Source organism: Aristolochia californica, unplaced genomic scaffold (assembly GCF_029961685.1).
Source record: "Aristolochia californica isolate CCGP_79_NKW_82.1479 unplaced genomic scaffold, dmAriCali1.0.hap1 SCAF_7, whole genome shotgun sequence".
NCBI classification, from domain to species: domain Eukaryota; kingdom Viridiplantae; phylum Streptophyta; class Magnoliopsida; order Piperales; family Aristolochiaceae; genus Aristolochia; species Aristolochia californica.
The window spans coordinates 38,167,874-38,238,277 of NW_027182268.1; the positions used below are offsets into that span (position 1 = coordinate 38,167,874).

Sequence of the window (70,404 nt, forward strand, 5' to 3'; positions counted from 1 at the left end):
ATGAAGTGAATTATTATGTTGACATGCCCCCGGTATTTTTATTATTCTAACTGTTATCTTTTTCAGTTATTATCGAATTGAACAATCTATCCATAGGTTTCTGATGGTCTCTTCTTGGTGTTGTAGGAAATGAAAGAGCAAGGAGTCACTGAGGAAAGGCTTCAATTGCTAAAGGGAATCACAGGAGCTTTCCGACCTGGTGTACTTACTGCATTAATGGGGGTTAGTGGTGCTGGAAAAACAACCCTTATGGATGTCCTAGCAGGTAGAAAGACAGGGGGTTATATTGAAGGAGATATTAGAATCTCAGGCTTCCCCAAAGTCCAAGAAACCTTTGCAAGAATCTCGGGGTACTGTGAACAGACTGATATCCATTCTCCCCAGCTCACAGTGAGGGAATCTGTGACCTATTCTGCCTTTCTGCGTCTTCCCAAGGAAGTCAACAATGAAGAAAAAATGGTATATAAAAGTTCTTCTTTCATCTTCTTTTTTTGTTTTTGTTTTTATGGGGTGGGGGAGAGGGAGGGGGAGGGGCATGTGTGGGTTTTATGATAAGCATTTCTATATATTCTTGTTTTATTTTCAGATCTTTGTTGATGAGGTGATGGAGTTAGTGGAGCTTGAGAACCTGAAAGATGCAATAGTAGGGCTCCCTGGGGTTACTGGGCTATCAACTGAACAAAGGAAGAGGTTAACAATTGCTGTGGAATTGGTTGCTAATCCTTCAATTATCTTTATGGATGAACCAACATCGGGTCTAGATGCAAGGGCAGCTGCCATTGTCATGAGAACTGTGCGGAACACTGTGGACACTGGAAGGACAGTTGTATGCACGATACACCAACCCAGTATCGACATCTTTGAAGCTTTTGATGAGGTATTAACATTGCAATCAGCTAATTATATATGTGGTTTTGTTATTTATGTTCCAAGCGGTAATATGTTTGCCAGTATTCAAGTTAACCAATTATTTGTTTATGATTTGAAACTATTTATTGCATTTTTACTGAATAATTTGTTTTCTGCTCTAGCTGCTTTTGATGAAGAGAGGAGGGCAGGTTATATACTCCGGACCTTTGGGCAGGAACTCTCACAAAGTTATTGAATATTTTGAGGTATGATACTCTTTTTCTATTTTCATCATTAATTTGTTTTGCTGATGGTACAGATGGTACTTATTGCATGAGCACTTGATTCAGACTGTAACTTACATGAATATGTTACTCCAGTCCATTCCAGGTGTCCCTAAAATCAAAGAAATGTATAATCCAGCAACGTGGATGCTTGAAGTTAGTTCAATTGCTGCTGAAGTTAGACTAGGAATGGATTTTGCTGAGTACTACCTTTCTTCACCTTTATACCAGTAAGTATAGTACTAGTGCTGGTACACTATCACCTTATTGCCATCTTCCAACTAAAATTGCTGAAAACTTTTTTGACAACTGCCTTCTGACAAATATGGTCTACCGAAACAAACTAAGCTTGTTACCTGAAGTGAAATATGTTCCTTATAAAATTTGGCTTCTGAAATATTCCTCTTTTTAACCTATTTTATTGGCTAGAGTAAAAAACCAGAAATCAAAGAATCAACCATTTCTTAACTTTTGTTTCTTTGGATTTTTTCTGGAATAAAACTGACATTTTACCTTCTCTAACTCTTCAGGCGGAATAAAGCTTTGGTTAAAGAGCTGAGCACTCCTCCTCCTGGGGCGAAAGATCTTTATTTTCCTACACAATACTCTCAGCCTATGTTTGGCCAGTTCAAATCCTGCATTTGGAAGCAATGGTTGACTTATTGGAGAAGCCCTGACTACAATCTTGTTAGATACTTCTTCACCTTAGTTGCTGCCCTGATGCTTGGTACCATCTTCTGGAAGGTTGGTGAGAAAATGTAAGGCTTTTTCCTATCCCAATTGTTTGTTTAAAAAAGCAGCTGCTTGAGCATCTTCTTAAGGCTTAACATATCTTAATGTTTGTTGTAATCCATGTTCTTATGATCTTGTGTAGGGAAAATGCAAATGACTTGACCATCATTATTGGTGCTATGTATTCTTCTGTTCTGTTTGTGGGTATTAACAACTGCTCCACCGTGCAACCAGTTGTTGCAGTTGAAAGAACAGTATTTTATCGAGAAAGAGCAGCTGGGATGTACTCTGCCTTGCCTTATGCCCTTGCTCAGGTAAGATGCATTCCCTAGCATGTCGAGGCAACTGAAAGTGGAGAAGGATTTTCATCTAAAACTTGGTTCTATTTTCAGAATGCAATTAGTTTTATTGGATTACTGTGAAATCATGTGGCTAAAAGAAAGCATAGTAGGATTGAACTGTTTTAGCGTTGCATTGTGACAAAACGTTGTTTATGCAGGTGTTAATGGAGATACCATATGTGCTCATTCAGACCATGTACTATACGGTAGTGGTGTATGCAATGGTTAGCTTTACCTGGACTGCGCCAAAGTTCTTTTGGTTCTTCTTTATTACGTTCTTCACATTCCTCTATTTTACCTACTACGGAATGATGACTGTTTCCATCACACCAAATCACCAAATTGCTGCCATCTTTGCTGCGGCTTTCTATTCATTGTTCAACCTCTTCTCTGGCTTTTTCATCCCCAGACCGGTAAGTTTACCCAGCTATTTTTGCTAAACAAAGTTATAGGAGTAAATAAATGATGAATACTTGGAGAACATTTGTAGAATACTGATACATTTTGAACTTCGAATTGCAGAAAATTCCCAAATGGTGGGTTTGGTACTACTGGATTTGTCCTGTTGCTTGGACAGTCTACGGGCTGATCGTTTCTCAATATAGTGATGTGGAGGCATTTATCAAGGTGCCGGGTGAGAGAGACCAGCAAATCAAGCTTTATGTGGAAGACCACTATGGGTACCGTAGTGATTTCATGGGTCCAGTTGCAGCAGTTTTGATGGCTTTCACTGTGTTCTTCGCCTTCGTGTATGCTTACTGTATCAGGGTACTAAATTTCCAAAGCAGATAAGCGAGCAGGGCATCTTATCGCAAAGCCACTTTTTGTTAAATTTTTTTTGTAAATAGTTGTATTTGATCAAGCTGTTCGAATGATGGTAGTAGACTAGAAAAGTGGAGCATATTTTCCTGAAAGTAAGATTTATGGGTAGCTGGGTGGGTTGGCAATGTGTAATTTTTTTGACTAAATGTTAAAGAGATGGCTTTTTAATATTTTCCAAGTTCAAAATTTGAGTAACAGTCTGAAAATACGTGAAATTTAGTATCAGTAGGCGGCCTCTTTTGGCTTTCCAGCAGCTGATAAAACACAGAGATAGCGGACTCCTGTACGAGACCTGCTAGCTTTGCCCGTTAAAAGCCATAGGCAAGCCTTCTGCCGGATGGTGAGTGAGGTCCGTTTGTCGAAGGCATTGGTGCAATCAATTAATATCCAAACGAAGTCTATGAGATATCATCATATTCTCTACCAACTTATTATGATGGTAATTACTCTTCATAACCAACTTATTATGATGGTAATTACTCCTCATCACAGCTCTTCTACTATCATTATTTTATTTTTATTAGACCCAAATAGAAGTATGACATTTTTTCCCAATTATGACGAAATGATAGATTCCTCTTTTCAAAATTTATGATCTCAAAATAACAGTACTCATTGCCTGGATTGTGTTTATACCATCAAGGATGCACACAAGAATAGAAGGAGATGGGAGCCTTTATATGGGGATAATTATGTTTGCCACGGTCGTAAATATGTTCAATGGATTTACAGAACTCTCTTTCACTATCGCAAGGTTTCCCATATTTTACAAGAAAAGGGATCTTCTCTTTTATCCAGCATAGGCTTTCACTCTCCCTAACTTTCTACTGAAGATTCCAATTTCGGTTATAGAATCATCAGTTTGGGTGTTAGCGACTTATTTCACCGAAGGATTCGCCCCTGAAAGTAGCAAATGACAGATTTTATTACCTTTTACTTCTGATTCTTTACGTTCTTGACATGCCTTGAACATTACAGATTCAATTTTTTGTTACAGATTCTTCAAGCAATTCGTAGTAATCTTTTTTGGTGCAACAAATGGCAGCGGCTCTCTTTAGGCTCATCTCCGGAGTATGTAGGCCCATGATCATTGCCAACATTGGGGGAGCTCTTACTCTCCTTTTGGTGTTCATGTTGGGAGGATTCATCCTACCTCACGGTTTTTAACTTAGCAATTTCCATGACATCACTTAAGTGAATCATTCAACTTATTAAAGAGGAAGACTAATGCTTGTATGTTTATAGCAAACTTTGCCATTGCGATGGCAGGTGACATTCCCAAGTGGTGGACTTGGGGATACTGTGTTTCGCCAATTTCTTATGCTTATAATGCCATTTCTGTCAACGAAATGTTGGTTCCTAGGTGGATGAATGAAACGGTACACGACCTTTGTTTCTATTAGGAAATGAATGCTTTTGAATTAGTGTCTCAGTAAAACACGAACAACAACTTGTCTAACCTGATGGTGATAAGATTTTTAAGCATCAGATGGGGTCAGGAAACTAAGTGTTGCAGTGTTGGAGAATTTGGTTTTGGATTGGAACTGTCACGCTGGTCGGATTCATTACCCTCCTTAATGTCCTCTTCACTATTTCACTTATGTACCTAAAACGTAAGTACAACTCTTTTTTAATTTACAAATCCTCGCTTTTCTTCTCGATCTGAATTCTGTTTTTTAATTCCAAATTTACTTGGGGTGTGATTGCCCTTTTTGGTTCGACAGCTCTAGAGGTACGACAAGCCCTTATATTTGAAGAAGTTCCCCCTGAATTAAAAGAAAACCCAAAGGAATCAAAAGAAAAACCAACTTCACAAATATCAGGGCCTGAAAGAGGTTTTGCTCACAACTGTTTCTCAACTAGCTTAAGAAACTGAACTCATTGTAGTAGCGTTACGAAAAATACTATAGTTATTAGTAGGGGAAAAGACTGACCAACTTGGGTAGTCAATCTCAATTACTTTCAGGGAAAACAACAATACAACATACAAGTGCTAAAGGAGATGGAGCACATAACTCGAGCTCAGACTCATCCATAGAAGCGGCAAGAGCTGTAGCCGCTAAGAGAGGAATGGTTCTTCCATTTGCCCCCTTAACTATGTCCTTTATCAATGTGAATTACTATGTGGACAGGCCTAGGGTAACATTTTGATTCTTTTAATTCCACATCTTAACTGTTAATCTTAATCTTGATAGAGATCAAGAAGATTAGGTTAAGAGAAGTTGAGATTGTCTTAACTTCTACATCTACAGTCATGTACACATGTAACTCTACAATCATGTAAATCATTTTATCATTTTGTAACTATAAATACATGTATCAATGAAAGTAATATCATCGGAAAATTAATTTTATCAATTTCTATATGGTATCATAGCTAAAGATCAGAGTTTTTTTTCTTTCTCTCCCGCCACCACCGTCGCCACTGCCGATGATTGGCACCTGAGCCTCGGCCTCCCGACACCAAGCTCAGCGTCTGATTCCTCTCTGCAGAGCCCAACTCTGTTCGTTGGAAGGTCTCTGTAGCAGAGGACCTGCGCAACTACGTGCCCACCACCGCTGTTGTATCCAGTATTGCGCCGTTGTGTGCCTTCACACTATCGCCACTGCTACCGCCGACGACTTCGTCGTTGCCGCCACAGCAGTGTCCCGAAACTCTGCAAATCCCGTTAATGGTCCTACGATGCCACTACCAGCATCATCATCGTCGCCATCGAGCTTTCGTTGACCGTCGACCCTCTACAACTAGTCGTCGTTGCTCAGCTACCCGGTCAGAGTTCGTCAAAACTTTCATCGTCACCGTCGCAGCAAAGTTCCGACACTACTGCTCGCTGCGGCGAGGTATCTTCTTCTGTTCTTTTATTCCCCTCCCATGACCTTCGGTTTAATCACTAAGGTGTGATTTAATTTCGTGAAGAAGAAGAGAAGCACACGTGTGACCTTCACACGTGTATTTTCCACAGGTGCGAAGCAAAAAAAAAAGTTTTACTAATGCCTTTTGAAGATTCTAGTATTACTATTCCCAATGCTCATGACCCAACCACACCATTGACGGTACTCTATATCCATAACTCAGTCAAACACAACTCTACAAATTATTTTAGCTGGAAAACTCAAATAGAAGCTATTCTTTTTGGTTATGAAATCCTCAAGTTCGTTGAAGGTTCTTATTCTCTATCGTCTGCCACAAAGATGATCAATAATCATGCTGTTCCGAATCCCGAACACACTTCGTGGTTTCGTCAGGATAAGCTTATTTTTGGTGCTCTTAATGGTACTCTCATGCCATCTATTATTCCACTTATCACTCACTCAAGTACCTCTCATGAAGCCTGGACTATTTTGGCCAATACATATGATCGACCCTCGCGAGGTCACCTCAAACAGATTAAAGAGCAACTCAAACATACCACTAAGGGATCTCAATTGATTTTCGAGTATATGCAGTATATTAAAACACAAACTGATGAACTTGTGGCCCTAGGAACCCATGGATCAAGAGGATCTCACTGAGACAATTCTTGATGGGCTCGATGATGAGTGCAAACCACTAATTGATAATATCAATGGTCGTGACACGCCCATCTCTTTTAATGAACTGCATGAAAAACTTATCAACAAAAAAATCTTGCTAGGTGTTCAACAAGCTCACTCCTCTCCATTTCCAGTTTTTGCAAATCCGGCTAGTGCTCAGTCCAATTTGGGTAGGAAGGTTAATCCTAATCACCGATAGCAAGGGGTGCCTTCATCATGCTCACAACCAGGTACTATTTTCGGTCTCCACAATATCGTCACTCTGAATGGTCGATCTCAACCTTGACCTTATCTCGACCGTTGCCAGTTGTGCCGGGAAAGAGGACATAGCGTTCCACAGTGTCCCGTCTTTCGCCAAATATAACTGTCTCTACCACCTTCCCAGGCTCCTCGCCCCACCTCTCATTAGCAATCTCGTCCTACGATCTCATGGCAACCATGTGCTCATCTTACAACCACCACCGCTTCTACTGGTTCTTCTTGGCTTCTGGATAGTGGAGCGTCGCACCATGTCACCACCGACACGAGTAATCTCTCTCTCTTCATTCTCCTTATGACGGTACAGACGACATTATGATTGGTGATAACACGAGTATTCCTATTACTCACATTTGTTTCAAATCTCTCTCTACACCCTCTCGTACATTTTTATTAAATAATGTTCTTTGTGTTCCCACCATGCAAAAGAATCGTATTTCTATTTCTCAATTTTGCCAAACTAATCATACTTCCATTGAATTCTTACCCACTTCCTTTCGTGTGAAGGATCTTCGTACGGGGGTAACACTTTTGCAGGGTTGAACTAAAGATGGTGTGTACGAATGGCCATCGTCCCCAGTCCAGTCTCCACCAATAATTATTTTTTCTAGTGTCAAGACAACTTCGTTTGTATGGCATAATCGTCTAGGTCATCCATCGTCTCCGATTCTACAACATATAATGTTCACTTTTCAGTTAGACTTGACTCATCTTCTAAAATTTAATTTTACTTGCAATTTTTGTTAGTGCAATAATAGTCACAAATTACCTTTTTCCCACTCCACATTATATTTTCAAATGTTTGGACCTCTCTAATTTATTCTATTGATAATTTCAAGTATTATGTCATATTTGTGGATCATTTTACAAAGTATATTTGTTTTTATCATCTCAAACAAAAATCACACGTACTTGATAATCCGATTTAAATCTATAGTTAAAAATTTATTTGGTAAACGGATTAAGACACTTTACTCTGATAACGGGGGGGTGGGGGGGCGGTGAATACAAAGCAATGTCTTTTTTTTTGGCATCCAATGATATTTGTCATCTTACGTCTCCTCCTCATACACCTGAACACAATGGGTATTCTGAACGATGACATCGTCACATTGTAGAAACAGGTTTGTCGCTTCTTTTGCATGCCTTTATACCTCTCTCTTACTGGTCATATGCGTTCTCCACTGTTGTCTATCTCATCAACTGGTTTCCCACACCCACACTAAGTCTTCTTTCACCTTATGCAAAGTGAGGCTAAGGCTATTTGCACACTCAGTCTGGCTGAACGGGAGCAAGTTTATCACTTGTAAACGAATTATCAAAGGTTATCTTGTGCATTTCAAGTTCTATTTATATTCTTCAAGATGAAAGGTATGCTCTCTTTATTCTTAGTATTTTAATTCTATGATATATGTATGACTCTCATGATAAGAAAAATTATAGAGGATTTAATATCTATTTCTATGATATTTATTTTATTATTATTAGACATCAAGTCTAACAAGCTGACGATCATAATTGGAGCCATGTATGTTGTAGTCCTATTTGTGGGCATCGCCAACTGTGCAACTGTGCAGCCAGTCATTGCTGTTGAGAGACCGTGGTTTTACCGAGAAAGAGGCAGTTGGGATGTACTCTGCCTTGCCCTATGCTCTTGCCCAGGTAACTGGCAACTCTGTCATGGATTTTTTAGCTATTGTCAAATAGCTCTTACAGTGGCTGACTATTGAAAGTTGGTTTCTCTCTTCCTTTCTGATATCACAAGTCCTGTTTACTTCTTCTCCCCTATCCAATATAACTGAGCTAAATTTATGAATATTCAGCTAGAATTCTGAATTTTCTATTGATGTTTCTAGGAAATACATGTTTGCTTATGCAGGTGTTCGTAGAAATACCTGTGTTCGTCATGCAACATATTACTCGCTCATCGTGTATGCCTTGGTTAGCTCTGACTGAACAGCCACAAAGTTCTTTTGGTTCTTCTTCATCACCTTCTTCACCTTCCTCTACTTCACTTACTACGGCATGATAATCAACAAGTGCCTGCCATTTTCGCTGCTAGTTTTTATGCTCTCTTCAACCTCTTTTCTGGTTTCTACATTCCCAAACCAGTAAGTCTATCGTTTTTATCGGCATTCCTTTGTTTGAAAGAGAAGGAAAATGAAAAAGGGAACTCTGGTATGATCAAATATTCAATAACTGTGCTGAGGTTTCGTTCGCAGAGATTACCCAAGTGGTGGATCTGGTACTATTGGATTTTCCCCGTGGCTTGGACGGTCTACGGGCTGATCAAGGTGCCAGGTGAAAAAGACCAATCAATCAAATTTTACGTTGAAAACCACTTTGGTTACCACAGTGACTTCATGGGTCCAGTAGCAGCAGTTCTCGTATGGCTCTTACAGTATACCCTTACTCGTCTACGTAGAGCAGTGACTTGCTTCATGTGTATATATAATATATATATGAGGTCAAGATTGAGACTTTATTGGCTGCAGAGTTCTATATCTTCAGCTTAATCCAAAACGCATGTACACACCAATTAATCACATTAATTAATTACTTAATTAACAATCTTGTGAATAATTCTAAGTCCTAAACAATGAAACTATGCATAAATAAATGATAGGAAAATTCAGGTTTGCTAAGTCTATGCAAACTAAGTAGATCCAATTTCTAGTGGAAACACAGGTACATATTCAAAGATAACGTAATGGACACTAATTGGTATTATATATGTAATAAAGAGTTAAATTAACGACGTAAGAAGCTCGAGCAATGAGTTATCTTCGTCCCTGCGGCTGCCTTCTAAAAATAAAGTGAAAATGATACTTGAGCCCTACTCATGAGGTGAGGTGAGGTGAGGTGCTCCAACATTGTCAAATAGAACTCATGAAAGCAAAAGCTAGATATCAGGGATAGAAATCAAATTCTACATGATGTTGTTAGCCGTAGATAGTTGAAGAAGTAAATGATCAGTCCTTTCAGTTCTCGTTATTTAATCTATTTGACTAGAAATAATCAAACCCATGTAGTTTATAATAAGGAATTTTACCAAAATACCGGTTTTAAACAACTTATTTATGAAAATAACGAAGACCACAAATTATTTGCACAACTACCGAACTTTGACCGGTCCACTGTATATGTGGACAGTCAAAGGTGACACGTAAGCTTTGACTGCTTACGTGTCGCTCCATCATCAGAGCGATGTTGTAGATGAACACATAGACTGCCACGTCATTATTATTGACACGTCATTACATGATAAAAATTTGAATAAATTTTTAAAAAATTAAAAAATCACATGCACTTTTTATTACCTTATATCTAAAATAAAAAATTATTTAAAATTTTTTAATAAACAATTAAAAAATTAACTCTTACTTATTTAACACCATTTAATATCAATTAAAATATTTATTAATTAAAAAAATTATCGTTACACTTTTTATTTCTTCATATTTTACAAAATAAAATAAAATAAGTAAATTAATTAGATTTAAAATATTTATAAATTAAAAAATACAAAAAAATATTTTAGAGTTTTAAAATACAATTTATTTGTATATTTTTATCACCTTATTTACGAAATAATAATATTTACAAATTTTAAATATTTATAAATTTAAAAAATCTTACTCTTAAGTCTTACCCATATATTATCGATTTAAAATATTTAAAATTTTTAAAAAAATACAAAAAAACTATTTTAGAGTTTAAAAATATAATTTATTTGTATATTTTTATCACCTTATTTAAAAAATAATATTTAGAAATTTTAAATATTTATAAATAAAAATAATCTAACTCTTACCCATTTACTATGGATTTAAAATATTTATAAATAATTTTTATTTTATTTTTAAGTCTTACCCATATATTATCTATTTAAAATATTTATAAATAGAAAAAAAAATTACTCTTAAATCTTACCCATATATTATCCATTTAAAATATTTATAAATTAAAAAATATATACAAAAAAATTGTTTTAGTGTTAAAAAATATATTTTATTTGTATACTTTTTATCACCTTATTTAAAAAATAATAAATTATTAAAAATATATTATTTAATTAAAAATCTTACAAAACTTTACAATAATTTTAATTTGGCAAAATTTTTATTAACATAAAATCAGAAATTAAACAGTAAATCACATAAAAATCAATACAGTAATTAAACACCTAAATTCAAATTAACATTATAATTAAATACAATAATTCTATTCAATTAACAAAAACCCTAAAAAATCACCCCTAGGTTTCGAGAGAAGGGGCGGCAAGAGGACGAATAAAGGGAAACAGAGAGAAAGAACGTTGGCGGAGAGAAGATGAACAGAGGGGAACGAAGAAAAAGAACGAGAGATAAGGCTGAGATGAAGAGAGAGTGGTTGAGCGGAGGGCATCGAGGGCGAGGCTGAGCGGCGGCAACAGGGCAAGGCCGAGGCCGAGGCAGAGCAGCGGCAACAGGGGAGCGGCCGAGGCCGAGCGGCGGCAACAGGGGAGGTGAGCGGCAGCAGGGGAGGCGGCAGGAGGCGAGCGACGAGAGGAGAGCAGCCGAGACGAGAGTCGAGGAGAAAATCGTGGAAGAGAGAATTAAAAACATATGTGAGGGCTGACGTGGCACATGCTTACGTGGCCATTGATGACATGGCAAAAAGAAAATAATAAAAATGACATGGTAAGTTACGTGATAGATGATGTGTCAATAATGATGACTTGGTGGACTCTGAGTTTTCACTTTGATGATGGGGCGACACGTAAGCAGTCAAAGCTTACGTGTCGCCTTTGACTATCCACATATATAGTGGACCGGTCAAAGTTCGGTAGTTTTGTAAATAATTTGTGGTCTTCGTTATTATTATAAATAAGTTATTTTAAATCGGTATTTTGGTAAAATTCCTTTTATAATAAGACGACGCATTCTTTCTCTTCAAACCCGGAGGAGAAGGTGGGCAAAGACGAACCCATTCACTCGGTATTAATTCCAGTCAATTGATGAAGGATAATCCATTACTGAGGCCAGATTTATTAACTTCATTAGGAATGCTATGCATCCTTAATTCTACGAGTGTTTCCGATTTCTACGTCTCATTAGCGGAGAATTGATACCTGCCGTGTCCACTCAAACATGAATCTGAGGCTTCCTGTTCGTCGAAGCAATATGTTACCATTATCGTCATCAGACTTATCAAAATTTAATTAAGGTCAGCCACAAGAATCTTTCAAATGTGTATGAATTAAGACTCCGTAAAACGTGTATTTTTCTTTGACAATTATATCGCAGGATTTTCATACGTCAGTAGGAAGAATTACGAACTTAAGACTCGGTTTTGATCGAGTCCGGTCAGTCGTCGGACACAAAGGCGTGAGGCCAAGAAATTGATGGAAATGGAGATTTATGAATCGGTACAAGTAAACGCGTACGACTTTCAGGATGATCTCCTATAAAAGGAAAAAAGGTAGCGACTAGGATGAAACATAGAAAATCATCTCTTCTTCATTTGGTCTTTCTGATAGCAATCTTCTCTCATCTTGCTTGCGGGTATCGAAGTTTCTCTGTGTTTTTTTTTTTATCATCATTCTCGCTTCCTCGATCTCTGGCTCCTAGATAACATGGACGCTCGCAGAAACATAGTTGCCTCACTACTCTTGCTGCTCTCTTTTCTCGACTATGCTCGTGGCGACGATCTTCTTTCTTGCCTCTCCTCTGGCGGAGTCAGAAACTTCACCACCTATTACACTGGCGACTACCTTCAGTTGCTCCAACTTTCAATCCAGAATCTGCGATATGCAAAACCTTTTGTCAATAAGCCTGTGGCGCTCATTTTACCAGAAAACAAGGAGCAAGTAGCCGCCGCAATTAGGTGCTCTACGAGAGGATCGTGGCTTATACGGTTGAGAAGTGGCGGCCACAGTTTCGAAGGCTTGTCTTCCCGTGCCGATGTCCCCTTCGTGCTGATAGACCTGATGAACCTGAACAAAATCTCCACCGACTTGGATGCCGAGACGGCCTGGGTTGAGAGTGGGGCTACTCTTGGTGAGATTTACCATGCCATTGCGACTTCAAGCAAAAAGCATGGCTTCTCTGGTGGCATGTGTCCCACTACAGGAAGTGGCGGCCACATCAGTGGTGGCGGCTACGGTGCACTCGTAAGGAAGTATGGACTCGCTTCTGACAACGTGGTGGACGCCATTCTGGTGGACGCGGAGGGGCGTCTTATTGATAGGAAAGCCATGGGAGAAGATGTGTTTTGGGCCATCAGAGGCGGTGGGGGCGGGAACTGGGGTGCAGTCGTGGCCTGGAAAATCCGGATGCTCAGAGTACCGGAAACTGTCACCGCTTTCCGGGTGTCTAGAAACGGGAGCCCCAGTGAAATGGCTAAATTATTGCACAAATGGCAGTTGATAGCGTCTAAACTGGAAGACGATTTTTTCCTGCAGCTGCTGGTACTTCCTGGAGGAAACCAGTCCCAGTCCGCCAGCATCTCCATTTTCTTCGCAGGGATGTACCTTGGTCCAAAGGCATCTACTCTCGCAATCGCAAACCGCGCTTTTCCTGAACTAAACCTCAAAGCACAAGAATGCATAGAAACGAGTTGGGCCAATGCCTTGATACTTATCCGAGGAGATGAAGCAGTGCAAACCGTGGAGGACCTGAAGAATCGGTACACATATAGAAAGACGTTCACAAAGGCGAAATCCGATTACGTCAAGTATCCCATTCCATTGTTTGCATTGGAAAAAGCTCTGAATTTGGTGGCGAGGCAGACCAAAGCTTCGGTCTTGCTAGACCCTCACGGCGGGTTCACGGGTAGGGTCAGAAGTGACGCGACTCCCTTCCCACACAGAGCAGGAACTATCTTCGGAATAGAGTACTACGTGGACTGGAACGAAGAAGACGATGCCAACGGCCCCCAATATATCGAAGGTCTTCAGACGCTCTACGAGTACATGACGCCCTTCGTCTCCAAGAACCCTAGAGGCTCGTATGTGAACAGCGTCGACCTTGACCTCGGAATGTTGGACTGGACCGATCAAAAACTCTCCGGTTCCAAAGCCGTGGAAGTTGCGAGGAAGTGGGGAGAGAAGTATTTCATGGGGAATTACGACAGGTTGGTTCGAGCCAAGACATTGATCGATCCCAACAATGTGTTCAGGCACCCGCAGAGCATTCCTCCACTCGGAATTCATGAAGAAATGTTAAAATGTAAATTCAACCTTAGGTAGACATGTTGTTTCATTTCAAAGTGCAGAAGTTACATAGTAATTCCGGTTGATTAAGACTAATATTATTTTTAGTGCGTCTCCGTAAACCCATCAAGAAATCTTTGCAAATTGACTTTGAGTTTCTGAGCCATGTTTCCTCCCCCTCTTTCTTTGTCTTTTCTCTCTGAATTTCTATAGTACGAGGAGAGGAAACATCATAACTGGATTACATATTGTTAATTTTGACCGAGGGATTTGCCTCCAATTTGTATGAGATAACAATTTGGGCTGGACTGAACTTTGGTTAGATTTATTTCTTTGGTGAAGGACCTTTCATGGAAAAGCCCATCAGAGAGGGCCATTAGGGCCCGTTTGACATAGCTCATTGGGCTCAAAAGTTGATATTCAAGTAAATAATCATTCTTAGGAAAAAAAATATTAAAAAACTCAAATTTCCCTAGTTGTAGAATCCTTTTGTCTTATGCAGAATGAAGAACCTTTCGAATAATATAAACAATTTAATTGATGACTCTACTAGCGAACGCGCCCACCAGTCACTGCCGCAGCCAAACTTGGTGCAATCCTACTCGAGTCGGTAAAGTTGACGTCCCGTAGTTGGTGGGTCGCCTTCCTGTACCCACTTCGCAATAGCAATGTATGTGAACGTCGGCGAGCAGCAGATTTCATATATCTTCCGTCTTAGTGTTTACTGCAACTTACCAGACTAAAAGGAAGGATCCAGTGTCGTCAGTCACTGGTTACTGTGGGACAAGAAACCCAGTCGGTTGCCATCGTCACGGGTTACTGGGGGACAAGAAAGCCACGACTGAAACGCTCACATCGTCGCGTGGGAATGCCTCAACCCAAGACCGCTCGACAAACGAAATCGTTTAAAAGATGTCGCATCAATACCTTATATATATTCCCATATATATAGATGAAGTTAGTTGAGCGTTTCAGTGACCCTACCTTCTCGCTTTCTAAAGAACACCACAAAAAATCCTGCCATGGCTGGAGCTCCATCAATGCACACACAGTAATTATCAGAAGAAAAAAAAAAAAAAAGATCAAATGAAATCGTTGCGGCCTGATCCACCAACCATGCGTCCGAGCTGTGATACCGTACCCGTTTACTTCCTCTGACAGATGGGCTACGAGACAGGATTCGATGAATGATGAGTTAATCATACATTATCATCTCTGCGATTCTGGTCCTCCATCCCATTCTCAAAATTCGGAAAGATTCCCCTGGTCGTTTATACCTTCTAAACTCCGTCATCGTTCCTGTCGCCGGTAGTGCCGATGACTCTGATGTATCGGACCATAATCCATCTTTCACCACCTACAAGGAAAATAATAACAGAAGTAGATATTTGATATAGTAAATAATCTCAGCATAGCAGTCCAATCCTTTCCCATGGGATAAGAAACCAGGGATGTCCAAAGTATTTGATTAAAAACTGACGATTTGAATTGCTCATCACTGAAACCCATGCGTGCACCAGGAGGCGGGCAAGATCCTAAAAGAATGGGACAAATCGTCAAGCCATTCAATTTAGTTATTCATTTCCGTAAAATACTTGTTATTGAAACCCAAACTTTCTGTGCAGCCTCGTTGCACTTGAAACGAGATCAGTTCTTCCATTCAACAACTACCAAGAATTAATATATCTAAGAAGTATTTAACTATGGTTTTCATAGTATGCTGTGTTTATGGCATTCAATTGGATTCCATGCCTGCATTTATTTTGACTTCCTCCACTGTCACTACCTTTCCATGTTCAATATTTTAACCAGAGATGAGAATTTCAACTTTTCTTTTGTCTTTATTATGGAAATTCTAAATAGGCATCACACGCCAAATTCAGTGGAAGAGTAGCAGTAAGGAGAGAGCATGAAAGCAGGGGACGCCCACGCGAATCAACATGCAGGCTCGTCAATTGTGGAGGATAAGAAAACGTCCAAAATGTGTAGGTCCTCGCCACCAGTGTCAGTGTGTCACCTTCCATTTTACACTTCTTTTTCTGTTTGTCCCTTTGTTCATAATTAAATCACCAGAGGTTAAGAGATTTCATCTATATAAAGAGTTTGGTCTCGAGGCTCTCATGCTACATCCCACCCGCTGAGCATGCTGACCTTCCCTATGCTTAGCAGCATGGCTCGCCGCGGATGCTTGTGCTTTATCTTCTCCCTCCTCCTTGCCTCTGCAAGTTGTGGGTACGGCCGACGAGAGGAAGATCTGCTTGCTTGTCTAACCTCCCGTGGAGTGTCTAACTTTACTACGACTCGCAACGCCACATACCTTCACCTCCTCGATAAGACGCTTCAGAATCTTCGGTTTGTCGACGCTCCCTTCGGCAAGCCTGTTGCAGTCATCTACCCGGAAAGGAAGCACGAAGTTGCAAGTGCCATTCGGTGTTGCCGGCAAGGATCATGGACGATTAGGCTGAGGGGTGGAGGCCACAGCTTCGAAGGGCTCTCATCCTATGCAGAGACGCCCTTCGTGCTCATTGACATGGTGAACCTTAACCGGATCAAGGTCGACGTCGAGTCAGAGACGGCTTGGGTGGAAGCTGGGGCAACTCTGGGCCAAATTTATCACGCCGTCACGGAAGCAAGTACGACACACGCCTTCACCGGCGGTTTGTGTGCCACCGTCGGAGCAGGAGGCCACCTTAGCGGGGGAGGATACGGCGCTCTGGCGAGGAAATACGGGTTGTCCTCTGATAACGTGGTGGACGCCATGCTTGTCGATGCTAGAGGACGGATTTTGGACCGCAAGTTCATGGGGGAGGACGTCTTCTGGGCCATCCGTGGTGGAGGAGGTGGTACTTTTGGTGCTATTGTGGCTTGGAAGATCCAGATACTCAAAAGTCCCAGAAAAAGTTGCAGCATTTCGAGTGGCGAGAATGGGTAGCATCGAACAGATGGCCGAGATATGGTACAAATGGCAATTCGTTGCACCACATTTGGAAGACGAGTTCCACTTGCAGGTCGCTGTCTTTCCGGGCGGAGAGGATTTCATAATCCTGGGCTTCCTGGGACTCTACCAGGGGCCCAAATCCTCCGCCCTCGCAGCTATAAACGAAGCTTTTCCAGAGCTGGCCATCACTGACGAAGAATGCAAGACGATGAACTGGGCTGAAGCCTACGTTCTCCTTCGCGGAGATCCAGACGTCACCGAGTATGCACACTTGCCGGAGAGATTTTCATATCGCAGAGTGTTAGAGATGTCCAAATCCGACTTCGTGAAGACCCCAATCCCCAAGGATGCGGTGGTGGAAGCTCTGAAGTTGCTCACTCAACAGCGTACCCCTGCCGGTTGGCTGCTACTGGATCCGTATGGTGGGTTCCTGGGCAGGGCAGAAAACGACTTCACCCCTTTCCCTCATCGAGCAGGAAACTTGTACGCCATTGAATACCTTCTGCAATGGAATCAAGCGGACGACGAGTGGAGGGGAGGATACATAGACTGGCTCAGACGTATCTACAATTACATGACGCCTTATGTCGCCAAAGATCCTAGAACTGCCTATGTTAACAACGTCGACCTCGACCTTGGTGTGATCGACTGGATGAACTTCACCATTACAGGTGATAAAGCTGTGGAGGTGGCTAGAGCTTGGGGGGAGAAGTACTTTTTAGGAAATTACGAACGTTTAGTTCAAGCAAAGACATTTATCGATCCAGAGAACGTGTTTAGACACCCACAAAGCATTCCTCCCCTGGCCTCCTCATATCAAGATGGGCTTACAGAGGAAGATCATTCTCCTAATACTCTAGAGCAGATGTTCTGATAAACTTTCTCCACTGCTGTATATCACTTTGTTTGATCTTGATGTTTTGATAGTAATTAAGCAATATCATGTACATATATCGAGCCTTATGAGCTCATTTGTTCAAGGTATCAAATCAGTCTTTTGATTTTAACGAAATGAATTGAGCATTGAACAAAGCAGTGGCCCGGTGAGATCATTCTAACAGAAGCAAATGAGCAAGCCCGCATCCACAGGCGTTATGATTTTAAATTGAAAACGTCCCGTGAATTACAAAAGAATCTTTTTTCATGAATTAAAATATATGCTGCAAACAAAAGTCTAAGTTTATTTTCTCTTTTAGTAGCCAGATCATGCTCGATCGCTCCACGTGAAATGAATCCTATCACCAACTTTATATTATTATTTGACAGGTCTTTTTAGCATTTTTATTTATCCATTCCTTTTAGCATTATAAAAACAGATCTTTTTATTACCGTAAGTCACAGATTTGTTAGGGACGGGTCGTCTTGTTTCTGTCTCTTGTGGATGCTAGGGTTTCTTGACTCCCTGAACAACAGTAATCAACGGAACTTGACTCAAGATCTTCTGTTGTTTACTCCACTGTTTGTCTCTTGCTAGCAGAGCTCATCTGAGGAGCCATGCTTGACCGAGGTTAAACAAGCTTTTCTCAGCATATAGTTCACGAGGCCGCGTTTCTTGGGTTCTTCTCCTTCTCTACATCCACTTTCAGAACGAATACTACCTAGTTAATGTCTATTATCTTACAAACTTTTTTTTTTGTTGTTGTTGTTGCCGGTGTGGGGGGACGGAGCTTCCATGAACGTATGCAGAGTCAACCATAGATATAGACAATGCCACTAAACTATTGTTATGAAACCCAACTAAGTACAGCAATTGTGACAGAGAAAACAGGTTCAAAAGTTAGATTTTTGTCCATACCTTTCATGGCATATTATTTGATTATATGGGAATCCACATCTATGAGTTGGTAATCCACATCTTGGCCTCATCTTGATGTCTCGTTGGACCATATTCAACTCCCGCTACGATGTTTACCAATACTTTAAAACCGCCATGCATGACTTCTTCATGAAAAAAATAACATACCTAAACTTCTCAAGTTGGGTTAAGTGTACTTGTTACTGAATTAATCAGGGTTAAAGGAGTTGAAGAAGATCAATCATCGATGGAATTTGCAATAGAAGGACTTTTTTACTTGTTGGGTTCACTTAAAATCTGGAAATCCGTCAAAACGCAATCAACGGTGAAGAAGAGAGGAGTCACAGCACGTCAGACAGACGTGCATCGCGTGGGAATACGAGGAAGACGAATGACTTCTCTTCTTCGCTTCTGCGACTTGAAATGCAAAATCTTCTTTTCATGCCATCCATCAATCAGCCAAAGTGGACTCTGGAGCTCAGCCATTGCCGTCGTTTTCTTGTACGCGGCGGTTGCATTTCTTATGGGCAAATGAAAATTTACTGATGTGGATCGATCGATGAGTGGAGCAAACTCTATCTTTACCAGTTAATTTGTGTTTTAATTGTCTCAATTGTTTCTGTTTAATCCAGGTCGGCGGGTCTACTTATTACTAATGAATTAATTAACTAATTAATAAAATAATTTAGAACTTATTCAACCAATTGTTTAAATAACTTGAAATGGTTAATTAACTAATTACTAAACAAATTAATTAACTAATTAACAAAAAAAATATTATCCACTTTGAAATTTGTTTAAGAATATATATAGAAGAGTCTTATATGATACTCACAGTAAGAAGCTTCACAGAGCCAGAATAATATGGTGGAGTCAACGAAGAGTCTCATGGAAGGAGGTCTCACTGAAGAGTCTCAATTAAAGGTGTTTTAATTATGTTGATCTTCTATTTATGTTTACTTGTTTAATTGTTCTAGGACTCATCGTTTAGTTTTAAACTTTGGGTGTAATTAGGATAAAGATAGTTTTATTTGTAATTGGATTCTATTAGTGTTATACATGACCTAAAAAGTCCTTGTAGACTATTAGTCTATAATAGAGCTTGGTACATGTATCCTATATAACATTGGTAATCTCAATATGCAAAACATTATTAGCCACAATTCTTTTGTACTATTAATCAACCCATTAATCACTAAAGTGTTTTCTCCTCTTCATTAAAGAAAGGAGGAGACCTTTGAGGGGATCATTCAAGTCACGGGTAATAAGAAATGTGTTGATAGATTACGACCGAGACAAATAGTTAGAGACAACTTTAAATGAGATAGTAGTTATTTTTTGGATACCATGCTTCCCAAATTCATAAGTAGAAGGTTCATTACAACCATTATTGAGGTTGATACGAGGAGTTTTCAAACCAAGAAAATAAACTCAATGGAAGATCAGAGAATTAGCTTATCATCAATGAAGGAGAACTGTCCATGAAAATTTCTTATGATAGGAATTAAAAAAATTGAGAAACGAGCATGTAAGTGTGTTGATTTTCAGGACTCCATGGATTTAGCTCATGGAGAAAAAAAAAAAAAACTCCAATTGGTTATGGACTTGTGTCCTAACCCTTTCCCTGAAGCTCAATTATAGATTAATGAAACTACAATATTAAAATTATGCCCCTGAACTTAACCTAGTTACATCAATTCCATTTCTTATGAGATGACTCTTTATTTACCATCCTGACATCACTATGTGGGCCTATGAGTTTTCTCCTTGATATGTGGGTCAAACCCATCTTCTAACATACTTGAATGTGTGGGCTTGGGCCCATCTTCTGACACTCCCCCTCAAGTTGAGGGTGAGAGAACATCATGAATGTCCAACTTGCTACAAATGTTGTATAAGATATTTCTGTATAAAATGGCAGTCCTACATATATTCCAACACTCCCCCCCCCCCCCCCCCCCCCCCCCCCTCAAGAGGCCCAACTGGCATAATATAAGTGAGAATAAAATCAGTTCTAGTCGTAAGACATCGCTCCCTACTCTAATCAAATAACTCATGTTGAATGTTGGGCAAACTCCTATTTTCTGTAGGTAGTGGGTCTATATGCAGTGCTCAAAAGTGTAATAAAATTCCTTTATCATTGTGTCCCTCCACCAGACATCGACTCTCAAATGGTAGGAGTAATAATTGCCAATTAAGGGGGGTAACAAGTAATCGCCCAAAAGATAATATTTTGGGGCCACCATGTGCTTTTTTCTTCAATAAAATAACCAATACAGACAATAATCAACAAGAGAGAAGTCATTCAATAATAATGTATCAGCCAAAGAGACACAATAACAGTAGCTGAAATGGGCCTAGGCCCAATAACACGTGCCAAGTAATGAAAATCCTTAAAAAATGACCCATAAAATAATCTGTTGCGAGTCTGTGCACCAAATAATATGTTGACCAAGGAATAAGTTACCAATACTTCAAAATAACAATCCATCTGGAGAGAGAGGACAGAGTCAAGCCGACTCAAATATTTGACCAATATTGCCAAGTTATTGGAGGAATCGACATAGAACTCGAGACCGGACCCATATCACTGAGGTAGAAAAAGTGTGCCGAGTCAATTTGACCCGGACTTGAGTTGGCTCTGGACAGGGTTGGGCGGAATCCTGTTTGTTGGCTTGGTTAACCCGAGGGGAACAAATGACTCTCTAGTCGCTGGATTGACTCGACAAGGTCTGGTCCGAGTTGGGCTAGGCACTGATTAATTCAAATTTTCTAACTTAGGAAACTTTTATTTGGGCAACAATCATCTTCTTCCCCACGTCTCCCGCTTTCGAATAGAGCGGGATCACAATATATTCAATCTCTAGAAACAAAAACAGATGCAATGCTGGCATCTTCGTCCTCCCAAAGTGGCAATCCAGCTAGCGTTACCGTCACAAGACAAAAACTTAGACGAAAGGTAAGCCAAGAAATCAGCAGTAGGCAGAGACAACTTTGTGACTTCCAAAAAAAAAGTAGCAACGATGTTCTGTAAGAGGCAACACTAGATAACAACAACAAAGATAATCGTTTGTATGCTGTAACTCGGAATAATGACACTAAGCCAATTCAGAATTTGTATGTCGGTATGGAAAGTCAGCATTGATCTCAGATGATTGTCCAGATCGACAGTAACGAAACGGTAGCTGCAGATTTTCTGGACTACGTCTAACCAATTTGATCCAACAAAAGTTTTTGACCAGAGATAAATCACAGGCAGAGACCATTTCAGATAGGTAGTAGTGGAAAAAATGATGGATGCTTGCTGGAAAGATAGCTTCGAGAAGATCTCTCGGAGAGTACTGATATCGGGGCTCTGTTTGGAACAACATCGAGTTGCCAAAGATATATTTCCAAAAGTTATGAAGATAGGATGGCAGAGGATGACAACAATGATGACGGCCAAAGCCAGTAGGTTATACAGAGCAAAATATAGCAACAAGTTTTTTTTCATTTCTCCACGAGAAACAGAACTAGAGTCATCTTCTTTGGTGACGCAGATGGTGTATCTTTTGCCGATCCAATCGAAGGTTTTCCCTGTAACCGGAAGCTCTCGACGGAGAGAAATTCGGAGTTTGGACAGAAAATTTGGAGAAAATAACTATTATTTGCCAAAAAAATGACGGATTTTTTCTCCCGCGACAAGATATCTTGTTGCCGACACCAAGGAACATGATGTTGCTAATATGTCAGATTAAATCAATTATACTGGTTTGATACAAATCTCCCATCTCCCGCACTATTGAAGCTCATTGTGTTCACACAACCTCTGTGCTTCTTTGGCTTTTTGCATATATCAACCTCAACACCATATCCTCTGTCGGTCCAACACTATTAGTCTCCCAACCATGGAATTGTTTTTAGCTACAACATGCACTCCTACAAGAAGAACGGATTTCGAGGACACTGTGAGGAAAAATTAGCAAATAACAAAATCATATGGAGGAGCTTCACCTTCTCCTCCTCGCCCAATCATTGTTAAGGATCATCAAGACTAGAAAATTTTTCCATGTATCTCTAATTGGAAAAATCCAAAAAGTTACACGATCCCATTAGAAAACAAGCAACAAAATTTAAAATTGAATTCCAACAACTATAAAAAAAAGAACATTAATATGAGAAAAGAAAATTAATGGGTTTCTGGATTCCTTAAAACCATAAGTCCTGAAAATTAATGTTCTAATACCATGTTGATTTTAAGGACTCCATGGATTTAGCTCATGGAGAAAAAAAAAAGACAACCATTGGGAGAAAACAGGAGGAAGAAAAGGTTACGGACTTATGTCCTAACCCTTCTCTTGAAGCTCAATTTATAGATTAATAGAATTATAATATTATAATTATGCCTCCAGAATTTAACTTAATTACATCTATGCCATATCTTATGAGATGACTCTTTATTTACCATCCTGTCATCACTATGTGGGTCTATGAGTCTTCTCTTTGATCTATGGGCCTTGAGCCCATCTTTCACATCTCTTGGATGTGTGGGCCTTCCTTGGTCTTACGGGCTTGAGCCCATCTTCTAACACACTTGGATGTGAGGGCCTTTCTTGGTCGTGTGAGTTTCGGCCCATTTTCCGACAAAGTTCAATGTATAGGCAAAATTCAAAATCATAAGTGTCAATAGGACTCATATTTCCAACTTAGAAGAAGCTTAAATTCATGCCGAAAATTATTTTAGACTTTGACTAAATCAACAAGACCAAAAAAATGGGCTCTTACATGCACTTAATGAATTATTTAATGGTCAAAACTCTTCAAACCCTATATTATTATTTTCAAGTACTATTTATGCTAGAACTCTCAAGGCATTAAGACAAGTAAAGGACCTTCAAGGGTGATTTTTGAAAATTAAAAAAACCATGCAACCATGCCAAAAATAGCTCAAAATGAAGAGATTAGTGAAGATCGAAAATTCAAATTTTAGGAGCATATACCCTTCCTAACGAGCATGAAACAATTCAAGAAATAACAAAAACCTTACAAACTCAAATTATCCATTAAGTGCTTACTCATGGTCAAGCCACATTGATTGGCATTTCGAAAGCGTTTAGAGTCTCCTCGAGCAAATGCCCCATTGACGGACGAAAGCAGGTCTGGGCAGATGGTGAAGCAAGGGCTACATGATGACAGCTTTAGCGACAGCGAGTGGCTGCTCTCCATCGCCCACTGCCTTTGTCTCTCTCTCTCCCTGTCACAAAATAATTAATGTCACAGAAACAGAAGAATCCAATCTTCAAGTTGTGTCTATCCACAGCCACTTTAGGTGGAGCGAAAGGGTCCCTCCGATGTCGACTCATTCTTATCATTTAAAACCCGTTTGTTTTTGCCTGCAAATTCTATACTTGGATGAGATCGTGCCAAGATATCCTTTTTATTGTAACATCTCGCACGTGGTTTGACAGAAAAAAATATGGTGCAATAGTTTGCTTCCACCTAATGGACACGTCTTGTTCGATAAGGTGGGGAAGGGACACTTTAGGCAGTAGCTACTGCCTCTTACTTCTACTGCCTCTTACCTCGTCTTTTCCCCAACGTGCTCCACTCTTCTCTCCCTCTCGTGACTGTTACCTGCCTTGTCTTTTCCTATCGTCTTCTTCTTCCTTCTCCTTCGTTACTTTTAAGTTGAAGACCTTAAGGATATGAAATCCTGAAAATCAACACGGTATTAGAACTGTGATTTCCAGGATTATATGAGCTATTCTCCATCCTTGGTTCCGTAGTTCTTGGTTGAGGACGTCTTCTCTCTCTCTTGAATTCGAAACGAGAAAAAAAAAAAAGGGATCCAATGGGTGAAGAAACAATTGGTTTGATCCAAGTGTTAATCTCTTGTTACTAATGAGAACAACAACTAAGTTGCTTCTGGTAAGCAATCTGACATTAGTTTCTTCTGGTCACTCTTTCGACTATACACCAAGATTTATCTCATCGTCTACTCTTGGTTTTGTTACAAACCTTGAAAGATCTCGTTTCTCTCCCAATTAGGTTGTGGCCGTGAACCGTGAACCGAGGCTACTCCCCACCGACTCCTCCACACTCGACGGCAGCATTCAAATTTTAGAATACGAGGAAAATGGACTCAGAAATCAGAGCGCCGAGTTCAAAGTTCAGTTGAAATAAATGGGTAGAGCCGATTTTCTTTAATTGATCCGAAGGCTTCCACGCGCCTTCCTTCGCATGTTAAAAGCAAGAACAAGTTGGTTGAGGCAGGCATCGGATATCCGACTTTGGACCTGCCGAGTATCCGACGCCAAGTGCCATTTTCCAGTTAGCCTCACTGAGATCTGGCGGACATGCCCCGGGATCTTCTCGCCGAAAAGAAGCGCGTGGAAGAGGACGAAACGACCCTAGTCGGGGGCCCGGTTCATTCCTTGAGTTTCCGTTATTGAGATTTTAGCCGACCCAGTCAGCCAAAGTCGGAAAGGACTCGGGTCGAAATTTCTCCTCATTTTGTTGAACCCTTCCCGGTGGACGTTCACATCTAACCCATCTAATCAAACTCTTAATAGGTTTAAATTCAATGAATTAATATGCATAATGAAGACTCACATTGTCAACTTTTAATTTGATTTTGTCGGGAGAAAGTGAGATTGAAGTGGGTGAGACGCGCAGAGGTGGACATCAGAATGAAAGTGAACTGTTAACCGGCTCGGCTCGGTCAATTGAGCCGCCGAAATAACTCCAGAGAGGCTGAGACGGGAACGAAGAATGTACGATAAAAAAACGCGAAAATATAAAATAAAAAAAGAGGGCAGGCCACCCGTCCGGTCCGCGAGAGACTATAAAGACACGAAGCTTACGCCTACCTAAACTTTCCTCGCCCCCGTTTCTCTCTCTTCACAAACTCTCAGAGATTTAAAATATTTTTGCCCGAATTTCTCTCCTGTGAGGAAGAAAGGGAGTCGAACGAGCAGCAGCCCAGAAGACTCTCTTTCGCCGGACACAGACAAAACCGAAAGACTCTCTTTCGCTTCTCTCCATTCTTCGCCATGATTCCTATAAATCAAAGCGCCTTCCCGGTAAAAATATTAATTGCGTATATTACATTATATAGCTTTCTCGACAGTAACCGGAAAACCAGATAAAGGGGTAATACGAATCGAAAAGATGCCTCGTTTTCGTTTTTCCGTTTGTTGATTGGATTTGTTTATGTGCTCGGTATTTTTTGACTTGGCTAAACCAGAATATGAGTTTTTTAATTCTTGCTTAGCTCGGCTTTCTCATAATACTAGTCATCTAGACTCTGGTTATCATTTCATTCTAGCTTCTCTTTCTTCTCTTTTTTATTATAAAAGGCAGTTTTGCGGTGCTTTGTTTGTATGATTGAAGCAGAACACGAACATCAACTCCATCGGTTTTTCTGCTTTCTCTTCTTCTAGCTCCTTTCCTTCTCAGAGAAAAGCCTCCGGAGTCGTGGTTTTGTGCTGTGGTAACGGCAGAGGAGGATTCGACGGCAAAGGGAGAGTTCGTACTTTCACTTTGAAGGAGACGGTTGACGAGGCTGCAATTCTGGAAATGGACTCGAAATCCACCGTGGGAGGAGGAGTTCAAGACGTCTACGGCGAGGATTGTGCTACGCAGGATCAGCCTATTACGCCATGGGCGCTTACCGTTGCTTGGTCGGTGACAGAAATTTTTTGTTTTTGATCTTTAATCCCTGGGTCTTTCTTGGTTTGTTATGCAATCTTTATTTCTCCATGTGTTCCTTTTTCTCTTTTTTTTTTGGGTGCATATATATCTTTTTTGTTTTTCTCTTTGATTTTTGTTTCCTTTGCGTGTATTTAATATTAGATTGACGTTGTGTCTCTTCTATTTTTCCCGTTTGGAAGGAAGGTTTTGAAGGGGATGATGCTATGTTGTGTGAATGCATTTTTTAAATTCTCGTGTTCGGTTGGCGAGCTGTCTAATTTATTTATTTTTCTTCATTTTCTAAAAAAATTACTGCTTCGGTTTTATTGATGCATAAACCGAACGACTTCTTCTGCGTCTTTATTTCTTTTCTACCTGATGCTTTTCTGTATTTTATACCTGTTACTCTGGCGTCGTTTTCTTTTCAGGTTGGATTGCGCTCTGTCATCAATGATATCAGTATGTGATGCTTTAGATCTTTAGAAACTGAACCAGGGGATCGTTGCTTTTTTCCTCTTTTCTTGTTATTCCTGTAGGGATCTACTGAATCCAGTGTTATGTAAACGGCAGCCTACTATTTCCTTCTGACTTCGAATATTCAAGTTATTTTCACTCGTGAGATTCCGAATCCTGAAGTAATTCGTTAGGACATGAAAATTGTCCCGGCTTATCCTATTCCTTTTCCACCTTCCATTTTTTCTCATTTTCTGGAACAGACGGAGCTCCTGTTCTTTTCTCTAATTTGTTTTTCATACATGTGCTCGGTTTTCCTTCAATGGCTTCGCCCAATTTGTTTTCCTATGTTTACTGGCTTTCGAATTTTGTCCTTAGTTGAAGAGCAAGCCCCTGGCTAGGTCCATCGATCTTCTTGGTTATCCCAGACAAATTACTTTTTAATCGGTGCAAATTATTGGTTGCGCTTGCTCAAGGAGATCTATAATAATCTGTTTCTACATCTTTACTTTCCTTTGGCAAAACTGTTTCCTTTAATTTAGCTTTTGCAGCACACCCTCTATTTCCAAGTCTCATTTCAATATATAATCTGTCTCTGTGCTGATTCATCTTTCATTTTGTGTTATAGTGGGTATTCTTTGCTGAGAGACCCACACCACAATAAAGGGCTTGCCTTCACGGAGAAGGAGAGAGATGCCCATTATTTGCGAGGCCTTCTTCCTCCAGCATGTGCGTCTCAAGAGCTTCAGGTATGTAAACCTCTTTGCTTTCAATAAGACAAAAAAAAAAAAATGTATATGACCTTCCCTCATATTTTGACTTGTTTTCATTCTGCTATTTTTGCAGGAAAAGAAGATCATGCATAATCTCCGTGAATACCAAGTTCCTTTGCACAGGTACATGGCGCTCATGGATCTTCAGGTAATTACTTTAGACCCACATTTTTGGCAGTGGACTTCCAATTAAGGGCCGTTGGTTATCTTACATTTCAGCATTTGTTTACTCTTGCAGGAGAGAAATCAAAGGCTCTTTTACAAACTTCTTATAGATAATGTTGAGGAATTACTTCCTATTGTCTACACTCCAACCGTTGGTGAGGCTTGCCAGAAATATGGAAGCATTTTCAGGCGTCCGCAGGGTCTTTACATTAGCCTAAAAGAGAAGTAAGCTTTTGACGATATATGTGATTTCTGTACGTTTTAATAGAGCCTGAGTCTTCTATGATTTTGGCAGAGGGAAAATTCTTGAGGTGTTAAAGAATTGGCCTGAAAAAAGAATTCAAGTTATAGTTGTCACTGATGGTGAGCGTATTTTGGGTCTTGGAGATCTTGGATGCCAGGTAGCTTTCGTCTTAAATTCAAGTCATACCTGAGCCTTTACTTTCTCCTCATTAAAGTTTAACAGTTGAATTGTTGACGTAACTTCTGCAGGGAATGGGTATTCCAGTTGGCAAACTTGCTCTTTACACTGCACTTGGGGGTGTTCGACCTTCTTCAGTAAGAAATTTTTTTCAGTCTATGGTTTCTAGTCCTTCAGCAACAAGAACTTCAGAATTGTAAATTCTGTATTCTTATTTGCAGTGCTTACCTGTAACTATTGATGTTGGGACAAACAATGAGAAGTTGTTGAATGATGAATTTTATATTGGCCTCAAACAAAAGCGTGCAAGTGGCCAGGTACATTTGGCAAATTTTATATGTCTCTATTTATACATCCTTTTACTCTCTCTTAGCATTAAGCCTTTTTTGGGTTTCTGTGTATAATTAGGAATATGCCGAGCTTCTTCAAGAGTTCATGTCCGCTGTTAAGCAGAATTATGGGGAGAAAGTCCTCGTTCAGGTTTTGTCTTTATTCATAGCTCCATTTCATTTTATTTTGAACTCATATGCTGGTTACATAGTTTTAAAATATTCTCTTCTCTTTTTGCAGTTTGAAGACTTTGCAAACCACAATGCTTTTGAGTTGCTTTCAAAGTATCGAAGTTCTCATCTTGTCTTCAATGATGATATACAGGTGATAATGGGTTTACTTGTTCTGTTGGCAAATCATATTATGCACAACTTTTTCTGAATCAGATACCATCTTGAATAAGTTTGAACCATCATCAGTTTCCTTCTAGTTTGCCTTCTTTTGATTGTTGGGATTCTTATCGTTACAGGGGACAGCTTCAGTGGTTCTAGCAGGACTTGTTGCAGCCCTGAAGTTACTTGGTGGGACCTTAGCTGAGCATACTTTCCTATTCCTTGGTGCTGGAGAGGTGAATTGGCCTTTGCTCTATTAAAAATCTTGTTCTGTCTTAAGCAGGTAGCTCTCCTGCTTTTTGGTTTATCTCGATGTAAACATACTTGTTATTGTTGCAGGCAGGGACTGGTATAGCAGAACTCATAGCTTTGGAGATGTCAAAACAGGTATCTTGTTCTTTTTTTCCTCTGATGACTGTTATCTTAGTATTTTACAGTGATCTTATTGTTTTACAGCATCCCTTTTTATGTGAAAGACATACAAATTTATCTGTTTCCTATTCTGCAGACAAAATCTCCATTGGAGGAGACCCGGAAAAAGATCTGGCTTGTGGACTCCAAGGTTTTGCGTTATTGAAGTTATTTTGCGCGTGGACTTCTAGGTTATTTCTCATCTGCTGCAGTAAATTACTAATGATTTTCCTATCATCAGGGGTTGATTGTTAGTTCTCGTAAGAATTCTCTTCAACACTTCAAGCAGCCGTGGGCCCACGAACATGAACCTGTTAACAACCTCTTAGATGCTGTCAAGGTATAGAACCTTGTTCTGAAATTTTATATTGTAATTTTGTATTGCTTGCGATGAAGTTGTTAATTTTGGCACATTTTTTTCCAATGTCAAGGTGTTCCATGAGCTCTTCATTACCTTATGCTTTCCTTTTTTTCAGGTTATCAAGCCAACTGTATTGATTGGGTCTTCAGGAGTGGGTCGAACTTTCACAAAAGAAGTGGTTGAGGCAATGGCCTCCTTCAATGAGGTCTGTGTGTGTGTTTTATGTATGTGTCTTTTTCTCATGTCTTTATGTCAAGCAATTAACTTTTTATAATGGACACAGAAACCTCTTATATTGGCTCTCTCCAACCCAACTTCACAATCTGAGTGCACAGCTGAAGAAGCTTACACATGGACTAAGGCAAGTGGAGTCTATGTTTCTCTGCTGTTTTTCCTCATAAAGTAAAACAAAAACGTAGCTTAATCTGATTATAAAACTCGATGTATCTTTCTTTTTTTTTTTTTTCCGAACAGGGTCGTGCAATTTTTGCTAGTGGAAGTCCATTTGACCCTGTGGAGTACAATGGGAAAACTTATGTGCCAGGCCAGGTTTGACATCAACTATTTGCAACTTCTGATCCTTTATCTGCGAGTGTGATGGACCTTTGTTGTATATCTGTGTTCTCTTGGTAACGCAGGCTAATAATGCTTACATTTTCCCTGGATTTGGTCTGGGGCTGGTGATTTCCGGAGCAATCCGTGTGCACGATGACATGCTTCTGGCAGCCTGTGAGTTGCAACTATAGTCTTCTGTCAGCTTGTGTTCACTAATTTGGAAACAAAGATTAAGAATATTGAGACTAGGCGACTACAATGCATCTTAGATTGATTCTGTTTGGCTGAGAAGTATCTAGGTGCATTAGCCGTCGTCTGCACTTTCTCTTTTTCGTCAGATTTAGATTATGGATAGAAAATGAAGATTTACTTTTAATGATAATGCTTAATTGACTCCGTTCTTGGAAACAGCGGAAGCTTTAGCTGCTCAGGTGACGAAAGAGAACTTTGACAAAGGGCTGATCTACCCGCCATTCTCCAATATTCGGAAGATTTCAGCTCATATTGCTGCTAAAGTAGCTGCCAAGGCATATGAACATAGTAAGCTTTGAAAGTTTATTTGTTTATTCTGGTTCAATCTGGTTCAATCTGGTTCAACTCTCACACAGGCCACACAGACTCGATATTGCTTTAACTCGTTTTATTCGTGCTTGGCTCGTCAGGTTTGGCCACCCGTCTCCCTCAACCAGAGGATCTAGTAAAATATGCGGAGAGTTGCATGTACAGCCCTGGCTACCGCAACTTCCGATAAATAGGCGCAACCCTCTTCAGTTTTGTAATAACCACCCAGTCTCCGATGTTGGTCCCTTCTCCCTTCTCTACCATATTATCGGATGTGCTGTTCCGAGTGGGTTTTTCACCCAGTCTCCGATGTTGGTCCCTTCACCCAGTCTTATGGATGTGCTGTTCCGAGTGGGTTTTTCATTTTTAGTTTTTGTTATAGGTGAAATAGTGGAGAGAATGGATGTATTGATGGGTCTGTAATTGTAGTTTTGAGCTTGTTCCGCATAATTCACTGTCTTTTCTAAGAACTTTGAAGAATGTGGCTCTAATCCGTGCATTTGTGCTATCTTTTTCAAGAAACTATGATCCTAAGATAGTAAACTTTTCCTGACAAGTCTTTTATTCTCGGTGAGATACAAGCTGTGCAAGCAACTCACATGTGTCTGACCATTATCTGCTGGTCTGATTATAGGAAACATGAATTAAAGTATTTAAGAAAAAATATTTTATTTTAATTTTTTATTATACACACTAACAAAAAAAAAAAAATAATTCACTTTCACTTTTTAATGCACTAAGCCCACAAGAGTGGTCGCTCCTCTTTACCACCTGCTGAAAAACCCTCTCATGGGTGAAAATACTTCTTTTAACATGACAGCTCGAGAGAACTGGTGGATTGGTTGCCATGTCATTCGTAAAAAAATTCCCCTGCGACGGTAATATTACAGGGCAGTTATCCTTGCTAAAAAAATAAAAAATAAAAAATAAAAAATATATATTATAAGAATTTGAATGTTGGAACACAAATATTTTCGTATTTATTTTCTAATTCATGCAAGGACTCGGCAAAGCCGGAACAATCCATCGTTTGACATTATATTGAAACACATAACGATAAATACCTTCGCTCCGATTTGATACAATAGGAGCCTGAGCAACAGCACAGCTGATTCACTAAAATGACTAGCGCTGGTTGTTCTAAGTCTTTTGATACGAGCTCAGGTCGATGTGGGTAGCACGATATCGCTGGGTGAGGTAAGTCGCACAAGTAATAGGAGGGAACCTGTTCAATATAACCAATATATAAGATGTCAGAAAGAAAATAAGCTCCGGTGCACAACAACTGAAAAAGCATCTAATTAGTACAACGGAAGCTGAGAATGGACTCCATATTTTGCCTAAACACAGGGCTAGAAAGGAGCTTACTTAGGAGGGTTAGTCTCTGATTTGCAGGTAGGCAAGCACTCAACAAGGCATTCATGACTAGGCTCCACAAAGAAAGCTATCTGTTGAGAGGATGAAGTAAAAAGGTTTATGCGTTCATTATGTAAGAAAATAAAGAATAATAAATAACATGCCAATTGTAAAATACAAGGATTGTGGTGCTGTTCTTGATAGAGCAGATCCTATATCAAACACCATTTAGCTGAAGAGATGGTGCAATGCACAAAAGTAAATGGGTGGGTTGGTTTACTTTCTGTAACACCTTAACTCTTCAGTGCAGCATTCAAACTATTCCATCAATTGGGTCATTCAGGGTTAAAATTTCAGTCAGGGTCTGACAAACCGGTTATAGTGAATTTAGACTTCAAATCTGCTGAATCTATTGCAATTCTTAAATTTCAAAACTCGCTCTGTGACAGATAAGGAGGAATGAATTGCTTACAGAATAGCGTTCTTGACCATTCATCAACACTCGATGCAAGGTGGACCTGCAACCAAAGTCAGACAAAAATAACTAAGCTGTATTTATTCTGGCTGAACTTAGTGAACTGTTTTAGAAAGTACAGCAATAAGCTGTCCCAACAAAAAACCAGGACAAGCATTTCATGATGCAAAATGATCAAAGCTTCCCTATATGATACGAAATTTGTTTTTTGTCAACTCGTAAGATTGAGATAAAAGAGAATGATGAACAACTTGGAGATTAAAATAGGAAACTAGAAAGTACAATATGCTAGCAGCAAAGACAAATTAAAACAAAACCCTTAAAGCATATCTTTTGGATCCCTAATTAGCTTCTAATCGAACATGACAAAAAATTGAAAATAATATGAGGTTTCCAATAACATATTTGTTAAATTTTAACTTGATTGATAGCTTATACTAACTTACACTATCTGAAAACCATCATAAAATATTTTTCTGACAAAAAATGTAGTACAATAGGCACACCTGAAAACACCATTACTCCAACGCTCGAGCATATCACCAAGATTTACAATGAATGCTCTGCAGACAAGAAACTGCACGTTTGAGCATACAACCTTATCCCCAAAGTAGAAAGCACTCTAATAATTACTCATCTATACTGGAAGTTCTCGATGCTTCTGAAATCAACTTTCATTTGAGGAACAATTGCTACACTAGTCTACTGCTGGGTTGGAGCAATGACTGATATCAAAGCTATATATCTCTAAGGTTAGTTATTTTACAGACAATCAATTGAGCACACCCTAGGAAGCCTGTATAAACTTGCTGTTTACACAAGGAAAAGACAGACTAAAACTCCCCGTGCAACATGTGAAATCTGAAAAGCTAAACTTTAACAATGACGAACAGTCCTCTTTAACACCGGGAGCACAAATTTTCAACCAGTTACAGCTTTAACTGCAAGCCTCTTAAAATACATGGTAAATTACCTTTACTGCCAGAAATAATTCAAGACTAGGCTAGCATAACTGACCCTTTTAAAGGTGGTATATATTCCCATATCTGAGGCTGAGCATCTTTGACCTTGCAAATCTGGAGCGCAAGAAAGAGTCATGTAACCATTCCTCTTACTCTTAAATTATAGGACAAAACAAGTCTGCCTAATGAAGCACAAGAAAGTGTCATGTAACCATTCCTCTTACTCTAAATTATAGGACAAAACAAGTCTGCCTAATGAAGAACAAAAACAGAAACAGAAGATATATTCCAGATTAATACTTGAAGCCCCACAACATCGTCAGTGGCCAATAGTGTAATCAAGCCATAATCTGAATGTGCTCCAGCTCCATATATTCCATTAGTAGGATTCGATAATCTTCCTAGCAACATGGAACATATAATATAAAATCACAAAAGAATTACAAGCAAACTAAAGAAAAAAAAAGGGCCAAAACTTTTGGATGGAATGACCTTTAGTCCGTCTTACACCTTCATAATGTAGCAAGCGTAAAGTTGCAATGGATTCGCCAAGCATTTCTGGCTTATCAAAAAATTCACCATCAAGGTCAAGTGCAAGAGCTATGATCCTCGCAACTGCTTTTGCCACCCCACTGATGGTAAGTATGAAATTACATTAACAAACTTCCAGACACCAGTAAAATCTTTCTGAATCAAGTTTGAGTTGTAAAGGAGGAAAATAGACCTAACGCTCTTGAATAATAAAAAGGCAAACTGTTTTTAGTACAAATGCAATAGCCTAACTTACAGTGCCTCTTGGTGATATTTCTCCATTTTCTGCCTCCATCCAGGTAACAAATCTTTCAGATGACAAATTTGCAAAAGTAACAGGACACTGTAGTAAGTAATTGCCCGATTACTCTATGGAAGTAATAGTTAGTTACAACGCAAATAAAGCCGCTACAATGCTCCCTAACAACCAAAAATGAAAACATAAACTACTACTCCTAAGAAAGTGATAATTAAGCCTGATCTCAGGTATTCTTGAATGCTAGATATATGCCCTCCAGATATTCATATATTGTCACATCTCCATCACTCTATGTGTAATGAAATTCATAATTAACAGCAATGTAAACCAAATGAACCATGACGAGTTCACTATTTAAAATTATTCACGATGATAGTAGAGTAAATAAACAACAACAATTTTTTAGGCAACCTGGTATGAAGGTAGGCGCAGAGCATTTACCTATGTCCACAAGGTACATATATAGGGGCCTAAACCTGAGTGCCTATATGTGATCTAGTCTTCTAAAAAATATTCACAAAACAAGATTCACTCTCCTAAAAAAGGGATTATATATAACAAAATATTATATTCTCTAATATTTTCGTTTCAAATTGTAATATCTTAACATGCAACATGCCAATCAGAGACAAGTTCAAATCCGAAGCATTATGTTATACTAGGCTAATTGTCCTGTCATGAAATTCTCAAACACAACTCCAGACTATCCTTGGGCATTGAGCACCCTGGTTTGTTCCGTATCAAGTTTTTATCAGTACATATATAAACCATGGAGTTTTGGAGAAAAGTCAATAAGAGAAGTCATCAGCTGATAATTATCAGATGTAGATAGCCAATACAGAGGTTGTACCAAACATGTGAAACCTCAGTCAACATTCCACCTTGACTGCAACTATTTTCACTAATATATGCAGATCCAACCAATAAATGTTAGTGGCCCTCAATGGTTAGATGATATCGGTGCATCGGCTCATAACAGTCGTAGCACAGAAAAAAGATGACCCTATGACTTTAACCAGTGAAGCCCATGACACCCAAGTCATTAAAGATGAAGGCTCAAAAAACCACAAATATATAATGTCATCTGGAAGTCCTGATATTATCTCGTATTTGGGTTTATGGTTCTAATGTTCTTAGCAAAGAAAGTAGTCCTCAAATGTTGTTCTTAGTAATAACATCCACAGTTTCATCATGCAAGTGGTGGCTGACCAAGTTCAATGAACTTCAATGATTCTTACTCAACTTTCTTTTGTACACACACACACACACACACATATATATATATATATATATATCCTTTTTTTTTCTATTATTGATTACACACATGCAATATTAGCACATCTACCAGAGGTTATTATTTTATATTTATCTTTCTGCTATTCTTTGTTATGTTGTCCGCATTTAGTGAAAAGTAACTCAAAACACGGAAATCGTAGAAGGCCAGGAACCTCAATTTACTTGAGAAACTGAATCCAATGATGCAGATGTTTTTTCTACAGTAAATTTGATATTCAAATTTCAGTTGGTTGGTGATCATTTTTATAGATGAACAAGAGAAAAATCTAGGTTGGTCAAATCTACAGAAGATGGATATCATTGTGGATATTAATCGCTCGTCTCATGATTAATATATCAAAGGACAACAATGCTTCCCCAATACCTTCAGAAGGCCAAACATTTGGTCCATAAAATGGTTTTTCTGATTGAGGGTCATCTTCAGAGACTTCAACGCCTATGTAATATCCCTCTTTGTAATCTCCTGCAAGCAAAAAGGTCCAGAAAGAAAAATATCTTCAAGAACATAAAACAGACGAAATGAGAAGCTTGAAGCACAACAACATGTCCAAGAACTAGAATTAACAGTTCCCTGTCTCGACAAAGGAAAAAAGAAAAGTGGTATTAATTTCCCAAACCCGGTTCAGTTTCTACATTATCAAATCAACCCGGACCAAAAAAGTTGTGTTCCTTTTTCAATTTTAGACGACCAAGAAAGTCCGCTCGAGCCCCCAACAGGCTGACCTGGAAAAATGCTGACACCCTTTTCCGTAAAGGGGTACAATGACCGATCCCGCGAACGCACTGTAACCACTGCGTTTTTATCCTATACTACTGTTTCAGACCCTTTTTCCTTTTAAGAACAAAGTCTCCAAGGGTAAAATTTGGTTCGCTAATTCCCGACATCAGTACCAAACACGCTGCCAACCCAATAACGATTAACAAGCCCCAACAATGACCCGATTCAGATGTAGACCATATACAATGTACTTCTTTGTTTGCAAAAAAATTACTAACCTTCTACTTGATTGTCTGGATCGAGAATCTCGTCTAGAACAGGTGTATAACCTCGATGCTTCTCATTCCTCAAGAGCTTCATTTTATCATCAATTGGTAGGTCAAAGAACTTCTTACTCTGCTCAAAAACCTCATCCATAAACTCTTGACTAATCCCATGGTTAATGACGTAGAAGAATCCCGAATCAAGGCATGCCTGCAGCAAAAATTCATGAAGAAGCAAGCTAAAAAAATAGAGAAAAACAGCAAAGTTGAAAATTAAAATAGAAGATTAAATTGATAAGCCCGTGACAGATTTTGTGATTACCGTCACACGAAACTCTCAAAATGACAAAATCATACCCATTGAAAAAAAAAAATCGATGGAGAACTGGAAGATTTAATGGGTACATAATAAATTGATGCAACTGTTGCGTAGTACAGTTCACTGATATTCAGAATGTCGATACCACAATTAGACAGAGCACAGATATCCAACCAGGAAAACTCGTGACAAGAACTAGCGAATGAACCGATTCAAAAGATTGCAGAGATAAAGAATTACTTTCAAGGAAATAAGGGAAGTATTAATTCATTACTCCGTAATTTGTTTTCGCGTCTCCAGAGAATTTGCTAGAAAACGAAAGGAGTATGCCAACAGTCACTTAAAACAAGTCTCTAATCATACAACTAAAAGTTGTTTTTCCCTCAATTTCCTGACTGAAAGATAAAACAGCAGCTACTTGGGAAATTATCGTCTCTGAAGTTTATGAAAATACAACAACCTGAGTCATGACAGATAATTAGCAAAACAAAAAGTACGAGCAGAATTTGTGGTTTACAAAAAACTATACTGATGCTGTTATGCAGATGAAAAAAAAAAAAAAAAGAGAGAGAACCTCGAAAGCATCATCACGCAAGATGCAGAAAATGAATCGTAGTTATCCGTATGAACATGCCAACTGGACTCACAAACACACAAAGAAAGAACAAGGATCGGTTCCATTTTGAGAAGAAAATGGGAAAGAAAGGAGAGAGAAAATGAAGAGTTGGTAAATGATCCTACTTGTTTAAGAAGAGAAACTGATTCGGGTAATTTAGGATTGGAGAGATCGATGCAATTTAGGGTTGAGACTCTCGAAACGGAGGAGAGAGCCGCATCGGAATGATTCTCCATTCCCCTCAGTTTTCTATATTTTCCCGCGAGAGGGAAATAAAAGCCGGAACGGTAATCAATATAATGAGGAGGACGAGTTTCGGAATCTTAGACGTCCTTTTTCCAATTGTCTACTTCCAGGAGAAACTTTATCGGAACTGCACAGAGCTGTGACTACCTTCTGGATTCCGAGTGCCGTGACATTCTCGTCGACGTTGCTAAGACTATCGCCACACTATTACGATTTACGCCTTTCGAATCTGCTCCATGTATCCGCATCATAAAGCTGCGAGCCCCTTTGCGTGGGTGGGGCTTTTGCGACCTACGGCTTCAACCGACTGGGGTTTGAGGTTGGGACGAGTCACGTCGGGGTCGGCTTTTACAAAAACTTAAACTTAAACTTGATCTCTCGTCCCAAAACCCGAATCCGACCAGACCAGATCATCATCATGGTAACCCCGTCCCCGGCCCATCCCCATAAACTGACTTATACCAAACCTATCCCCACTCCATCCGTGTAAAACCCGATCCGTCTCAACCTTGTTTTATATATCTCATATATATAGTTCAACCCGCGTGAATCTGCATAAGATTAGTCCTGGAATAATCCGCTCTTGGACTTTCTTTAAAAGGTAAAAACACAACGATCGCTTGTCCGTCTATGATGACTGATCTGCTCGATTACCGGGCTTGATTGAATAGAAAAACAAAGAACCCAGATTAAAGGCGGCCTGGCCAGCCTTCGCTCATCCAAGCGACCTTCATTAGAGCAAGCAAACCATGGCACAGTGAAGTTGGACTCGAATTCACAAGAGGCGGCTAGAGAGGTGCTCTAAATGTCAACTTGAGTTGAATAACATGACTCTACTGATCCGGATAACATTCCAGAATTGATTATTGTTTTCGCGTTTGGAAAAATTCTACTGACAACTTGATTATTTTATCTTTACCAGAAACAAGTCATAATTTCTCCAGTATCTGCATTAATCTACTGCTACTGCTAAAAAGTGAAGCATGAAATGTGTAAAAGAGATACTACATTAGTTTATAAACTAGAGAACAAAGCAATTTCTGAAGGTTGTCATCTATTTAATACACTGCATGAAGACTAAAAATAGGCCAACCAGCCATCCAGTTAGTCAAAAGGGAATTTGCAAGTAGCAAAGGCACCAGCATCAGTCGAGAAATATAAATAATCTATTTTATATCAGGCTCATCAGATTAAGCCATCTAAAGATCGAACAGATAACGATAAAGTGATTATATCGCAACATCTGAGACAAATTTTAACCAGGAAATATTATTGCAGGCAGCTTCGGATAAAGAATTCAGACAACAATAATCTGAAAACAAAAAACTAATATTTCCAAATTAAAGAGGTAAGAAATCTTTCACAATATGCATTAATGTTCCTTTCATAAGAAAGTCATATGAAATTTTCCACTAATGGATAGTCAGTGATAGTCTCATAATAGAGAGAATGTCTTGAGACCAATTCCTTCTATATTGACTGTACATGTATAATCATTTTGTATGAGACATTGAAGGTAAGATAAAAAGGACCTCTCATCAATTTCCATTTATAGAATCTCATCCGCCACTTCAGAACTCCTAATCCCCCAAAATGCTTTAGGACGAAGATTCTTATCCATTGCACTGAAAAACCAGCCCATATTTGTCCCCGCCCCACAGGTAGCACAATAAGCAATTGTCCAAGCATACCTAAAACCAATCCGTGTTAGGCTCCTTCCACCAAACAGTAAGGAATGCATAACAAAAAATAAAAATAAAAGAAAGGCCAAAAGAGATTCCGGACATCTACTTTTAACTTGAATCTTTTGAGTTTACCCCTTGCAGAGAGAGACGACATTTTCTTGAAAAAAAAAGATGTTCACGTCCAAAACCCAGAGAATTGGATTCTAAAAATACTCTAGCAAGCTTATAGTGGATAAAAGCATGCAAAGAAATTAGAAAGTTACACATACCCAGGAAACCAGCTATGTTCTCTCTGCGGAGATCCCATCAATGCTAGTCCGGTGGCATTATTGAGAGTCATGACCTCGTGCACATAACCATGTGGGTTTGCATATGCACTGAGGGGACCATCTCTTGACATCACCATAGTATCGCTTCTCTTTGCAATCACAGACTACATAAAATAAAGAGTTTTAGACCAAGAAAGCTTCTATTCTACCTGAACCCTGAAACCCACCAACACCATGTCTCTCTGGTTTCTAAAGTAATAACCAGAATTTCATTCTGTTAATTTTATCAACATAGGAAACTTTGAGAGAAAAACCGCGTGTGTGTGTGTGTGTGTTTGCTTGCCTGTGTATCTGGAGATATAAATATTACCAGACAGCTTTTGCAGCGAACTGTATCAAAGTGCTCAAGTAACTGGATTTCCCTGCGTAATCTGTAGGAGATCCCATTGATCTCTAATAGCTCCTGTCTTGTAGATTCTGAGACAGGAATTTTACTGCCAATATGGAAGGATAAAATATCTGGTTTACTAATAAGGGCATTTAAGTTGGAAACACCAATTATCTCCTTCCACATATCTGCAAGAAAACCAATCAGAATGATTGACAGACTGCACAAGGAGAAATGCAGCAAAACTTTTTGGGACAGCTGTGTGACAAGTCCATACAAATTTCATATAATCAAGAAAGGGAATCAAGAATGATTACCTGCTGCTCTACGAGCAAGAGAATAGGCATCATACATCCGATAAACCCAAGATGGCCAAAAAGCTCTCGGTGCTCGATGTAACCACTTAGACTCATCAGCAGCCCAAGCCTTGATTGGTTGTCTATCCGGACTTAACACAGGAGAGACAGGCTTAGCTTTACTGTTTTCACACATTCTATCGTCCAAAGTAACAGAGCCAGCTTTACTGCTTTCACAGTTCTTAAAACTAAGTGCCTTATGTTCATCATCACTACTAGTGAATTCACCATTACTACCATTATCTTCAGATGTGTGGGCAGAAGAAAAGTGACTTTCCAAATTAGAAATTGAATCTTCACTTGCAGCTGAATCAGAGAAGTGATCCAAGTCATTGAGGTCTTCTTCCTCAAGCCACAGAGCAGAAGATGTATCACGGGATCCTCCACATAAGCCAACCTGGCTCCTCCTAGAGCTACCAATTGAAGCCAACACTCCAAATGCATCTTTTGGCGTCCTCAGAGGTGTATCTTCCTGTATAATCTGAACTTCTGCCATTGGCTGGTGGACAGAAAAGTAAAGTCATTTGAGGAAAAACCAAAAAGTTTAAAGTCACAGACTTAACAAAAGGGCTTTCCTCAGCAGTACCATATTGGAAAAAAGATTTTTTTTTTATTTTTTTTTGAGAAAACCTTATTGAAAATTTTTGCTTACATAAATGTCAACAATCTCAAAATAATTTTCATACTACTGGATTCAAGCATCATTCAACCATCATCTTGATACCGAATGACAAGTAACTTTTTTCTCAAAAAAGAAAGTGTGCATTCTCTACATAGTCGAACAGTACAGTAGGCCTCTGCAGATGCCTTGACATAAGGCAGCCTTCTGAAGTGGAAAGATTTGGATGAAGATAGTGATAAATTTGAACCTGCTGTGACTCAGTTACTGAGTCGTGCTTTCCCAAAAGAATACAACAAACCACATACATTATATTTGGCTCAAAGGTGTAGAGAATTCTAATCCTTCTAAAAGAGATAGGATTTGCAAAGCAAATCCAAAAGCTTTGGAGCATTAAAAGTGAAGCAATAAACTCTCTAGTATTCTTTTTCTTCCAATTTTTGTTTCATTTTTTCAAATGTACAAGCTCAAGAGCTTTACAAACTCACTAGCTTGGTTGCCTCATGAGTCTTCCTCAAAGGAGGTGGCACTCACATTGTTGCCTCAACTAATTGTGTAGGTAAGTTTTCCTTCTCAGCTCCAACATTTGTTTAAGAGAAAATGCAGTTGGCCCACCATACTGGCAAGTAGACTGCCAGCTGAAAGACTGAATCAAATAGATTCAAAACTCTTCTTAGATCAACAGTATGTTTGAAATTAGATTGTTCTCCATGTTAGTAAGGTGGATATCTTCATAAAACAAAATCTACATACCGTTCCTTCAGCATCTATCCACATGCGCCGCAAACGAAACCTCTGTTGGCCACGAGTAACCACATTTAATGAACCATCGTGCAACTGCTTGTACTGCCGAATCTAGAGAGCATAATCAGAAAAAATATATCAAAACAAAATAGTAATCATGAAATCACATATGAAAGTAACTCACAATATGAAATCCTAAGGATATGAGGAATATCTTAACAAACAATACACTGGCCTTCACCACACAACCAAAATCAGAGAATTTATAAAGCAGATAGCAGATTAAAGAATTTTGTTATTGTAATTACAATAATTATTCTAAGGCTAAAAAGAGTATGGACTTAGTCCATCCAACTTAGCTGGACCCAAGTCTCATCAACCATTAGGTTTTAAGCTAACGGCCAATATTTCAGTCTCTCTACTCTAGCAATTTCCTCCCTCCCATTTCAATCGTGGTTTCCTGCTCAAAAGTCGTCTTTCTGAAACCAGTAACTGTGCTCAAGATCTTCTGTATCTTACAGGTATGATCTACTCTACTTTTCTCTCTTCTTTAACCTTTTTTTTTTCTTTCTATCTTCACAGACCTGTTTGTAATTCAGCTTTTTTTACTTTTCTTACTTTTGCTCCAGCAAATTTCCCTCTTTCTATCCATGCTCCATTTTTTTTTATACCATCATCATCAAATTCAAGGTTTTCTTGCTCTCATGCCTATTGAGTTCTCCTATTTCTTTTTCTTCTACTTCTTCTTCTCCTCCTCCTCCTTCTCCTTCTGCTTCTAGTTCTTCTTCTTCAACGAAAAGACCTGTGCAATCAATGACTGAACAGCAGATAAACAAATAAAATCCGAAAATGGATACAGATGCTAATGCATACGAAATACAAAACAAAGGATCATACAAACATCTAGCTGATGCTAAAAAAGATAATAACCTTAATCAGATGTTTTGCTCAATTAAAATGGTCTTAGCAAGGATTTCCTGTTCTTGAGAGTACGGAGATGACAACTATTGTCCTTCATCCTTCTGCTGCAATTTTCACTCACTTTGTGGTAAAATTGTGTAAACCCTGTACTTCTATCATCCTTAGAATCAGGGAAAGGAGAAAATAGGGGGATAGCAGTTTGGCAAATGCAACTAATTTTCTAGTTTTTTTTATGCCCCAGTTTCTGTTTACCTAATAAGCCAGTACCTCTTTGAAGTAGCTGGTTGCAAACTCGGGCCCAGCCAATTGTTGGCTGGACTCGAGTCCAGTCTTGGAAATCATTTATGATTATTATTGTTTGAATACTTGTTAGACATAGATGGCAAACTTACCACAACATCCGTGAAACTCGAACCCACGACATTCGATTAAGAAAACCCCATGTGGCCATCAAACCAAAGGTTCTAACCAAAAATAAATTCAAACAATTTAAGTATATTCCAGAAACTCAAAAGGGCACAAAAGGTGCTTAAATGAACAGACAAATATAGCTAAGCAATACAACAATGAAATTTAGTAGCATAGCAATAAATACCAGTACTAGCATACACTTTTGTAGCTTAATTTGGTTTCTTAATCTTTATTTGGAATGTTAAGTAATTCTAAAAAGACAAGCATATTCAAATTCCAAAAAGACTAGGAGAATGAAATCTATAGAGACAAGACCTAAAATGTACAAGAACTTTATACCTCAGCAGTTGTTCCAACTTCTGAACAACAACGCCTGGTATTGCCGGGACGGTGGTAAATGCGCACCTAGAACAAGCTCTTAAAGATGTAAAATATTAATCAAGAAATATGACAGGGAAATTTAAAAAATGAAAGATTGACTTACTACACCAATAATGTAAGGAGCATCAGCGTGTCTCATTGCTTTTTCCACTATAGATCTATATCTAGGTTGAATAACCCGTAAAGGCAGAACGGATTCGGGGAACAAAACAACACCTGGAAATTTTATTAAATAAAAAAACACAAAATTACTCACCACATGGAGAGGAAACTATCCATTATGAGGTACACATAAATATCGGTATAACCTACACTTCTTTAACCTTCTACTTCCTCATGAATAACTTTGTCAACAAACGAATTCAAATAAAACCAATTTCACAACAGTCCTTTTCTTCCTAATTATAACAATGCATTCAATTAGCATCAGGAGTGGCTGTCTCGCCAAGACATCTCACATATTGAGCGAGGCATCTCAAATTTTTTAAGGGAAGAGACATCTCACCCTTGGTTCTCTGACCTGGACTAGTAAACCAATTTGAGCATCTAACAACTCAGGTCGGTTCACCCAAGTCAGGTTGGAGACTCACGAGTCCAATAACAGGACTCCTGATGAGTCAAAGGTGACTCATTCAAAAGAAAAGGGGCGAGTCCAACCCAATCCCTCTCGAATTCTAGTTGATTGGGCCAAGTCCCAGGACAACTCAGCAAGTCAGAAAACTAGAATCTCATCCCCTGCATAAAAGTACCATTATATAACAATATACTTGAGAGATCCCAAGACATCTCACATTTTGACATGCGCTAGACATCGCGGAAAACCGACACACCCACCCCAAATTAGCATTAATAAGAATGACAATAGGGATAATACTTGTCCTAAACTATAATTTGCATATAAAGTACCCCTCCCTCATCCTAAATTTTGCATATAAATTTAAAGAACAGGGCAAACTTTTTGACATGGAAAATAACCAGCACTGATGATATTATTTCCTTCAATTGGTAGTGCATCGACTGATGTTGAGGAGTTTTGTTTAAGAAAAAAGTACTAAGAGAAGATGTCTGGGCAAATTATAGATCGAGGAGTTCCCTACAACAAGATGTTAAGTGGAGTTTGCTTATTATAGAAAGTTTTCTTGAAATAGGAGATCCAGCCTCCAAGCACAGACGTTAAGCTTCAGCCCAGATATCACGACCATCAAATCCCCACTAATAATGAGGGGTGAGAAAGAAGTTTACTCGATCTTCGGATGTGGAGGCGTTCAGTATTAGCCCCAAAAGAGTCCAAAGTCCATGGAGACATCATATTTTACCACTAAAGACTCACTTTCCTTTCGAACAACTTAATTATATACAGCACATACTGGTTAACTACCTTCCAATAAACTCTGCAATGTTAATACACCCAATAGTTTTTTGCCCATATGGCAATTCATAAAAGTCTCCTGTGCAACTTGGAATTGTTTTTCAGAGATGAAGCAAACGAAACAGTGAATATCAAGACTCCAGTCAACGACAGGGATGTTAATGGGTAAATACCCAATCACCTGAAAGATCTGAGCTGGTTCAACTGGTGTTCAGCTTTCTTGTAGGAACCATTAATAACCTCATTATCATCCAGACTCCAACTCTGGCGTCCAATTATTGGGACTTCAGTAAAACACAATGACTTTACTATCATAGGATCTAACGTATTTAAATTAAAATTAATTCATATTCAATATCACTCTAATTTCAGTTATTATAAGATTATTCCAAAATCAAAACTAGCTAGTTTCTTGGAGTGAAGTACCAAAAGCACTCAGACAGGGCCTAGATTGCATGCAGGCAAGATATATACCCAGTTTACAGCCATCTCCACATTACATCTAGAGAAAGATATAACTTTAGGTAGGATCCAACCAACTTAGACTGCAGTAGATGATGCATGACTAAGGGCGCACCATAATCCCCGTATCCCACATTCATGTTCATTTTCCTGGTCCTGAAAATAATTCTTCATATGCCTTAAGTTCATGTTGATTTATCCAGATCCTTTAATTGCTTTTTGAATTCATGTTTATATATTCTTTAGATGCCAATACTTTATTACATTACTCAAAATGCACATTTCCTTTGTTGGTCCTAGGAATTATGATGAGGGACTACCGCTTCCCTACATCCATTGTTTGATTTTGTTCATCACAGTCGTCAATTTAAAAGCAACTATTTCAGATTAACAGCACAGTACTCTCTAACTAGTCTATACAATTTCCTTTGATTTGAGCTGAACGGTTTGACCAGTAAACTAGTTTGATCACATTGGTTGGCCAAAAACTGGTTTAATTGTTTAAAATTTACATTTCAAGAATGGAATTTGGACCATATAATTTTATTTTTATTTTTTTGAGAAAGGTGAATTATATTCCAAAGCCGAAATATAAAGAAACAAAATTAGGGAGGGGGTTGCAGAGGCACCCCAATCTTAGCAAAGAGAGTAAGCCACAGGCTGACTTGGAACATGACTACAAGAACAATGAAAAAGGCTAACAATGTTCATGATCTCGTGAAAGGCATGCCACTGATGTCATGCCACTTTCAGGATTTGTGCAACCATATAGGGGGGGAAATATATCAAGGAAAACAAAAATTACCAAACTTAAATTGTAAGACAGATAAATTAAACTGTCAAGCCACCAGTTAGCTGGCATGTTAGTGTCCGTAACATTAAACCAATGTCCTTAATCTCTCAGATTCTTATGAAAAACTAACCTACCATATCTAGAACCATCTTTGAATCTCTTCAAGCATCCTTATTGAAACACACAAGAAATAACACATTTAGGCCTCAGTATTGTAAAAGACTTCATGTAATAAATCACTGAAAAGGACAATGATGTAAACTTTTCTTCTTTTTCAAAGTAATCAACATATTATACAAAGAGAACATAAAAAAGGAAGGGAGATAACATCAAGATGTGCACTACCAAGCTAAGATCCTTTCACGGTTAATCACCTTGCAGGTAGAACATGGGAAGAGACAAGATTGCACCACCATCCAGGAAATTCACCCCACCCCGAGTGTCCTCAACATCTGTTACAGAAAAGTTACCATAAAGCAGATCTCATGGATGAAGTTCTTCAGGATCAAACATCAGAACATGTTGATAGGCCTACCACCCAGATACGCATGCAAAGAGGGTAAAGACGTATCAAAGGGGAAGTCACCGTCAGAAGATTCTCCTCCTCCATTCTCGCTTCAATGCAAAAAATACAAAATGCTCAAACTGATGAGAAGTTATACAAATAACTGTGACTAGAGTAAAAATGGACTAAATAATTTGAATTAAAATTTTTAGGTGTAACAGTTACTGTATTATGAGCTTTTTAAAGTAAGAAATGTCTACATAGGCAGCTAGCATTTCCAACTCCCAGCATAGAAAGATGTACAAGTTTTTTCATTAATATTGTAGATTGATCTCCAATAGATTACTGACAATGAATGACAAATAATTTTACCAAAAACAAAAAAAAGATATTTACCAGGTCCCCGGTGGCATCATCTGAAAATTTGTTTTCTGCCATTTCAGAAGGTGTTCTGTCATGGCATTACAAATTAACCATGTTAAAAATAACATTACCTTCACTTGATTCTTGGGGTGTAATACTAAGGAGAGATGCCATATGAACCTCCAGCCGCCACTGACGGAACAGGTAGTGGGAGAAGTGGACATTTTTCAAAGCAAACTAGTCCCTAACAGTTTTTTTTTTAAATGGGCTAGTCCCTAATAGTTGATAACTCAAAAGTGGAAACATCGAGTTGTAGGAGAAATAATGTCTTTTAATCACATAAGGTCGCCAACCGAAGGGTTCGAGTGAAAATGTTCAAGTCCAACATAACTTTAAACACCCAGAGGAAGCATTTTTTTCATGCTTCTTTTAAGGAGAGTGGACAGCCAAAACATATTACCGTCCCTTTTTCTCCAACATCCTCTTCTCCAATAGCTTATCAGAAATTTGGCGAAAGGCTATCAAATGAAGGTGGTCAAGTAAATTTTACCACTTAAGTGGTAAATTTTCTTTACGTAATCTTGTTATGCGTGTTAAATTATATTAGTGGTTAAATTTTTATGTACATAAGATGTGTAGTTAGGGATATAAGGAGATTACGGTTTATTAAGTGTATAGGGGCATTTTTGTAATTTTTAACTCAAAACACTTATTTAAGGAGTCTGGGAATTCATGCACAGTTCCCAAGGACGCCATTTAGGCTCTTCTGAAAGCTCTTCTTCTCTTTTGTCCTTTTTCTCTCAATTTTCTCTCTTCCTTCACCCAAATCTTGATTTTTACATGGTATTAGAGCTGTAGATCGTTGCTGGGAGTATTCTACTGCAGATTTTTGCCATTTTTTAAGAGGACAACCTGCTTGAAGGAGAAAAACTACAGGCTTTTGATGTTGGTCCATCAAAGTTAAACTTTTTTTCTCCCTTTCTCTGCCATAACCTTAGGGTTACTGGTCTTTATGAATTATTGAAGGATTCTCTATACTTTGATTGCCCTAATTGGGTTCCTAATTGGGTTTTTTGAGATCTATGTCACCCAACCCAGTGTTGGATGCCTGTGTCTCATCACCCGATTGATGATGTCAGCCCTAATTGCCACTACTTTTGCATGATATTGGTTGAAATAACTGTGAATTGCTGGTTATTGGATTATTGAAGTACGCATATCCTAATTTTGTGCCCTAACCCAAATTTTGTGAGTGGGCCCCACCTTGGTGATAAATCTGAAAAATTGTTTGGAAGCTTAAATTGGTTATTGTGTGATCATATATTAGTATTATGGCTGAGACAGGAGAAGTTTATATCCCGGCTAGAAGAAATTTTGGGTTTGATGGAAAGGATACCATCATGATTACTTCAAAAAAGTTGACAAGGTCTAATTATCTTAATTGGGCTAAGTCTATCAAAATGTATCTTAAGAGTAGAAAGTTGAAGTTTATCCAAGATGATCCCCCAGTGCCTCCAGATGATGATTGGGAGGCATACAGTCAAGTTATGACTTGGATTGTCAATAGTATTAATTCTACTCTTAAAAATCAGGAGATGAATTGTTAGACAGCAAAGGCTATGTGGCTGTCTCTAGAATCTTTATATGCACAAGAGAGTAATCTCTCTCCGGTTTATGAGTTGTATACAGATTTTTTTGGGTTGAAAAGAAGAAACCGAACTATTACAGAATATTATAATGCATTTCTTGGCATATGGCAGGAGATCAATGTATATCATCTGTTTATTACTGATGAGAATGAGTTGAGAAAACAGCTAATCAGTTGCTTGTGCAAAAAAAATTGGATGGATTAGGTGCTGAATTTGATGCTATTAAAGCCCAGGTTTTAGCTTTAGATTAAATTCCTACTCTCTCTACCACTTTTAATCGGATTATGAGGGTTGAGAAGACTATTGTACCTGGAACAGATAAAGGAGGTAAGATAATGGAAGTCATTGTTCTTAATGCTTCCAAAACTACATCAGCCCCTACAGATTCCTCTAGAGGTAGAGGTAGATATCGACGTAGAGAGGGCCCAGATAGAGGTAGAGGACATGGTGATGGTAAGTCAAAAAGGAAGTGTGTTCATTGTGGCAAAAATAATCATTATTCTGACAGACGTTGGGTTAAATTTGGGAAGCCTGTATGGGCTGATTCTACAACTCCTGATAGTGGAAGTGGGAGTGTAGATTCTTCTATTTTGATCACACCGGGTGTTCCAAATGAGATGCAGCAATTGATATAGCAGCAGCAGCAGATTGCTCAGCGCATGGCCCAGATCTCTGTTGCCTCAACCTCAGCCTATGTAACTCATGCTTCCATCCCAATTCCTAGCTCTACTAGTGCTGACTCAAGTATGGTAGCTTATCATGTTCACTCGTCATCGTCTTGGGTTCTTGACTCAGGAGCCTCCAGACACATGTCAAGTATGTTGTCATTGTTTTCCGATTTAAAAGAGTTTTTGTGTGTCAAACATGTTAATCTTGTAGATAGTTCTACTTCTCTTGTTCAAGGAGTAGGCAGTGTTACTCCGACTTCCTTTTTGTCTCCTCAGTCAACACTTTTTGTTCCCTAGTTTCCTTTAAATTTGTTGTCGGTTAGTCAGTTAGCCAAGTGCATATGTTGCTCTCTCACATTGTATCCTACTTAAAGTGTTTTTCAAGATTTCGCGACAAGGAAGACAATTGGTTCCGCTCGTGAGAGAGATAGGCTATACTACCTGGAGAACCATCGGCAGAATAATATTCAGGCATTATATACCGCAGATTCTCCTCTACAATGTAACTTGCGGCTAGGTCATCCGTTTGCAACAAAACTGACTCAAGTCTTTCCAGACTTTCCTTCAAGTTCTTCTTTTCAGTACGAGTCGTGTCAACTGGGCACGCATCACAAAAGTTCGTTTCCAATCTCGTCTCATAAAACCTGCCATCTATTTGAGACTGTACACTCAGACATCTTTTGATCAAGCGTAGATTCATCTTTTGATTGGATTCTTCTGATGTTGCTTCTGAATCCAGGATCTTCGCGATTCTTTTACATTTCCACTACTTCGAGATGTGAATTCCCGGCACTGTTCAACTTCAGCGATTCAAATTCCGATACCAGCACTGGAGCCGAATAGGGAGTCATCCCGCTGGGGGGTACTCTGATGGCCGGCTTATTGTTGATCTACGAATACCAATCACAGATACAGGGATGTTTTCATGACAAAAGAAATCAGGCTAGCAATTTTTGTTGGAGCATGTCTTCAGGTGTTTCAGCAGTTTACTGGAATCAACCGGTCATGTATTACAGCCCTACTATCGTGCAAATGGATGGGTTTCGCTCCAACCAGCTTGCATTGCTTGTCTTTGATGGTTGTGGTGATGAATGCTTCTGGGACCATGGATGGAATCCTGAAAATCACAGTTTCCAGACGCAGAACCCGTCAACAGTGATGACGGCATGTTTGCTGTCCTGCCGAGTTCACTCAGCTGAACTCAGACAGACTCACAGAACATTCCGGAAAATATACTGAGAATCTAAAAAATTTATGGACCAGCTATCCGGAAAAAAAAATTCATGCTGAGAATCTGAAGAAAAAAATAAAAAATCAGGAGACGACATGGAGGTACGCGCCCAATATCAAAAACTGGGAATTCTAAAAACCATACCTATGAGTCCCGAAAATCAATGCTCTGATACCATGTTGATTTTCAAGACTCCATGGATTAGCTCATGGAGAAAAGGAGAGACGACATATTGGGGAGAAAACAGGAGGAAGAAAGAGGTTATGGACTTATTATGTCCAAACCCTCCCCCTAAAGCTCAATTTGTAGATGAATAAACTACAATCCTAGAATTATGCCCCTGAAACTTAAACTAATTACATCAATGTCATCTTTATGAGATGAATTTTTATTTACCATCATGCCACTACTCTTGAACATGTGGACGTCCTTGGTCTGTGGGCTTGAGCCCATCTTCCACCTCTCTTGGACATGTGGGTCTTCGTTGGTCATGTGGGCGTGGGCCCATCTTCTAACACACCTCTCTTGGACATGTGGGTCTTCGTTGGTCATGTGGGCGTGGGCCCATCTTCTAACACACCTCTCTTGGACATGTGGGCTTGAGCTCATCTTCCAACAGAGGATGTACCATTCTTTTCCTCTGTGTTTTTACCTTCTGATCATTTTGTCTCACCTGAACCAACACCAATTATCCCTGTACCAGTTGATGAGCCCGTTGGACCGTCACAAGTTGTCACTATCGAGAAACCATTACAGGTATATACACGCCGAAAAGAAGTATCACCACCGACTCTCTCATCGGACCATGACTCTACTTCGTCTCAAAATCCTGGAGGTAATGATCTATATCTTCCTATTACACTCAGGAAGGGTATCAGGAAAGGTAAAGGTACGCGGTATCCGTTTTCTCAGTTTGTGTCTTTTTGTTCCTTATCTGACTCCTATAAAAAATTTGTTTTGTCCATTTCTACCTGCACTATCCCTTCTTCAGTGCATGAGACTTTCTCGTTTCCTCATTGGAAGCAAGTTATGGATGTTGAAATAGATGCTTTGATAGATCGAGACACTTGGCAACTATGTGATCTACCACCTAGGGCCAAAGTTGTTGGCTGCCGCAAAGTTTATACTATCAAGTATAATGCAGAAGGATCTATTGAGCGGTATAGAGCCCGTTTGGTTGCGAAGGGGTATACTCAAGCCTTTAGTATTGATGTGTTTGAAACTTTTTTGCCTATTGCTCGTTTGTCGTATGTACATATTTTGCTCTTAGTTGCAATGAATTAGGGGTGGTCCCTACATCAAATGGACATTAAAAACGCTATCTTATATGGTGATTTGGAAGAAGAAGTATATATGGAGCAACCTCCAGGATATGTTGCTTTGGGGGAGACACAAAGTATGCAGACTTAAGAAGGCGATATTTGGGCTAAAGCAGAGTCCATGTGCTTGGTTTAAAAAATTCAGCCAGGTTGTTGTATCTCTAGGACTCGAGGAGTCATTGCGATCACTACTTGTTTGTGATGAAGAGGTCCTCTGGAATTGTGGTCTTTTTGGTTTATGTAGATGACATTATATTATCCGGAGTGATATTTCTAGTATCGAGGATACCAAGTCTCATTTGTCTGCATATTTTCAAACTAAAGATTAGGGACCGTTGAAATACTTTTTGGCATTGAAGTGGCGAAAAGTAAAGAAGACGTTGTGATGACACAATGTAAGTATATCACGGATATGCTTCAAGAGTATGGTTTGTTGGGAGCCAAGCCAGCTGATACCCTAATGGAAATGGGACATGATCTCCATGATGAGCAAAGTGATGAATTAAATGATAAAACATAGTATCGGAGATTAGTGGGAAAGTTACTTTATGCAACAGTTACTACACCTCACATTTCTTTTGCAGTAAGTGTAGCGAGCCAATTTATGGAATGTCCTCGGAAAGTACACTTGAAAGTTGAATAAAAAATTTTGAGGTATTTGAAAGGAGCACCAAGAAAATGGTTTTTCTTTAGACCTAATAATCATATGAAGATAGAGGTTTTCTCTGATGCAGACTATGCAGGGTCCAAACTGGACAGAAAGTCAACCTCTAGATATTGTGTCTTCCTTGGAGGAAATTTGGTTTGTTGGCGAAGTAAAAAACAGAATGTTATAGCTCAGTCTAGTGCAGAAGCTGAATACAGAGCGATGGCTTACACAGTGAGCGAGTTGATGTGGGTTAGGTCAGTCTCAAGAGAGTTGGGTTTCAACCAAGATGAGCAGATGAGCTTGTTTTGTGATAATTAGGTTGAGAGTTTTATTGCGAGTAAACCAATTTTCCATGAGATTACTAAACATATAGAAGTGGATTGCCACTTCATTCGAGATACAGTGATGAAAAATGAGGTAGTAACTCCGTTTATTCGGTCTAGATATCAGTTGGGAGATGTCTTCACCTAGGCCCTTGGCAAGAGAAAATTTATATCATTTTGCAATAAGTTGGGACTGCTGGATATATACGCTCCAGCTTGAGGGGGAGTGTTAGAAAATACATCCGGGGTATTTTGGTCATTTTACCCTCTAGGGGTATTTTGGTCATTTTACCACTTTAATAGTTATTTTTCTTTATGTAAGCTTGTTTTGTATGCTAAATTATATCAGTGGTTAAATTTTCATATACATAGGAAGTACAGTTAGGGAGATATAAAGAGATTAAGGTTTATTAAGTGGAAAAGGCCAATTTTGTAATTTGTAACTCAAAACACTTATAGGAGTTCTTGCACAATTCACAGACACGCCATTCAGTCTCTTCCGAACGCTTCTCCTCTTTTTGTCCTTTTTCTCTCAATTTTCTCATATCCTTTCACCCAAATCTTGATTTTTATAATAAAAAAACAGAACACGGAGAAAAATCCCAATTACGAAATAAAAGACACGGAAACGCTAAAATGAAAACAGAAAACAAAACAATGGCGTGGCTCACTTTCTTCAGTGGTAAAAAATCAATGGAGAAACTGAAACGTATACAAAATCAATACCTATAGTAATGCTATAGAGTAGAACCAGTCAGAAGACATCAAAAGTCAAATCAAAGGAAAGAATGAAGAAATTCACCTGGATTCAGCAGGATCTTCCGACTCTTCATCAGCTTCCTCGACTTGCAGCTCCTCCATATCCAACTCTCTTATTTGCTCCATTTGCCGCTGTTCGTTCTCACTAATCCGGTCGTTGTCCATCTCTAGGTGAAGGGCGGATGAGAGAGGAGGTGAACAGAACAGGAAGTTAGCTTGCAGATATTAGTACGGATACAGAGAGGCTCTAAAGTTTCAAGAAAACTAGTGGGTGACCGGAGAGACGGAGGTTACTCATGTGGGTTTGGCGCTTGTGCAAAAATATAACGGCCAGAGCAAATGCGCCAACGAATCGAGGCGATACCTGGCGGAGCGCCGTGTCCACGTTGCGTATACCGAAGACGGCTTAATCGCTTAGTAATGGCCCCAGCAAAGCTTGCCTTAACAAAAGGCCCACGGCGTCTTTGCTCTCACTCTGAGCAATTAATAAGGGAAGGAGCACAGCGCAATCCCAGTGAGTATAGGAGCTGGCGGACTGGCAGTAATTATAATTAGATACTCACTGACGTCACTGGTGTCCAAACGTTAAAACTTGTGAAGAACCTCTTTGAAACCTGCCCGCCGCACCACCAGCCGTACGCTTATGGGCTCTTTACCAGATCTCAAAGTTCAATTAGGTGGCCTTGTGGGCCTTTGGGCCTAATGTGCTCTTCTTTAAGTAGTAATCGTATGAGTTTTTATTCAACCTATGTGAAATTATTCCCACTTACGCTGACCCTCTGGTGCGCTCGGATGGTCCCTTTCCCCAAAAGCTCAAACTCATGAAATAGCACATTCGTGCTTGGATAGCTGGCTTCTTCTCACACTGGTGTCAAAGCCACAAAATCGTATATCATCGCTCAACTCATTGATTTGGATGACCACAAGGAGACCCGTGCACTGACCTTCCATGAATTCCAAACCCACAACACTCTTCAATTCCAGCTTCAGGAGATTTCCTACTCGAAACTCATTCGCTGGAAACAGAAAGCACGTTTCAAATGGCTTGCTGAGGGGGACGGGAACATTCGTTTCTTTCACTTTTTGGCTTCTGCCAAGACGACGATCCAATTGGGTCTCCTCTCTATTAATTAATAGAGAGATCACCAATGATTGGGACGCCATTGCTAATGCTTTCATGAGTTTTGAGTTTTTTTGCAAATCTTTACAATGAAGAACTATGTCCAAGACTTCAACACATCTCCATGACCCCCTCGTTATAGAAGGTGATTCTAGCGTTGTCATCCATTGGTATTCCACTGCTGCTACTCCCCCTCAAGAGACACTAGCATATTTATCACTGTGTTTCTGACCTCACTGCCAACCTCACGTATACTTGGTCTCATGTTCTCCATTCAACCAATTATTTGGCCGACGGTCGGGCTACACACGGGACCTTCCCTCCCTAGGCAGGGCAGTAGTAATTCACGCAGTTTGACTCTCAACAGAGAAGAGGGAAGGGGGTTCATATATTCTTATCGATCCTTTTTCCTAAGAAATTATTTTAGGTATATGAACATACCTGTCTCTGCAACAAGGAGTTAGAAGGCTCGGTGGAGAAGGGGTCTGTTCTCCCTAACATAGCGAACAGAATGTTGTTGCTTCGACTTCTTTTCTTGTGATTTGTGTTAAGATTTACTCAAAGATTTCTTCTCTTAAGGAGAAATCATGTAATATTCTGTAAATCCGGTGATTGGGGTAATCCCGTTAATCACTCAAATTCTTCCATGTATATTTTATAAAACGACTATTTAAGCCAATGATGTGAATGAGAAATTAAGATTGAAAGTGAAGTATTATTTTCGAGTTGGTATCAGAGCGGGAGAATCATCTCCTTCTCCTTCTCATCGTCGAAGAGTAGAGCGAAAGCTCTGTTCCGTAATCTCAGTCGACGGACTCTGTTTCGCAATGAAACAGAGCTTTACACCGACGACTGTAGCCGAGCCACTGCTCGGTCTTCCATCAGAGAACTTCCGACCGACGGATCGCCACGAAAAAAAAGGAGTTGTTCGGAAGTTCCGCAGGCCGCCGACGATCGTAGCCGAGCCAGTGCTCGGCCTTCCATTAGAAAGCTTCGCCGACCGACGAAGAAGGAAAAAAAAAACAAGATGGGGAAAAGACTCACCGGCGCCAGTCCAGCGTGCGTCTTGACGAAGCCTTCCCGAGTGCCATCAGCCCAATCGACGCCGGAAGGGGAAGAGACGCTCGACAGTGCGGCGAAGGGGAAGAGACGCTTGACGAAGAAGAGGTACAGTAAAATTTCATTTGTTCGTTTTAAACTTAGATCCGGGTTAGTTATTTGCCGAGCGACCTGGTCCGTCCGAGACCAAGATCAGCCCAGCGAAATAACGTGAACCGGATCAGACCAAATCGGACCGGACCGGACCGGACCAGACCGGACCAATTTTTTACCGAATCAGTCTACGGATCGGACCAATATTTTTTTGGTGTCCCCACCGATCTTCTTTTCATCATGTCGAAGGAATCAACACCGATTATTCATGTGCAATCCGAAAACTCTGGTTTTACAACCAGTGTCACTCTTACCGAAGTCAACTATGATGTATGGTCCCAGATCATGGAGATGCAAATTGCAGGACGAGAAAAGCTAGAATATATTATGGGAAAAACACCATTCCCACAAGAAACGGATGCCTCTTATGCGAAATGGTATACTGAAAATCAAAAAGTCAAGGGGTGGTTGTTAACCTCTATGTCACTAGATATTATGAAGCGCTATATTTGGCTGCGTACCGCACGCGAAATATGGAAGGCTCTGGAAAAAGCTTTCTATGATGGGTTAGATGAATCACAATTATTTTCATTGAATCAGAGAGCTTTCTCCACCAAACAGACTGGTCGCCCTTTATCAACGTATTATGGTGATCTTATGGAAATTTTTCAAGAACTTAATCATCGTGACAAGACTATAATGAAAGATCCTGATGATGTGATTGCTTATAGAAAATCCGTTGAAAGACTGCGTGTTCATATTTTTTTAAACGGATTGGATGCAGAATTCGAACAAGTCCATGGCGAAATTCTCAGAAAAGACCCGATATTGGATCTTGAAGAAGCCTATGCTTATGTACGTCGTGACTCTGTTCGTAGAACCACTTTAAATAGTGAAGTTGATCGTGTTGAGACATCTGCAATGGTAGCACGTCGAGCTAAGACTAAAACAGCTCGACCAACTGGTCCTAACAGTGATCAAAATCGAACATCAGGATCTCAAAATCGTAGCTATGAGGTTGGAACAACCAAACCAGAGCGCATTTGTACTCACTGTGGTGAGACTGGGCATATAAAGTCACGATGTTATGAACTTATCGGGTATCCAGAATGGTAGGATCCTACAAAAGCGTCTCGCAAACGAAACTTCAAATCAAATAATCATGCTTCCGTTGTAGTAGCAGAACCTTCCACCTCTCATACAACTGAGGATGCATCAGTCTTAATCGCTACATCTGGTAAGGTTCTTAATACTTCCACTCTTAGTAGAAATAGTGAATGGATAATTGATTCTGGTGCTACTGATCATATGACCTTTGACAATCATCATGTTAAAAGTATGAAACCATCTGAACAACATATCGTATCTACAGCAAATGGTACTCCATCTCACGTTATTGGAGAAGGTTCTATCACTCTCACTGAAAATCTGAGCCTTGATTGTATTAGTTGTTCTAACCCTCAATCATAATCTATTATCAGTTGCTCAAATAACTCGTACTCTGCATTGTATTGTGGTTTTTTGGCCTAACATTTGTGTTTTTAAGGACATTCGAACTCAGAAGACAATTGGGTATGGTACTAGAAGGGGAAAACTCTATTACCTTGATCTGCAGCTAGAAAGTTTTCATCAGTTAGCCCAAGCGTTCTCCATGAAGAAAAAATCAGCAGATTCTGATATTTGGTTATGGCATAAACGGTTGGGTCATTCATCCTTTAGTTATTTAAAGAAATTGGTTCCTCCACTTTTTGAAAATTTATCTATTTCAGATTTTAAGTGTGATGTATGTGAATTGGCGAAAAGCCACCGTGTTCCTTTCCCAATAAGCATGAATAAGAGTCCAGTACCTTTTATGATTATTCACTCTGATGTGTGGGGTCTAGCAAATATAGCCTCCCTTAGTGGTAAACGGTGGTTTGTTTCTTTTATTGATGATCACACCCGTATGACTTGGATTTGTTTAATGAAGTCAAAAAGTGAAGTTAGTTCGTTGTTCAAACAATTTCACAAAATGATAGTCACCCAGTATCATTCTACAATACGAACTCTTTGAAGTGACAATGGGGGAGAATTTGTGAATCAAAGTTTCAAAGAATATCTAGATGATCATGGTATTACTCATCAAACTACTTGTCCGTACACCCCTCAGCAAAATGGAGTTGCAGAGCGAAAGAACCGCCACCTTCTTGAGGTTGTTCGTGCTTCCTTGTTTGAAGCTCATATGTCGACAAGTTACTGGGGTGAAGCCATCACAACTGCAGCTTACCTTATCAATCGAATACCCTCGAGTGTGTTACAATTTCAGACTCCCTTGAGTGTTCTTCATAAAACCATAAGTTCACCTGCTGTGCCGAATCTACCACCAAAAGTTTTTGGGTGTGTAGCCTTTGTTCACCTCCATAAGTCATTGAGACATAAATTGGAACCCCGAGCTCTCAAGTGTGTTTTTGTTGGTTATGCTCAACATCAGAAAGGTTATCGTTGTTATCATCCTCCATCTCACAAATTGTATGTCACTTTTGATGTGGTATTTCACGAAGAAAACATGTATTATTCTACTCCCGAGTCTTCAATACAGGGGGAGAACAGGATTGAATTGAAGACCCTTTATCATCATTTGGATATCGTGGATACTACAAGTGGTTAATATTCCGATTACAACTGTGGACATCAAAATGATTCACAGGATGGAGAAAGACAAGACCTGATGGAAGTGATGCAATCAGAGTCTCAGCCGCCATCTTCCCCCCTTCATAATGTATCAATGGATCAATTGCCTTCTGAGTCCGAGTCCATGTCTGAACCTTAGGTAAGTTCCGAAACTCAACTAAGAGTGCTACCTCATCGAACCACAAGAGGAAAACCTAGAGTCAATTATGAACCTCTTCTCACCTCTAAATCTCAGTATCCCATGCAGAATTTTGTGTCTTATCATAGATTGTCAAAGGCAAATGAGGTATTTGTGAATCAATTATCTGCTATATCTATTCCTAATAGTGTGCAGGAAGCCTTGAAAGATTCTAAATGGAAAGAAGTCATGAATGAAGAAATGAGGTCTCTTCAGAAGAATTCAACATGGGAAGTGGTTAACCTACCTGTAGGAAAGAAACCAGTTGGATGCAGGTGGGTATTTACCATTAAATATAAAGTCAATGGCACCATTGAAAGGTTCAAAGCAAGGCTTGTCGCCAAAGGATATACTCAAACCTACGGGATCGATTATATGGAGACATTCGCACCAGTGGCCAAAATCAACACCGTTCAGATTCTACTATCTCTGGCTGTGAATCTTGATTGACCCTTATATCAGTTTGATGTAAAAAATGCATTTTTACACGGAGATCTCCAAGAAGAAGTATATATGGAATTACCTCCAGGATGCATTATGCAAAACAAAGGACGCAAACAAGTATGTAAACTCAGGAAATCCTTATATGGTTTGAAGCAGTCCCCGAGGGCGTAGTTTGGAAGGTTCACGAATTTTATGAAATCTATCGGATACAAGCAAAACAACTCAGATCATACTCTCTTCCTGAAATATAACAATGAGGCCATTACAGCTCTTATTGTATATGTTGATGATATGATAGTAACTGGGAATGATCCAGAAGAAAAGAAATCATTGCAAAATCGTCTTGCTAGAGAATTTGAAATGAAGGATCTTGGCTACTTAAAATATTTTCTTGGCATTGAAGTGTCCAGATCCAAGGAAGGAATTTTTCTATCTCAACAAAAATATGCTTTGGATTTATTGAAGGAAACTGGTATGACAACATGTAGTCCAGTCAGTACTCCTATGGAAGAAAATTTGAAACTTGGAATACATTCAGATCAAGTTCCTGCTAACAAGGAGCGTTATCAGAGACTAGTTGGGAGGTTAATGTATCTTGCATATACCCGACCAAACTTAGCTTATGTACTAAGTGTGGTTAGTCAATTTATGCACTCTCCAAGTGAAGAACATATGAATGCCGTCAACCGTATCCTACGTTACTTAAAATCATCTCCAGGGAAAGGAATTTTATTTAAAAAGGGAGGTGACTTGAAAATTGAAGGTTATACCGATGCCGATTGGGCTGGGTCAATAGAAGATCGACGATCTACCTCTGGATACTTTACATTTGTAGGTGAAAATTTGGTCACTTGGAGAAGTAAGAAACAAGAGGTGGTGGCTAGATCTTCAGCTGAAGCCGAATACAGGGTAATGGCCAAGGCAATATGTGAATTATTATGGATCAAAAATCTGATACAAGAACTACATATTGAGCAGACAAGTCCTATGAAATTATATTATGACAATAAGGCCGCATGTGATATTGCCCACAACCCAGTCCAGCATGATAGAACTAAACATGTTGAAGTTGATAGACACTTTATTAAAGAAAAGTTAGAAGCAAGAATCATTGAAGTCCCGCATGTTCGATCTGAGGATCAACTTGCCGATGTGCTAACCAAGGCAGTGTCTTACCGAGCTTTTAACAAATATCTTGACAAGTTGGGCATAAGTGATATCTACGCACCAACTTGAGGGGGAGTATTAAGATTTACTCAAAGATTTCTTCCCTTAAGGAGAAATCATGTAATATTCTGTAAATCCGGTGATTGGGGTAATCCCGTTAATCACTCAAATTCTTCCATGTATATTTTGTAAAACGACTATTTAAACCGATGATGTGAATGAGAAATTAAGATTGAAAGTGAAGTATTATTTTCTCGTGATTTGGGATACCTTTTGGCTTGGGATAGAAATTAGAAATCAGCTACTTTGGCCTCTTTGACGCAGTTATTAAGTCACCAACAGCTATGCCGCTGAACGCTTTCAGACTCTGATTTGTCATGTGACCAGCATACTAGAGATTAGCATAGGACAATTGATAAAAAATCAAAATTCCAAGAAAACTAAAATCATAGTGATGGGATCATAACTACACATCTTAAATCTGTACTTATTAATAAAAGGGGATTAGCGTAGTCAAAAGAAACAAAAGGTTGACATCAAATCCATCTAATTTAGTAGTTAATCGTGGTCAGCATATATTTTAGTAGATGCTGCTGATTCGTTGTTCGTCATAACATGTTCCTGAAGGCCATTTACTTCCAAATAATATTTACTACTAACTGGGTTGATTTGAAAATAATTGTGGATTACAACCATCATTATCGAAGCTACATCTGATACACAATTTTCCAAGGGCGGCAATCACCGACCATCCATCAACGACTACCCTAGATTTATGGAATCTATCAAATTAATAATTTGGTATAGCAAACTTTGAAAATTCGGTTCACGGGGATCCATGGGTAATAATAATCTAATGCCTTCCTAGTGGTCGACTTAACAGGTTGTGCGATACTGAATGTACAATTCCGAGTTGTCATATTCCACGCGGAAGGCGAAGGCTCTAACCGAGGCCTTCCCTCCACATGTGACATGTCCGTAATCATCAAAACTGCGAAGAATTCTGAAGCAAATCGTCACTGTCAGCTGTGCTGCTGGTACCTAACAGAGACGGTGACGTGTAGAGCGACGAACAATCTCTTCCACCGGGACGCTCTTTCAGTAACAGTAGACGCTGATATAGACGAATACGGCATCAACAAGTCAATTGCAGGAGTTTTGCAGGGAGACCGAAACGTTGAAACGACAGTCGAAATGCCGGTTGGCCATTCGGAGATGTCGTTTCATGTCTTAGCTATCTTTTCTTAAATCGCTTTAATTGGAGTGTTCCTTGACGCGTGGAACTGGATGATATACAGTGGGCACTGTGTTTTCTGTCCTAATTAATGAGCAGGAATCTTTTCTTCCTTAGCGGCGTGTAATTTTGTCTTCTTTGTCGACTGTGATGCCAACGGAACAGCGATGGTTGCCGTTCTCTGAGCGCTCCACGCCTCCATCCAGAACGAGTTTTACTCTCCCCCGATCTGTTCTGTTAAATGAGAGCTTTGAGTTTTCATTACCTGACCAGTATTTCGTTAGGAATTCATCGCTGTCATCCTTGAATTTCTCTTCATCAAGTCTCCACGCGACTGGAAACAAATTCAATAATTCATCCCTGTCTGGGCTCGGAAAGCTGACACGCCATGTTTGTAAGTGATTAAATACCAGAAACAAAACATCAGACTGTGATCGGTTTCTACTTTCAATCTCGATGCCAGTTTCCTCGGACGGTCATGAGTAGAGCTTTCCGACCCTCCAAACATCTGTCACAAATAAATAGGATATGATGAGATGTAACTTGTGACAATAAAACTGCTTCATCTGAAGATAAACTGTACTAGAAATTAAGAAAGATATCACTTCAGATATTTATCCGGAGAGAGAGAGAAGAGGTTCAATAAGAAACCATTGTTATAAAAACACCGATCCAATGAAGCTTAGTATTCTAGCTGTTCCTCACTCCAATTATATTATAAGATGGGTGGAGGATCCCCCAACCTCCTCGCCAGCTTGATCTGCTCACCAACTTGGAAATATGTTCAGGTTCGATTGAATAGAGTTCAATTGGCATAAGTAGAACATTTATGATATCACCCAAAAAATTTGTTTTTTTTTTTAAAATACACCGATTCTTGAAAAAAAAGGTGAAGACTGGAGCTCCTACCCCTCCCCTCCACCTTTTAGCAAATGGGGGAGGACCATACTTCCCTTTCAGATTGAGGGAAAGGCTATGGTCTCCTCCCATCACAAAAAACAGAGATGGGCATGATTCCATCCATCTCCCTTTCCCTTTTTCGGTGTCATTAGGAGATAGAGTCGCCTCTTCTTCTATTATCAGTGACAAAGATTGTAGTTGAATGAGAGGTTGCGGAACAATCACGCCTTCCCCCATTCCTGAGTTGCATGTGGAGAATTCGATGGGGTTGCAGTTAGATGTTTCGTTGTTGGATCAACAAATTTGGCTTCGTCAATTAGGTTTTTCTTTTTTTTTTATCATCCTACACTTTTGTATAATTTTTAATCCAAAGAAGGGACCATGTTTTATTAAACATATAAAAAACATATGAAATAACAAGTTTTACCCTTGTAAATAATCATATTTTATATTACATAGTTTTTTTATCTTTTACAGCTGATGGAAAAGCCGTTGGTAAACAACCTCAATCATGCCTCCTCAGTTAATCATTAATCAAATCCGAATCTGCTTTTCAAATCCGCCCAACCAATGGGGAGCGCCTTCAAAATCTAGAGTTCCCGCAATGACTGTATTACCCTCGCCACCTCAGGCCTTGTATGTTTTTTAAGTTTTCAACATGAACATTAGAACCTGTGAACAGCGGGGAGACATCATAATAGAATTATTTGGCAGGAAGAGTCAAGATGATCACGATTACTATGCTTAGGACGAAACGTGTCGATTGATGACTGGCGGGGAACAAAATAAAGAGGATCAGAGGTAGTTTCGTAATTTTTACTGAAGTCGAGGCATCTTCGTGACTTTCCTCGCTAAGAAAGACTTAAATACAGGAATCTCTTGCAGGGAGATACGTGTCAGGTTAAGAAGACGACCGGCGAAAGCGACGTCCAAGCACATTTATAAGTATTATGTTATCGGTTTATTATTTTTATCATTCCGAAGGGGACCTCGTGGGTTGCGCACTGCCCCCGCCACTCAGTGACCCAGCCTCGCCTCTTAAATGACGCTGAAACGTGTTTCTTGGCTTAATTAACGGCTCGATCTCTTCCACCGCACCTGCTGCGCTGGATATTTTGGATATTTTAGAATCCGTCGGAAGACCTCCTGGACTTTGCTCACGTGGGAAAAAAAATGTAGCTGGCTGGCGTTACCTTCTACAACGAGTCTCAACTCTCAAGCCGTTGAATTGGCGGCTAGAAGTCCGGAGCCGAGCTGGGCGGTGGGTGGTTTTGTGCAGTGGCTAAATGACACGTGGTTTGACGGAAAAGCGAAGGGTAAAGTGATGAAAGCTTTTTCTCTCTCTTAGCCAGGATGCGTGTGTCATCTACTCATGCACGAAACACGTGTCGTCACCTCCGCGTCCGTTACATGCTTTTATCCCATCATCGCAATAGCCTGCTCTTCGGCCTCCCTCTCTCCTCTCTTTATGCTGCTGTCGGTCTGTTTTGTCCTAACAACTCTTTCTCTCTCCCGGGGACAGCTGCTGCTTTTAGTGAATGCAAGGCCTTTAGGGTTTGACAAATGGAACGAGATTCTCCTCTAGACGACGAAGAAGATCCCGGATCCACACACGAACCCCACGCACCTCCACCGCCGGCACATCACAGCCACTCTCCACTCCTCCAGCTCCCCGTGGTGAGGTCTGATTCTGGCGCTTCGACGTCTCTTTTCGGATCTGACGACAGCCGGAGCACTACCAGTTCCGGAGACATGTCGAGCAGTAGCGGCGAGATTCCGCCAGCCTTCGTCGCCGACTCGGTGTTACCCAAGGTAGTGGCACGGCCAACTGGAGCAACCGGAGGGGATGATGGAGGAGGGGGAAGTGCTGGTGGTGGGGTCCTGTGTCAAAATAGATGCGTTGGGAGGCGGAGGGCCGTCTCATGGGGCTCCGCGTCTCTGCTCGGGAGACGGAGAGAGATGGAAGACGCCCTGGCCGTCGTCCCTGGGTTTATGTCGCCAACTTGCGAGGCTTTCGGTGGATGTACAGCGCCGGGCTCTAGAACCTCCGCCGAGATCTCGCCCGTGCATTTCTTCGGTGTTTATGACGGCCATGGTGGTTCCCAGGTATTTCCCTTGTTCTTTCTATCACTCCTCTTCCTCTTCTTTAATTTTTTCTTTTTTTTTTAAAAAAAATTCGCGTGAAATGAATGCGTAGATTTTCTTTTTCCATAATTTGACTTTTGAATTATGAGCGCCTCGTTTTTATCATCGTTACTAGAAAATTAAGAAACGGAATAAAAAAATTAAGAAAACATGCGCAACACATGAACACAATACAGATGCCCCTCTCCACAAAGGAGTTTTCCTTCTTATCTGCAACAGCAAACGCAACGCAACTTCGGTAGAGCTTTTTTTGTTTTTCCCCCTCGTAGTTTATCTTATTTTTTCCTTCTTTAATCCGTTCCGATGGCTTCTCCCGTTTCCCTCTAGTCCTTCAATAAAAAAAACGCTGTTTCATTTTCTCGCTAAAATATTACAAGAATTTCGGGGCAGTCGAGAGTTCCGACAGTTGAAGAGACCACAACCACAAGTCGTCTTCCGCGGCCCAAGTTTTAACATTGAGGGTCAACTTTTGCTGTCCGTCTGCATCGGGAGGCAATGGAGGAGTCCACGATTTCCCCTCTCTAAAAGTCTTTCCTCCTTTCCTCGTCTGTCAGGCTGTCCTCGATTCAATTCTTTTGCCATTCTAGCAGTAACAACGCTTCGGACATTTCGATGCAATTCCACGTTACCGATAGATGTGAACTCAAATTAACACAAGTAATGAGATGATTTAAATTTTTATCCTCGATCACTGATAGGGCTAATTTTTCAGAAAAAAAGGAGCATGTAAAAATTTCCAAGCCGATTGAACATGTGAAATCTTGGAGATTGTAAGGGGATGATAAATTGGTAATCATATCGTAAACTAAAGATTACAGTATCCTTTTGTAATCAAAATTCTCAATTTTAGGGATATTAATTTTTTTATATGTACGCAAGAAAGTACACGAACAAAACTTCTAGAAATATGCCATCTTGAATTAAAGTACCCTTTAGATCCTCCCGCTAACCCTTGAATGATTTTCATTTCTTGTAAAATCTTTTGGGAAGTTGGGGCTACAGAAATAGTATGTTCCTTATCATCATTTGATCAAGACTCATTTAGTCAATGTTTTCTCAATTCTGGAGCAAGTTTCTGGGGGGTTTCCCTACTTCTATTCATCACAAATTGGGGAAAACAGCACTTCAAGAGAAGCAAAGATGGATTTGAAGAACTGTTTTGTGAGTTACGGAGGCAAAAAAGCCAGAGGTTGTCTCTATTGCTACTGATAAAAGTGAACTATGATGAAACCCCGAAGAAGAGACCTTCCATGAACCTTGAAGACTAATACAAGGGATGGGCTACCTCTTGCCTTTTTTTACCCCCTGTGATATGGTACAGATGCTGATGTCCAACCTTGGGTTTTCCGCCTAAAACCGTCTGCCCCAAAAAGGCAGCATTGATCCATTGTGATCTGATCCAATCTCCCCTGCTAAAAACCTCATTATCTTGATGGAATAGAAACCGCTCTTGATTATATCACTTGCTCTAGCAAACTCTTTGAAATTAGGCTAAATTTCTTGCAGTAAGCTAAATACATCGATTAACTATTCATGAGAAAGAAGGTTCTGGCCTTTTCTTTTTCTCTTTGGGCAAGACAGTCATAAAAATCTGGCACTGCGTACGGATTCACTTTCAGAAGCCTCTACTCAAGTTGGAATTCATGTAGGAATCCAGAAGAAGCTTCACTAGAATATTTTATTGATTAGCCATGAATCAAAATTTGCTACAGTTTGGTTCGAAGAATCTTTGGTGGTGGCTTGATTACATATGGAAGTCCACACTCAGGTTGTGGAGATAACGGATGATTTTCGACTAAAAGATGTAGTTTAGAGGTCATCCAGATATTTTTAGGGGCTACCCTCACAATTTCCAGCCTTTGGAAAGGATTTCAGAGGGTGTTATTTGTGTTTTTTTGTTCTGTCTAGGGATAAAAGAAAAATAGGTTTGTGACTCGTGACTATTAATTCCATGATAATTTCGAGTATTGCTCGTAAATTTTTTTATTGTAGCAAGAACTTGGTCCGAGATTGCAAGGTTAAGAACTTTTTTTAAATAAATAATTTGCTCAGAAACGTTGTGTAGAGACAAATATTGACAAAACTACTAATTCTCGAATGACTCGGTGGATGATTTTGTTTTCAAGTTCGTAATCCTTTTAATGCAATTCTCTTGATTTTCTTCGTAAAAGGCATATCAAATCTTCACTCTTTGTGGGATTAATGTCTGAAAACATTCTTTTCTGACGACTGCATTTGGATTGTTTGCAACGGTAGGAAAAGTGCCGATAGACTAGCTCTCGTGTGTAGAAAAAATTATTCTAAATGTTGGCTTGAAACTTTGCATATCAGTGGGATAGGATAATATTTTACCTAATGATGACTTCTTTGATAGGTCTGTAAGAGAGTGATTATTTCCGTGGTTACTCTTTATGTCTTTAACCTATAACTTTCTCTCAAACAACAACTGAAACAGTCGCGACCACCGGCTGCTTGCCAACTGGTCGCCGTCTCCCCCCTTGTCCCGGCATGGAGTAATTACATGGTGGAACTCGAACGCCTTCAGTTGGCGTCTAGTTCTCACAGAAAACAGTAACAGTTCGAAGTCGGACTTTTATGACATAAACCTTTTAGCAGGTAGGGTTAGCGGGTTTGGACATTTGCTAATGGAGAACAACGCCTCTCGTGAAGCCTGGTAAACTATGTTAAATGACAAGATCCAATGTTTTGTACGCTTAAGACAACAGTACCGGTCAAATTATATTATATTATTTTATTCTTTTCTTCTGTGACGATTCCATTAAACCAGAGAAGTAAACTGTAACAGTTAGACGAAAGTTGATGTCGGGCGTAAATGTAAGGAATAAAATAATTAGAAAGTGTGAACATCAGAACTGACTCTTGGCAGGCAAACCGGAATTCACTGGCACACGTAAATAATGAAAATTTTCTTGAATTTAGAATTCGTGGTATGGGTTTGCAGAGTTTTCACTTCACCGGGATTTCTATAGAACCGCATTACCTTATCTCGAGTTGTTATGGTAGAGGAAAATATTACAGAAAGAAGACACAAATTCGTAAGGTAATGCGTGTGGCTTTAGAATTTATTATTTACTTCCAATAGACAAAGTGAATATGACATTATGGCTAGTAATTGCAGTATAAAACTCGTCTGGCTGATTCAATTATGGTTTAGTTGACACAGGACAACTCTCCACTGGACCAGTGAGATGACACATTCTACCACATTCTACCATGTTGTGGTCACCGTCATCTCTTTTTTTATATGCCTTAAAACCTGACCAAAATGTTTGAGACGTTTTCTGAAATTGAAATATGCATATCTGGATAAGCTCCTTTGATGCCTAGAGCTTAAGTGGTGCCTTCGGTGTGAATTCGGACTTTATATGAATAATTGGGGTTATGAAGATTTTAAAAGGCGTATCTTATAAAGTAATTTTTTTTTAATGTTGAGTACGAGAAAGTTTTAGTACTGTAGTGGGAAGAACACTTCGGTAACATCTTTTAGTTTGCTCTTTCATTCAACGAGATCGATCTTTGCTTCTCTTGCTACTCCTTAAAATTTAAACATCTACGGCTTTTATCTTCATGCTCTCACTTGTTTGACAATGTACTCTAGGTTGCTAGATTTTGTGCAGAGCGGATGCACGAAGTGGTTGCTGGAGAGTGGGACAAGGGAGGTGATGAAGGAGGATGGTGCAGAAGGTGGGAGGAAGCATTCTTCAATGGGTTCGGGAGGGTGGATAATGATGTCGCAGGAGAGTCTATTGCTCCAGACATGGTAGGCTCCACTGCTGTGACCGTGGTAGTGTCAAGCTGTCAGATCATTGCTTCCAACTGTGGTGACTCAAGGGCTGTACTCTGTCGAGGCTCCCAAACTATTCCATTAACCATTGATCACAAGGTCCTGGTGTTCAAATTTGCACATCTATTGTTATTACCAGCATTTTGTTTTAGGACTCTTTCCTTTTTCTGTAGGGATAATTGTGTTGCTCCAACTCTAGTTTATCTCTCCTTCTTTTTGTTATTTTCATGTTTGATTTTCTGCTCTCTCATGTTCCGTTGTGTTACTGCTAGAGTCCCATTTAACAAGGCAGAGTCATTTGTTAGAAATTATTCATTGGTGTTAATACCTGAGTAACTCGTTTTTTAACTCCTAAAGCTTGTTAACCTGTTTGAAGAAGGAATCATATCCCATAAAAAAAACATATTAGAAAGTTGATTTCTGCAACATTTATAGTCTTCCTTAGAATTCCTTCCCTGTGGCTTCAGCAAAAATGATATTGTTATGAAGCAAGTAATTATTCCTGTGCAAGAAGTTGGAGCAGCTTTTTGGTAGAATTTTATTTTATTTTGTTTTGTCTGGATTTGGAATTAGATGGAAATCTTTTCAAGATTGAACTTTTATCCAGTAGGACCTGTAGGAATTCTTGTTCAAAGAAAGGGTGTTGGTGTCACATCTAGAGGAAGGATAAGTAGCAAGCAATTAACCAAAATAATTGGCTCATGGCTAGGAAGACTTAACCAAAATGATTTTCTTACATATTTTTTTCTATTTTTCCTTGAAAATCTTGCAAAAAATTGCTCTATGATCATCTTATAATTTTATTGCAAAGGTGCAATCACGGCTGTTGTTATCTTTCCTTCTTGTCTGTATCCTACAGGAAGTATTCTGTAGAAGTACCTTTAAAACATTTCCTTTTTACTGTAATGAGTTTTTCATACTTAGGGTATGTTTGTGCTAGGGAATCATAGGGAAAAATGACTAGTTAAAATTTTTCTGTTTGATCAAAATTTTCTTGTATTTATGGTATTTTTTGGGATTGAGAAAATTTGTCTCTTGATTCTTCTTGCAATTCAAAATGTCAAGTGAATAGGAGAATGAGTTTCCTATTACTCCAATAGGAAATTATATGAAAACTAAGCAAAGAAACATTAAAGTGATCTTGGACCACTCAACTTCTACCTCCATCTAGTATTTTATTATTTATAAAATCTTTCATTTTGTTTCAAGTGTAGACATAAGTGCCACAATTAATTTTTATGTTTTTCCTATGGTAACACAAATGCAAGAAAGCCGGTCAATGGGAATCTTATCCAATAAGAATTTTTTTCAATTGAAATGTTTGTCAAAGAAAAAATTATTTTCCTGCATTTTGTTTTCTGTGTGCGCACGAACGGACCCTTAGTATGATGAATGAAGTAAAAAATGCATGTGTATTCCTGACTACACAGCTTTGTAATTGTTGAATGCTTTCAACGTCCATACTAAGCATGCTTAGGAAAAATTAACAAAACAGAAAATACATTGCTATCATAGAGGGAGCAATTGAGAAAAGTCTGAAATATCCCCATATTACTCATGTGTTTTAGAGCCCAGTACTCTTATCTGGATGGAATTGTTATGTCTAACAATTTTGTTTCAATCAGGACTATAAGATAAGTTTCACCTTCTATGGTGCTTGTCCATTTTTTGGACTTGGTAAATCCTAACTAGACTTTGTCAAGTTGTGCTTGTTCTAACTATAATCAGCGGCTTTCTCAGTTTTCTACCTTTTTACTCTTCGTTCTTCCTATTTTTTTTATTATAAGGATTGAATGTTAAGGTTTCACTAATATTATAATTACTTCTGGCTTAATGTGACCACTGCTGCAAGCTTTCAATTCTGGTGAAGCTGGAGAGATCTTATACATTATAGCCTCATCAT

At 39.4% G+C, this 70,404-nt stretch overlaps 6 protein-coding genes and 1 pseudogene across 14 annotated transcripts in view; 5 read left to right on the top strand and 2 right to left on the bottom strand.

Annotated features, from left to right (window-relative positions):
- Positions 1–3,196, top strand: part of LOC137936735 (ABC transporter G family member 42-like) — a 10,797-nt gene extending 7,601 nt beyond the window's left edge. The window contains exons 16-24 of the mRNA XM_068781594.1: positions 1–32; positions 127–459; positions 587–877; positions 1,032–1,115; positions 1,230–1,363; positions 1,664–1,891; positions 2,008–2,179; positions 2,365–2,619; positions 2,729–3,196. The exon at positions 1–32 is cut by the window's left edge and continues 138 nt beyond it. Of these exons, the coding sequence (XP_068637695.1) occupies positions 1–32; positions 127–459; positions 587–877; positions 1,032–1,115; positions 1,230–1,363; positions 1,664–1,891; positions 2,008–2,179; positions 2,365–2,619; positions 2,729–2,998 (1,799 nt within the window). The 3' untranslated portion in view covers positions 2,999–3,196. The remainder of the gene's footprint in view (positions 33–126; positions 460–586; positions 878–1,031; positions 1,116–1,229; positions 1,364–1,663; positions 1,892–2,007; positions 2,180–2,364; positions 2,620–2,728) is intronic.
- A 9,241-nt stretch (positions 3,197–12,437) lies between these two features.
- On the top strand, positions 12,438–14,091 carry LOC137935893 (reticuline oxidase-like). Its single transcript, XM_068780292.1, has one exon. The coding sequence runs from the start codon at positions 12,438–12,440 to the stop codon at positions 14,049–14,051; it is 1,614 nt and encodes a 537-aa protein (XP_068636393.1). The 3' UTR covers positions 14,052–14,091.
- A 2,094-nt stretch (positions 14,092–16,185) lies between these two features.
- Positions 16,186–17,940, top strand: LOC137937425 (reticuline oxidase-like; annotated as a pseudogene).
- A 7,680-nt stretch (positions 17,941–25,620) lies between these two features.
- Positions 25,621–31,303, top strand: LOC137937074 (NADP-dependent malic enzyme). 2 transcript variants are annotated; one of them, XM_068782117.1, is made up of 20 exons: positions 25,621–25,809; positions 26,123–26,409; positions 27,501–27,621; positions 27,719–27,793; positions 27,884–28,035; positions 28,106–28,211; positions 28,303–28,368; positions 28,453–28,548; positions 28,640–28,711; positions 28,802–28,885; positions 29,031–29,129; positions 29,233–29,280; positions 29,402–29,455; positions 29,546–29,644; positions 29,781–29,870; positions 29,949–30,026; positions 30,140–30,214; positions 30,304–30,394; positions 30,632–30,760; positions 30,883–31,303. In XM_068782117.1, exons 1-20 carry the CDS (start codon positions 25,780–25,782, stop codon positions 30,969–30,971), a joined length of 1,941 nt encoding a protein of 646 aa, XP_068638218.1. In that variant the 5' UTR covers positions 25,621–25,779; the 3' UTR covers positions 30,972–31,303. The 2 variants fall into 2 exon arrangements, with proteins under 2 accessions (XP_068638218.1, XP_068638219.1); XM_068782118.1 differs by having other exon boundaries at positions 26,170–26,409.
- Positions 31,304–31,701: 398 nt separating this feature from the next.
- Positions 31,702–38,037, bottom strand: LOC137937075 (2-oxoglutarate-Fe(II) type oxidoreductase hxnY-like). Of its 6 annotated transcripts, none has more exons than XM_068782124.1 (11): positions 37,970–38,037; positions 36,657–36,852; positions 36,025–36,123; positions 34,362–34,413; positions 34,067–34,206; positions 33,875–33,975; positions 33,630–33,688; positions 33,119–33,175; positions 32,610–32,655; positions 32,150–32,229; positions 31,702–32,006 (listed from the first exon to the last, which is right to left on the bottom strand). In XM_068782124.1, the coding sequence occupies exons 2-11, from the start codon at positions 36,793–36,795 to the stop codon at positions 31,922–31,924; spliced, it is 858 nt and encodes a 285-aa protein (XP_068638225.1). In that variant the 5' UTR covers positions 36,796–36,852; positions 37,970–38,037; the 3' UTR covers positions 31,702–31,921. The 6 variants fall into 6 exon arrangements, with proteins under 6 accessions (XP_068638225.1, XP_068638221.1, XP_068638220.1 ...); XM_068782120.1 differs by lacking the exon at positions 37,970–38,037 and adding an exon at positions 37,702–37,962 and having other exon boundaries at positions 34,085–34,206; XM_068782119.1 differs by lacking the exon at positions 37,970–38,037 and adding an exon at positions 37,702–37,962.
- Positions 38,038–39,190: 1,153 nt separating this feature from the next.
- On the bottom strand, positions 39,191–54,058 carry LOC137936882 (uncharacterized). 3 transcript variants are annotated; one of them, XM_068781824.1, is made up of 11 exons: positions 54,051–54,058; positions 53,730–53,853; positions 46,756–46,835; positions 46,595–46,672; positions 43,700–43,812; positions 43,555–43,620; positions 41,893–41,994; positions 40,482–41,019; positions 40,147–40,352; positions 39,777–39,940; positions 39,191–39,513 (listed from the first exon to the last, which is right to left on the bottom strand). In XM_068781824.1, the coding sequence occupies exons 2-11, from the start codon at positions 53,849–53,851 to the stop codon at positions 39,372–39,374; spliced, it is 1,611 nt and encodes a 536-aa protein (XP_068637925.1). In that variant the 5' UTR covers positions 53,852–53,853; positions 54,051–54,058; the 3' UTR covers positions 39,191–39,371. The 3 variants fall into 3 exon arrangements, with proteins under 3 accessions (XP_068637925.1, XP_068637923.1, XP_068637924.1); XM_068781822.1 differs by lacking the exon at positions 54,051–54,058 and adding an exon at positions 53,981–53,999; XM_068781823.1 differs by lacking the exon at positions 54,051–54,058 and having other exon boundaries at positions 53,730–53,961.
- Positions 54,059–64,014: 9,956 nt separating this feature from the next.
- The window catches only part of LOC137936393 (probable protein phosphatase 2C 6), a 13,011-nt gene continuing 6,621 nt past the window's right edge, over positions 64,015–70,404 (top strand). The window contains exons 1-2 of the mRNA XM_068781031.1: positions 64,015–64,657; positions 68,316–68,600. Coding sequence (XP_068637132.1) covers positions 64,115–64,657; positions 68,316–68,600 — 828 coding nt within the window. The 5' untranslated portion in view covers positions 64,015–64,114. The remainder of the gene's footprint in view (positions 64,658–68,315; positions 68,601–70,404) is intronic.

Coding starts and splice junctions, on each gene's coding strand:
- LOC137936882 (XM_068781822.1), bottom strand. Junction 43,813..46,594: donor TCCCATGTTCTACCTGCAAG/GTGATTAACCGT, acceptor TAAAATTTCCAG/GTGTTGTTTTGTTCCCCGAA. Junction 43,621..43,699: donor CTCCTTACATTATTGGTGTA/GTAAGTCAATCT, acceptor AGCTTGTTCTAG/GTGCGCATTTACCACCGTCC.
- LOC137937074 (XM_068782117.1), top strand. CDS start 25,780: ATGATTCCTATAAATCAAAGCGCCTTCCCG. Junction 28,549..28,639: donor AAAAGCGTGCAAGTGGCCAG/GTACATTTGGCA, acceptor GTGTATAATTAG/GAATATGCCGAGCTTCTTCA. Junction 30,215..30,303: donor AAACTTATGTGCCAGGCCAG/GTTTGACATCAA, acceptor TTGGTAACGCAG/GCTAATAATGCTTACATTTT.
- LOC137935893 (XM_068780292.1), top strand. CDS start 12,438: ATGGACGCTCGCAGAAACATAGTTGCCTCACTACTCTTGCTGCTCTCT.
- LOC137937075 (XM_068782119.1), bottom strand. CDS start 37,812: ATGGAGAATCATTCCGATGCGGCTCTCTCCTCCGTTTCGAGAGTCTCA. Junction 33,176..33,629: donor TATATACCACCTTTAAAAGG/GTCAGTTATGCT, acceptor TCTTGTCTGCAG/AGCATTCATTGTAAATCTTG. Junction 32,007..32,149: donor TCAGAGACTAACCCTCCTAA/GTAAGCTCCTTT, acceptor TATATTGAACAG/GTTCCCTCCTATTACTTGTG.